Source organism: Petaurus breviceps, unplaced genomic scaffold, assembly GCF_028583685.1.
Source record: "Petaurus breviceps papuanus isolate PSGF00001 unplaced genomic scaffold, PetGlider_PUasm1.0 90750, whole genome shotgun sequence".
In the NCBI taxonomy this organism is placed as follows: domain Eukaryota; kingdom Metazoa; phylum Chordata; class Mammalia; order Diprotodontia; family Petauridae; genus Petaurus; species Petaurus breviceps.
In genome coordinates this window covers 4,028,364-4,100,452 of record NW_027187335.1, presented here as the reverse complement: position 1 = coordinate 4,100,452, position 72,089 = coordinate 4,028,364, and the positions used below count along the sequence as shown (strand labels likewise).

General features: G+C 38.3%; 1 protein-coding gene across 2 annotated transcripts; it reads right to left on the bottom strand.

Annotated features, from left to right (window-relative positions):
- Window positions 1–28,627: 28,627 nt before the first annotated feature.
- Window positions 28,628–57,495, bottom strand: MMD (monocyte to macrophage differentiation associated). Of its 2 annotated transcripts, none has more exons than XM_069067464.1 (7): window positions 57,217–57,495; window positions 49,696–49,777; window positions 46,146–46,306; window positions 40,090–40,164; window positions 38,691–38,792; window positions 36,463–36,532; window positions 28,628–30,592 (listed from the first exon to the last, which is right to left on the bottom strand). In XM_069067464.1, the coding sequence occupies exons 1-7, from the start codon at window positions 57,240–57,242 to the stop codon at window positions 30,392–30,394; spliced, it is 717 nt and encodes a 238-aa protein (XP_068923565.1). In that variant the 5' UTR covers window positions 57,243–57,495; the 3' UTR covers window positions 28,628–30,391. The 2 variants fall into 2 exon arrangements, with proteins under 2 accessions (XP_068923565.1, XP_068923566.1); XM_069067465.1 differs by lacking the exon at window positions 57,217–57,495 and adding an exon at window positions 56,367–56,511.
- Window positions 57,496–72,089: the final 14,594 nt, after the last annotated feature.

The following is a 72,089-nucleotide window of genomic DNA, read 5'->3' as shown; positions in this document are numbered from 1 at the left end:
TACCATTTCTGGAGTCTCTTATTAAGTTAGCTTTTCCAGTGACCTCAGGATCACTGGAACTTTTCCTTCTTCAGATTTCAGTAATTCTTCATTTTAATCTCTTATTTAGTTTAAGCCCTGGGATGAAGTCATTTTTTTCTGATTAACCTACACTGGTCAGCAAGACATCATTGTATGACTTGGAGCTAAAGGTACCAGTGACAAAAAGCAGTAGGAAACCTTGCCCTGTACTTGGTTACACATTTCCATTTTTGTTGTGATTCAGCACTGGAAGATGATACAAGGGTTTATATCTTCATCCATGTCATGCTCATTTTGTGGGTTGTTCACTTTAGTGGTCAGTGCCATATGCATTGAATCATTTCCAGCAGGAAAGCTATTGGAATTTCTGATCTATATCTTGCTGGTTCATGGGTCTGAAACAGAAAGAAACACAACTCACTTTGTTGTCTTCTTGTCAAGTTGATACTCACAATGGTTTTGAGCAGAGCCAGTCATCAGCTGTATGCCATGCAATGTATTTCTTAGAGTCAAAAGAGCAAATTCATCACACTGACTGGGGAGCAATTTCCACCAATATCATTATCGGAGTCCAAATAGTCAATATTTTAGGGTTGCCATATCTCCATAGCTAATATTGTAGTTTCAGAATACCCATACTTCCCACTATATAGCCTCATGATTGGATTCTTTACTGATGGCTGCCCCTTCAAGCCATGTTAATTGTCATCATCATCATCAGTAATAATATGCACACTTATATAGTACTTTAAGGTTTGCAAAGCATTTTACATACATAATTTCATTTTATCCTCACAACCCTGGGAAATAGGTGCTCTTCTCATCCCCAGTTTTAAGTAGGGAAACTGAGGCAAACAGAGGTGAAGTGACTTGTCCGGGATCATGCAGTTAGTAAGTATCACAGGTGAGCTTTGAACTCACATCTTCCTCCAAGTTAAGCTCTTTATCCATCATATGACCTAGATGTTTATTATCATTCCATTTTACTCATCTGTTTGATGGAGGATAGAGTTTAGATAAAAATGGTTCTCAAACAGGTCATCATCCTACTGTTGTTCACTTATGTTTAAAGTTTGCTAGACTATTGTGCATAAGGATAAAACAATTGCTGTTTATGATGGAATAAAAGTGTTAGATTCTAAGTTCATCTTTTGTAGGGTCATGGAATGAATCCTTAGGCTGACTTTAGGATCAGAAAAGAAACTAGGATGATGTATATAGGGCAGTTAGGTGGTGCAGTGGGCCTGGACTCAGGAAGATCTGAGGTCAAATGTGACCTGAGACACTCACTAGCTGTGAGACCCCAGGCAAGTCACTTAACCCTGTTTGCCTCAGTTTCCTCATCTGTAAAATGAGCTGGAGAAATAAATGACAAGCTACTCCAATATCTTTGCTAGGAAAATCCCAAATGGGGGTCACAAAGAGTTGGACATTCAAAGTCGGACATGACTGAAAAATAACTGAACAATAACAGAAAACAAAACAAAATTACCTATTTATCAAGTCTCATCTTGTTCCTATAAGACTTTGATTTCTTTTGCTTAGTCTCTGTATTTTGGGAATGTTTTTATTCTGTATAGATTGGAGATTATGAATGTTGGTATTGTACCCAACAAAAAACATTGTTCTTGAGTTTATAGGGGGCATTGCCACGTCCAGGAATGGTCAGCAGCAGTTTTGTTGGTCATAATGCCCCAGTTCCAGGACAGTTCTCAAGACGTCAGGACTCCTTTACACTTTTAAAAATTATTGAGCCCATGTCTTCCAATGAGCTTTAGTTTGTGTGGGTTGTATCTATCCACATTTACCATATTAGAAATCAAAACATCTTAGAATTATCACGAAAATAGTTTTAACCTGGTGGACCTCCTTTCAGTCCCTCCTGAGCACCCCAACGGCTCCCCAGACCATACTTAGGAACTACTGCTCAAGGATATTTTGGGTCTGTATTTGTTTTGTGGGGATATGTTATCTCTTGGTTTATGAAGGATTGTGAGTTTCTGTTGTATAATTCTGGCCAACTGATTAGGTTTTCCTAGGTATTTGGTAGGTGCTAAATTTTTGCAATTTACAGTGATATGTCGTACAGTTTTCTTACATAATCTCCATCAGTCAGTAAATCCAAATTCCTTAAGGACAGAAAACCTTTCTCTAACTCCTTACATCAATCCTTTTGTCTTTTTTTTTTTATAAGCAATTGGGGTTAAGTAACTTGATCAAGGTTACACGGCCAGGTGTTTCTGGGTGGGTACTAAGTATCTGAGTCTGGATTCGATCCCAGGTCATCCTGACTCCGGGGCTGGTGCTCTTACTTGCTGTGCTACCTGGCCACCCCAATCCTTTTGTCTTTAATTGCTATCATAAATCCTTCTGTTCCTGTAAACATATCCTCATGATTCAGCTATTTGTTTAACGCTTGTTTGTTGACATATTGTTGGTTGAGTTTGTGTAGATGTTGCCCTTGGAAGAGGTCAAGAGATATGTTAAGTTATGTGTCTAGAATGATTAAGAATAATAATAAATAATAACTAGCACTTATATAGTGCTTTAAGATTTGAAAATGTTTTATAAATATTATCTCATTTTATTCCTATATTTATCCTGGGAGGTAAATAGTATTATTAGTCCCATTATACAGATCTGTTAATTGGAGCTTGACCAGAATCACACAGCTAGTAAGTGTCCTGAGGCAGAATTTAAACTCAGTTCTTCCTGATTCCAGGTCCAGCAATTACTACTTGTGTGCCTTGGGCAAGTCACTTCATCTTTCTGAACCTCACTGCCCTTACTTGTAAGATAAGAAGATTGGGTTAGAATCATAGGTTCCCAAAGTGGGTGATACCACCCCTTGGGGGGGGTGCTGGACCGATCCAGGGTGGTAGTAGCCTTGAGTGCAATTGGGAGGCGTTGGATAAAAATAAGGGGGTTGTAGAAACATAAGAAAAGAAGAGAAGAGAATTTTGAAAAACCATTTGTACATGTTTTATCTGTTGTATAACAGAATTAAAGTCACAATGATTATATTCTTTTCCACATAAACACATAAAATGCAAGTTATAACCCATCAGTGGTGAAATCAGTTGACAGGTCTTAACAAACAGATGTTGGCAGGTGAGCTTGTGTGTACTGTTGGGGAAGTATCAGCAGGAATATGAAAGTGTAATGACTTGTTTATAATATGATACTGTCTGTTACATGACACAATATTCTGTCATCAAAATTTCAATCCTTGAAAAAACCACAAATTTGTAATAAATTATTAAATTTAAGATGTGTCATTTAAAAAAAATTGTATTTTTTGAAATGATGCAAATTAAAAAAAAAACTGTTAAAGGGTTAAAGAAAGTAGATTTCCAGGGGGGTGCTGAATAATTTTTTTAAAAGGGGGCAGTAGCATTAAAAAAAAAAAAAGAAAAGGGGGCAGTAGGCCAAATAAGTTTGGGAACCTTTGGGCTAGATAATCTCTAAGGCCCCTTTAGGTTCTAGGACTATGGTTCCTGAGAACCTAAAAGATTAGGTTAGATGGATATTAAACAGTGAATATGTCAAATGCAAAAATAGGACCAGCATCCAGGCCTTTTTTTCTGGCTCCTTGCATTTTATGAGACAAAAGGTATTTGAACACAGATTAGGGTTAAAAATAGGATCAACTTATTGCTAGAAGGTGGTCTGGGAGAAGGGCCAATTGTAGCCGTTGCTATGGCCACACACACACACATTCAACCTGCATCCACAGGGGGGTTGATTGATGCCAGGTATGACTGGGACCATTAGGCCATGATTAAGCAGCATTCCTATTACTGGCATTTGTGGGGGGGCAGGGAAGAAGATCTCTCTCTGGTGCTCTGGCAATGTGTGCCCCTACATTGATGCCCAACACATGGCCCTCCTTATCCTGAGTTTCCTGCTCAGACTCAACTTCTGCAGAATTCTTGTTCTTCCATTCATCTCATTATTGACACCTGTGTCTCCAGGTTCTTTTGATTTTCTTTTCTTTTTTTTAGGAGAGTTGTTTTTTTTCTTTTTTTCTTTTTCTCTCTTTTTTTCTTTTTTAGTTTACATCATTCATTTCCACAAGATTTTGAGTTACAAATTTTCTTCCCAATTTTCCCTGCCCCCCACTCCAAAACAGTGTTCTCACTGAATATCCCCTCCCCCAATCTGTTCTCTCACATATATTTCCCCATTCCCCCTTCGACTTTCCAGTAGGGCACGGTGGATCTCTATGCCCCAGGGCCTGTATATCTCATTTCCCAGTTACATGTCTCTTGATTTTCTTGAACAAATAAACCTTATTCTTTGGCCTTTGCCCTCCTCCCCCAAGACTGCCATCCTCAACCCAAGAATATTTTATGAACCTGGATAATACTGGTTGAAGGGGGTGGGGAGCATGAATTAATACCTCCCCCCTTCCCTTACCACCATGCTCACACCAATTGGAGTGTTCAGAGCAAGGAAGTTGTAGTGCAAATCTGGTGTAGTAGAGGTTAACTTTGCCCCCAGGTGGACTGATGGAAACCCAGGTGTGAACCCTTTGGGCAAATGGAGTATAAAATCAGTTTTTAGGTCTTTGCAGGGGAGCTTCTGAGAACTCTGTGGACTTCCTTGTTGACTATTTTTTTTTTAATCTCTCTGGAAATCTTTATCTGTTTTGATCTTTGTGGACTGCTTTGAATCCTCTTGGGTACTGGAATGTGTTCTGAGTAAGAAAAAAAAAAGGACCGTTTGAGCCCTCAGGCTCTGAGTGAACTTGTCAGACCCCTGACCTAGACCCTGGGAATATAAAGCTTAACTGAGGCTATGAATCAGGTAGGTAATATAGTGGATAAAAGAGGGGCTCTGAGTCAGAGGATGAGAGTTCCAATCCTTCCTTAGACACTTACTAGCTATATGATCCTGGGCAGGTCAACTAACTTCTCAGTCTCAGTAATTCCTCTGTAAAATGAGGGTGATATTGGTACCTACCTCCCAGGATCATTGACTGCATCAACTGACATGAGAGAGTGCTGTGCAAGCCTTAAAGGGCTATTTAAAGGTTAGTTATTGCTATTATTAGTATGATTGTTGTTTGAGGGTGCCAGGCAATAGATAAAAATAATCTTTATTTTGTCTTTTCCTGGCCCTCTTTACTCAGCCCCTTAATGTTTGTAATGCCATTTTGTTGTTACGTCATTTCAGTCATGTCCAACTCTTTGTAACCTAGTCTGGGGTTTTCTTGGCAGAGATACTGGAGTGGTTTGCCATTTCCTTCCCCAGCTCATTTTACAGATGAGGAAACTGAGGCAAACAAGGTTAAGTGGCTTCCCCAGGGTCACACAGCTATTAAGAGTCTGAGGCTGGATTTGAACTCGGGAAGAGGAGTCTTCCTGACTCCCCTGGTACTCTGTGTACTATGGCACCACCCAGCTGCCCTTTCATAAACCATAAGATGGTTTCAGCATACCCATTCATAAACCAGTTCTCTTTTGCCCACCTTAAGTCATGGTCAGAAATACTTATCTCACTGCTCCATGTAGCTTTTCCCTCTACTCTTCTTCACTCCTACCCCAACCCACACCGGCCTCTGCATGGTACTATTCTGTGCTAAGGGACTGACCACTCCCTAGCCAATGGATGTGGAGCACGTTGAAGAGTCACGGGATCACAAGATTTAGAGCAGAAAGGGATTTAGTTTTAAAGAGATTTAGTCTGACTTCCTCAATTTACAGATGAAGAAACTAAGGCCCAGTGAATGAAAAAAGTATTTATGACGTGTTTACTGTGTACCAAGCACTGTACTGAGCTCTGGGAAATACAAGAAGAAAAAATGGAGCCCAAACTCTGTTTGGGGAAACAACACAAAAGAGAAAACTTGGCTGTAGGGCAGATAGAAAGGCTGGAAAGATGCAGCAAAGCCCAGCAATGTTCAAGTTTGCCCAAAGTTATACAGGTAATAAGCAGGGCTGGGACTTGGTCTCCAGTGTTCTGAGTTCAAATCCAGGGCCTACTCTCATAACTACACAGCAAGCCCACTAGTGTCCTAGAAGAGATAGAGACTTGGGAACCATTAGACTAAAGAAAAATCTAAGAATGTGTTAAGTGTATAGTGGAACCTTGGGCAAATAACTTTATCTCCCTGTTTCTTAGTTTCTTTATCTGTAAAAGGAGTGAACTAGATTCATGTTCTTAACCTTGGACTTGTGAATTAAAAAAAAAATAACATTTTTTTGTAATCCCATGTATTTTATGTAGTTAAAAACCCCCACTCTTCTAAGAAGTGGTCTGTCCATTCATAGGCTTTCCCAGACTGCCAAAGGGTTCCACAACACCAAAAAAGGCAAAGGACCCCTAGGCTAGGTGATCTTTGAGGTTCCTTTTAGTTCCAGACCCCTTGATCCTAGAATGTTTATCTGCATTTATCTGCAGAACAACTTTAGTTTCATTTTCTTGAAGTTTTGATTTTAAAACAACAAAGTTTTAGGCAAAAGGAAGAAAAAAATCATACAACTGCTTTAGAAGTATAAGAAAAGAATGAGGCACAAGCTGTTCTCTCAGGGAGTTGGGTTCCCTTGCCAGGTCCCTTAATTATGGTTCTATTCATTTCTTCAAGTTTAATTTTTCCTAGACTTTGACTAAAAAGCAGATGATGCCTCATAGAGAACTTGGCAGGGTTGATTTTTTTTTTTTTAAGGAGCCAATCTTCATGGTCCCAGTCTTGGTTCTGTCAACAACTTGCTATTTGATTTGGGGAGAGTCATTTATGGTTTCTGTGTGACTTTCTCAAACTGGAAAATAAGGATGATGACAATGTCTGCCCTGGACTGACCTCCCAGGAATGCTGGGAAGGCAGGTGATTCCTTGAATGTGCTTGTGGCTTTTCAGGAGAGATGTCCATGGCTACAGAATGACCTAAGGGTCTTGTGGCTGGCTGTGGTCCAGCACTCTCTGTAACCCAAGAATTAGTTTCTCTGGTCTACTTTTAACTTGGTCATTGTTTTCTTTTGGGAGCCTCTGCAATGATTTTCTCTGACACAGATATCAACAACTTTTGATTATCTGTGCTATGAAGAAGAAAAATGATGTAGATAGTTCCAAGGAGAGGCAATAATTTCCCTGTTGGAAAGCTACTTTTTTAAATGCAGGCTTATTGTTTTTAATTGTTTTATTCATACTGAGATGGAAAAGAACTCAGTATAACAAGTAGGTAGAAAAGTGTCCTCAAAGTGAGATGGGTCATTAGGAAGTCAGTTGTTAATTAAAATATCTCATATTTTCTACTACCACTTTGGTTTGCATTACAGAAACATAGAATGTCAGGGTTGAAAGGGGCGTCAGAGAGGCTCACAGATCTGGAGCTAGGAGGGACCTCACAGGTCATTTTGTCCAGTCACTTCATTTTATGCATGAAGAAATTGAGGCCTCGGGCATTTTGTAGGTGTTAATGTTCAGTCATGTCTGCCTCTGTGACCCCCATGGACTGTAGCATGCCAATGTTATCCATGGGGTTTTCTTGGCAAAGATACTGAGTGGGTTTGCCATTTCCTTCTCTAGTGGATTAAGACAGACAGAGGTTAGGGGACTTGCCCACCGTCACACAGCCAGTAAGTATCTGATGCTGTATCTGAACTCAGGTCTTCCTGATTCTAGGCCCAGTGCTCTATCCACTGGGCCACCTAGCTGCCTCTAAGGCTTTTGGGTACCTAGACTCATAGATCTGCAGCTGGATAGGATCTCAGAAGCTATCTTATTCAAACACATCATTTTACAGATTTGGAAACTGAGGCCCAGGGAGGTTAAAGGTCTTACCCAAAGTCAAACCTTTAAGAAGATACTTTAATAGTCAGCCTGAAAGCCATAACAATTTGTTCTCATCAGTATCACTGGCCCACATCTCCACTTCTTATCAGCCACTCACCAATACTGCCACACCCTGGACTTTATCATCACTTGGCACCTCACTTTGAAATCTCAAACTTGTTGCTTTCTCTCTCTGACCACAGCATAAATCCCCCACCCCACCCCCTCCTCACCAACATCCAGGAATCCTATCCCTTAACCTTTTCATTTACATCAAGATGTTCCATTCTCCAGAGCAGGAAGACTCCTTCCTGTCTTCCTTCTCCTGGCCCCTATTATTGCTGGAGAATTTCACAAAGCTGTGTTTGCCTGCCTCTCTACAAGTGAATGCTACTTAATATCAGCTGAGCCTTTATTGTTGTGCAACAATTTTTTTTAACCTTCTTGGTCATCCCCTAGAGGACTCCTCATATTCTCTCCTCTCCTCAAGCTTGTTTTTTCTTCCACCCGAGTTCTCTTTAGAAGACTGTACATCATGCTCAGGGAGACTGAGTCCCCTGAGTAAAAGGGGTCTTTTCTCAGGGAGGTTCTTCATCGCAGTCCTTTTTGCCCCTTGAGCAAGAGCTCCATTTCAGCTTTTACCTTTGCCATGGAAACCTCCCTCTTAAATGTCACTAATGATATTTTTTAGCCACTATTTTTTTCTCATCTTCATTCACCTTTATGTCCTGTAACATTAGATATGATTTACACATCATGGTATACATATGCTCAGGTACCTCCTAGAAACTCCCTCTCTTAGGATTCATTATCAATCAGTCGACATTTAGATAGAGATATGTGATATGCCAGAATCTAGGTGTACAAAGACTAAAGAAATTGTCCCTGCCTTTAAGGAGCCTACACTCCATCAGGAGAAATGCCATGTAAGTGCAGTTAGTTCTGCTATAATGATTGTTTTGAAAACACAAATCGGTTCCAATACAATATGTTGGAAAACAGTTTGAACGTAGCATGAATTTTGTGTTTTCTTATGCTTGATTTTATCTCTGAGAAACAGTGAGAGAACATGGAAAATAATGCCAATTTATAAATAACAAGCTGCAACCCTTCCAATGACCATTTCCATCCGCAAACTTTAGCTCTTTTTCAAGGTAAAGTATTATAATTACCGTGTATATTTTAGTACAGTAGGAGTACCTGTTGTGTGTCTCCTCTCCTCCCTCCACCTTCTGCCATGGGAAAATTTTGTCATAAGAAGCTGCCCTCTCGCCCTCTGCAACTCAATTTTCTAGCCCTGGGCAGACTTTGGACACTGCCAATCTATTATAGTATTTATATATTTCTTAACCATTTAATATATAAAACTGTAATACTTTTATTAGGTTTCCCTCTTTTTTGCGTGTCTCTAAAGTTTTTGAATGTTGAACCCATCAACTTCGTTTTATCCATAAGCCTTGTGGTTTTTACTGCTTGATTTTGCACGTCAAGATGATTTTTTGGGAACTCGTGTCCTGTTATAACAGTACTAACTACACAAAAAATTGCAAGATAATTGGGGAAGAGTGGTTAGCAGCCGAGGGGTGTCAGGAAAGGTTTTGTTGCTTCTCCTTTGCATCTAACTGGGGTTCTCTCAGGGGATCCTCATCCTTGTCTCACTTTCTAACTTTCAATATCCCCTACTATGAATTTCTTGGTCCAATGCTTTTCTTAATACCATTTCCCTAAGTAGGTCCTACCCCCTTCCCTACTAATTCTGCTATATATGAAAGAATCATATGGTCATAGATTTGGAGTTGAAAGGGACCTGAGAGGTAATCTAGTCTAACCACCTCATTTTACAGATGAAGAAACTGAGGTTTAGGAAATTGTAAAGAGATCAACTCAAGTTACATAGGAAGTGTGTGGAGAAGAAAGAAGAGATTCAAATCCAGGTATTGTGACTCCAGAACCAGTGCTCTTTCTACTATACCATACTGCCTCCTTAGAATCTAGGATTTCATTTGCGTGGGGGCCTGTTTATTATGGAATAATTTTAAAGTTAGTTCAGATTTGGCCACAGACACCTACTATGTGATTCTGAGCAAATCACTTAGCCTTTCTATGACTCTGCTCCTTCTTCTGTAAAATGGTGATTATCATACCCGTATTCTTTCCAAGTTTTTTGTGAGGACCAAATGAGATAAAGTTCTTGGTAAGCCTCAAGGCGATATGTAAATAAAATTTATTATGCAGATGACTCCTATTCTCATCTTCAGTTCCTACAGTCTGGACCTAATTATCTTTTGTTAAAAGTTTTACTGAAATCTTCTGTTTTTTACGTTACTTTCATTTCCAAATATATCCTGTTCCCTTCTCTTACCCAGAATATGATCCCCTATAATTAAAAATTTTTAAAGCAGAAAGAGGGAAAAATGCAGTGCAGTGAAACATCTACATTCTCCATCCCTACACAAATCTTATGTTCCAATCAGGCTCTGATCAAATTGAACTATGCCTCTTAAATGGCTTTATGTTCTCACCTCTCTATATCTTTGACTATATCATTTCTTCTACCTAGATTGTTGTTTTTCAGTGATTTTTTAGTCACGTCTGACTCTTTTTTTTTTTTGTTGCTTTTTGGAGGGGGGAGGGCAGGGCAATTGGGATTAAGTGACTTGCCCAAGGTCACACGGCTAGTAAGTGTGTCAAGTGTCTGAGGCCGAATTTGAACTCAGGTCCTCCTGATTCCAGGGCCAATGCTCTATTTACTGCACCACCTAGCCACCCTTGTCATGTCTGACTCCTCATGCCCTCATTTGAAGTTTTCTTGGAAAAGATATTGGAGTGGTTTTGCCATTTCCTTCTCCAGTTTATTTTACAGATGAGGCAAAATGGGTTAAGTGATTTGTCCAGGGTCATACAGCTAGTAAGTGTCTGAGGGCACATTTGAACTCTGTTCCTCCTGACTCAAGGTCTTGCACTCTATCCATTGTACCACCACCATACCCTGGTCTACTTAAATTGTACTTCTTCAAACTTCTTCATTAAAATTCCCCCTCAAATGATATCACCTCAAGCACAGACCTTTTCCATGCAGAATTGGGCTACTGTAACTGCTTTTCTTGTCTTTACTTTCTTTATTGTCATTTCTACTTCGTTATATATTATATCAAGGTTATTACTATAGAAGTAGCTATAGAAAATCTTGACAAGTCTTTTTCATTTTTCATATGTTTGTTATCCTACTTTCAGTTTCATCCTTAAAGGTTATGGAGATTGTCTGGGTCCACTGGGTCTCACACAAAGCTTTCTATAAGTATATTTTAGCTTCCCACCTCATTCTTTTACTGTTTTCACAATTTCCTTTGCAAATCCAGTGATGCAGGGATGCATTGTAGATATAATTAAGTTATATCTTGTATAGTACTTACATTTTGCTTTGTAGCTATTTATATATTTATCATATCTTTGCCATTAACCTGTAGGTAACTTTAGGTGAAGGATCATTTTTTTCCCACTTTTGTATCCTCTATAGCACCTAGTACAATTAATATCTCCCATTATATCTGTGTTATCTTTTGTCCCTCATTTTTGAAGAAGACCAATGTCATCAAATAATGTATGCTATCTTTACCTGTTCACGAACTTGATTTAAGTGAGGCAGAATTGCACAAAATTGTCAGTCTAGCTCTCTCTTCTAGGACTCTCAAAGTCTGGTGGTAAGACAAAAGACAAGACCCTTGGCCATGACCTGGGATACAGTGGATGACCTTGGAATCTATGCTGTCTGACCAAGCTCTAAGAACTCCACAATACCTGCTTCAGTTGCCTTCATGGCTGCTGGAACAAATTGTTTGCACCCATTCATTCTGCTGCAGGGAAGTCTTCACATGCTTGGGGTGGACATCCTCCTAATTCACTGACGGATTTCAGTCTTTTCAGTTAGTAAGGAAAAGGTTTTGGAGAGGTTAAGTGATTTTCCAAAGCTAGTAAGTATCAGAATTAGCACTCAAAGCCAGGTTTTCTGATTCTAAGTCCCTCATTTTCCTACTCTACCATGCTGCTTCTTAGCAGGTACTTGGTAAATAGTGAATGAATGAATGGATGGATGGATGTCTTCCTAATTACAATGAAACTTCTTGAGGGAAGGTAGACCATTTCTTCAATTCTTTCGATTCCTCATATGTACTAGGTGCCAATACTTTGTACGTTCTTAGTAAATATTATTTGATGAACCAGCTGCTTACTACAGATAATCTACAGAGTGGATCTCCCCATACCTTTCAAGCCAGGGTCACTATTGCTGTTCCTTGAATAAGAGTTCCATCTTGGGAACTTTTTTGCATGTTGTCTTTCCCATAGACTGAGAGTTCCTTGAGAGTTAAGACATTCTTTTACCTTTCTTTTTATTGCCAAAGCTTAGCAGAGTTCCTAGAACATAGAAGGTACTTAATAAATGTCTATTGATTAACTATCCTTATGGACAACTGAAAATTTATGTGCAGGATGGATTAAAGTTTAGGTTCAGACACAAGTCAAACTAACCTTTGGAGCAAGTCCCTAGAGGACCTCAGTTTCCTCATCTGTAAAATAAGGTCCCCTCCAACTCTAAATCTATGAACCTAGGATCCATAGAGATGTTTTAGGTATCACAGCAAAGCTGTCTCAGAATGTTGACTCTTCCCAAGACATCCAGAAGAGGTCACTAGGTCACTAAATTTGAAACTTGCTCAGATGCCTGAATAAATCCTTATTAAGAAAAACCAATGGCTGACTTAATTTTTTAAATTTTTTTCCTCAATCACATGTAAAAATAATTTTCAATCTCCATTGTTTAAAATTTTGAGTTCCAATTTTTCTCTCGCCCTCCTTCCCTGAGAAGGCAAACGATCTGATATAGGTTATCTTTTTTTTAAAGCATATTCTGGAATTAAAGGTCTCATGAACTTGCTAACCCATAAATCATTTAAGTGCTGACTATGTTCCAGGCATATATATATATATATATATGATATAAAAACAAGAGTGAAACAATCGTTTCCCTCAAGGAACTTATATTCTATCGGAGGTAGACAACAGGAGGAGTGTGTGTGTGTGTGTGTGTGTGTGTGTGTGTGTGTCCACAAAACAAATGTGAAATAAATACATGTGAGCTATGGGAGAGGGTGGGGGGGGTATCAGGAAAGGATTCTATAAAAATTCATATTTGAACTAAGTTAAGATATTCTATGAGGAAGAGAAGAGTGCGCTTTTGAGGCACTGAAAAAGCACAGAGATGGGTGATGGATGACAATATTTATGGAACTGAGAGAAGGCTAGTTGGGCTGTGCCATAGAGGGTGGAAAGGAAAATAATGTATAATGAGGCTGGAAGAAATAGTTTGGGGGTTACATTAAGTTGTGAAGGACTTTAAAATCCCAAGGGAGGATTTTATATTTTATTCTAAAGGGAACAGGATTCCAGTAGAGTTTATTGAGTAACAGAGTGACATGGCTGAATTGGTACATAAGAAAAATCATTTTAGCTGCTGTGTGGAAGACGGAGAAATTTGAGCCAGGGAGGCCAATTCAGATGCTATTGCAATAGTTTAGGAAGGAGAGGAGGAGGGCCTGAGTGACTGAATATGTAGAGACAAAGGATCAGATGTGAGAAATATTGTGGAGGTGGAAATAAGATTTGGCATCTGATTGAATAGATGGGGGTGAGAGAGAGTGAGGAGCTGAGGAAAATGCTAAGGTTACAAACCTGGAAGATTGGAAGAGTGTTACTGTTCTGAGTGGCTGTAAGGAAGTTGGGTAGAGGGATGTAGGGGGAAAGATAATGAGTTCTATTTTGGACATGCTAAGGTTGAGCCGTCTTCTAGACATCCAGTTTGACATGTCCATTAGGCACTTAGTGATGTGGGACTGGAGCTCAGGGGAGAGACTCCGGTTATTTATAGTCAGAATCATTTCCCGAGGAATAATCAATAGGTGTTTCCTTGTATTTTTGTCTCAGGTAGGACTCCTTTCCATTAAAAAAAATTATTTATATACTTTTAGTTTACAACATTTCAGTTCCACAGTCCCTTGAGTTTCAGATTTTCTCTCCCTCCCTCTCCTTCCACCTTTCCCCCCCTGCCCCCCCCATGGTGGCATGCAATCAAATATAAGATCTACACATATCTTCACATTAAACATTAGTTAAGTTGTAAAGAAGGATTATAACCAATGGAGTGAACAATGAGAAAGAGGAAACAAAACAAGAAAAAGAAAGAGAGCAAGTAGTTTGCTTCAATCCGCATTCAGACTCTGTAGTTCTTTCTCTGGATGTGGATATCTATTTCCATCATGAGTCTTTTGGAGTTGTCTTATAACCTTGGATTGCTGAGAAGAGCCCAATCTATCAAAGTTAGTCATCACACATACGTTGTGTCTGTAGTTGTGTACACATTTCTCCTGGTTCTGCTCTTCTCACTCAGCATCAGTTTATATACATCTCTCCAGGTTATTGTGAAGTCCGTCTCCTCATTTCTTATAGCACAATAGTATTCCATTACATTCATACACCACAACTTGTTTAGCCATTCCCCAATTGATGAGCATCCCCTTGATTTTCAGTTCTTTGCCACCACAAAAAGAACTGCTATAAATATTTTTGTACATATGGGTCCTTTTCCCACTTCTATGATCTTTTTGGGATACAATGCTAGAAGTGCTATTGCTGGGAAAAGGGCATGCACTTATTTATAGCCCTTTGGGCATAGTTCCAGATTGTTCTCCAAATGGTTGAATTAGTTCACAACTCCACCAACAATACATTAGTGTTCCAATTTTTCCATGTCCTCTTCAGCATTTATCATTTTCCTGTTCTGTCATCTTAGCCAATCTCACCAGTGAGATGTGGTAACTGAGTTGTTTTGATTTGCATTTCTCTAATCAATAGTGATTTAGAGCATTTTTTCATATGCTTATAGATATCTTTAATTTCTTCCTCTGAAAACTACCTGTTCATATCTTTTGACCATTTATCAATTGGGGAATGCTTCCCATTTAAAAAAATCAAAACTCCCATTCACTATCTTTTCCTGCACATGCATTTATGTTCATATGCTATTTTATAGTCTCATATTGCTTTGATATTTCCTGTGTCAATTGTGATTTTCATAATTATCTTAGGACATAGGTAGGATGGGAATGATCGCTATTTTATAACTACGGGTTAGGAACCTCCAGACTAAATGACCTCTAGGTTTCCTTCCAGCTCCAAATCTGCTCATTTTCCAGAAGAGGAAAATAAGACCCAAAAAGGAGAAAGATACTTGTCCAAGTTTGTATATGCAAACTAGTGATGAATTTGGGACTAGAACTGCTAGTCCTTGACCTCTAAACCAGTATCATATGTTTAGAAAGAATATCTCGATCATGATCCCTAAACAGGCAAACCAGTAGCTTTGTACTCTCTGAGCTGTCAATCTAGTGTCTCCCAGATGTCCTGAAAACCTTAAAATGAGAAAGCTAAACAAAAATGTGGTCAAGGTGAAGACAGGTTGCTCTGCTAATAAGTCTTCCATGAAGCAAGGAACACAAGGAAAAACCCCAAAGGAGAAAGAGGTAGGGTGGGAAGGATTGTGGAAAGGGGGTAAGAAGAAAGAGACAAAAAAATGGTCTGGAAATCTTTGAAAGTTGCTCTAACCTGGGGGTGGAAGTGGGGCAGAAGTTAATGAATGGATAATTATGAACTCAGCTTTCCAATTGTTTTATCTTCTGAGTGGATGTTTCCATCACAAATGCCACATAGAAATGAGTTCAGAGTTGGCACTAGAGTGCACTGGCCCACTTCAGCCTCCTGAAACAGATGGCAATTAAAAAGAGAGCTTACAGCATTCACCCCTTTGGCAGTGACACCAGTATAATCATCCCCAAAATTCCTACTATGGATTAACTGAAGGAAATCATAGGATCACAGCTCAAGAGCTGGAAGGGACCTCAGAGATCATTTGATCCTACCCCTTCATTTTTTAAAATAATATTTTTTGCAAACTGTATATAAAAGACATTGTTACCATTCATTTAAAACAAAAATTTGAGTTACAAATTCTCTCCTTTCCCCCTCCCTGACACAGTAAACAATTTGATATCACTTACACATGTGCAATAATGCAAAATATATTTCTATATTAGTCAACGTTGTGAAAGAAAACAGATGAAAAAGCAAACACACAAAAAATAGAAAAGCAGCATGATTCAATCTTAATTCAGACTTCATCGGTTCTTTCTCTGGAGGGGAGTAGCATTTTTCATCATGAGTTCTTTGGAATTGTCTTAGATCATTGTATTCCTGAGAATAGTTAAGTTTTTTACAGTTGATTGTTGTACAATATTATTATTACTGTGTACAGTGTTCTCCTAGTTCTGCTCATTTCACTTCTCATCAGTTCACGTAAGTCTTTCCAGGTTGTTCTGAAAGAATTGGGCTCATCATTTCTTATAGCAAAATACTATTTCATTACAACATATGTGTGTATAATATATATGTATATATGTGTATATATAGATATATATCGACAACTTGTTTAGCCATTCCCCAATTGATGGGAATCCCCCCCAATTTCCAATTCTTAGCCACCTCAAAAAGAGCTGCTATAAATATTTTTGTTCAAAGAGGTCTTTTCCCCATTTCTTTGGAATATAGACCTAGCAGGGATATTGCTGGGTCAAAGAGTATGTGCAGTTTTTATAGACCTTTGGGCATAGTTCCAAATTGCTCTCCAGAATGCAACCTCTTCATTTTGCAGATGAGGGACCCGAGGCAGAGGAAGGTTGTGTTTTTTTTTTCCTTTTTTTTTGGTCTTTTTTAATTTGTTTACTTTTAGTTTACAAGATTCAGTTCCACAATCCCTTGAGTTTCAAATTTTCTCCCCTTCTCTCTTCTCCACCCCCACCCCCCCAACCAGGGCAGCATGCAATCAAGTATAACATCTGCAAATACTTCCACATTAGACATTAGTCAGGTTATAAAGAAGGATTGTAACGGATGGAATGAACAATGGGAAAGAAGAAACAAAAGCAAAAAAGAAAAAGAAAGAAAGCAGGTAATTTGCTTCAATCTACATTCAAACTCTGTTCTTTCTCTGAATGTAGACCTCTTTCTCCATCATGAATCTTTCAGAGTTGTCTTATAACCCTTCATTGCTGAGAAGAGTCCAGTCTATCAAAGTCAGTCGCTACACATTATTTTTTTGGACAGAAAAACACCAGAGGGCTTATTTTCAGGGGAGGGCTTATTTTAATGAACATTGACAGCAATTTGGTGATTAAAAGCAAATTGTAATTACAGTGATTACAAGCAAATCACTGGGGAAGAACAGGATGATGCGCTCACTGCTGCAGCTCTGATTGGTTGCAGCTCGGAGCAGAGCGCAGTGTGCGTTTCAGGGGGGTGGGGGGGACGGTGCATACAGAGGGTACCGTAATGTAGTGTGTAGCACAGGGGATCACCTTCACTACAGTGGCAATCTCAATAGGGCTTATTTTTGGGGGAGGGCTTATTTTAGAGGAATCTTACACAGTAAAGGGAGGGCTTATTTTCGGGATAGGTCTTTTTATCGGGGAAACACAGTACGTTGTGTCTGTAATTGTGTACAGATTTCTCCTGGTTCTACTCTTCTCACTCAGCATCAGTTCGTATAAGCCTCTCCAGGTAAATATGAAGTCCATCTGCTCCTCATTTCTTATAGCATAATAGTATTCCATTGCATTCATATACCACAACTTGTTTAGCCATTCCCCAACTGATGGGCATCCCCTTAATTTCCAATTCTTTGCCACCACAAAAAGAGCTGCTATAAATATTTTTGTATATATGGGTCTTCCTCCCATTTCTACGATCTCTTTGGGATTCAACCCTAGAAGTGGTATTGCTGGGTCAAAGGGTATGAAATTAGTTATAGCCCTTTGGGCAGAGTTGCAGATTGCTCTCCAGAATGGTTGAATCAGTTCACAACTTCACCAACAATGCATTGGTGTTCTAATTTGCCCACATCCTCTCCAGAATTTGTCATTTTCCTGTTTTGTCATCTTAGCCAATCTGACTGGTGAGATGTGGTACCTCAGAGTTGTTTTGATTTGCATTTCTCTAATCAATAGTAATTTAGAGCATTTTTTCATATGCTTATAGATATCTTTAATTTCCTCCTCTGAAAACTGCCTATTCATATCGTTTGACCATTTATCAATTGGGGAATGACTTGTATTCTTACAGATTTGACTCAGTTCTCTGTATATTTTAGAAATGAGGCCTTTATTAGAGACATTGGTTGTAAAAATTCTTTCCCAATTTTCCACTTCCCTCTTAATCTTGGAAACATTGGCTTTATTTGTACAGAAGCTTTTCAATTTAATGTAATTAAAATTATCCATTTTGTATTTTATAATGCTCTCTAATTCTTGTTTGGACATAAAGTCTTCCCTTCTCCATAAATCTGACAGGTAAACTATTCCTTGCTTTCCCAGATTGCTTACAGTATCAGCCTTTATACCTAGATCATATACCCATTTAGATTTGATTTTGGTATATGGTGTTAGATAATGGTCTGTGCCCAGTTTCTGTCATACTATATTCCAGTTTCCCCAGCAGTTTTTGTCAAATAGTGAGTTCTTATCCCCAAAACTGGGGTCTTTGGGTTTATCAAACAGTAGATTACTATAGTCATTGACTGCTGAGTCTTGTGTACCCAATATATTCCATTGATCCACTTCTCTATTCCTCAGCCAGTACCAAGTAGTTTTGATGACTGCTGCTTTATATAATTATAATTAAAATATGGTATACCTAGTCCACCTTCCCTAGCATTTCTTTTCATTAATTCCCTTGATATTCTTGACCTTTTGTTCTTCCAAATGAATTTTGTTACTATTTTTTTCTAGCTCTATAAAGCAAATTTTTTGGTAGATTGATTGGTATAGCACCAAATATGTAATTTAATTTAGGTAAAATTGTCATTTTTATTATATTATCTCAACTCAGCCATGAGCAATTGATATTTTTCCAATTAGATCTGACTTTATTTGTGTGAAACGTGTTTTGTAGTTGTGTTCATAGAGGTACTGGATTTGTTTTGGCAGGTAGATTCCCAAATATTTTATATTGTCTACAGTAACTTTAAATGAGATTTCTCTTTCTATCTCTTGCTGTTGGATTTCATTAGAAATATATGGGAATGCTGAGGATTTATATGGGTTTATTTTATATCCTGCAACTTTGCCAATTTTATTATCTCAAGTAGTTTTTTACTTGATTCTCTAAATATAGCATCATATCATCTGCAAAGAGTGATAGCTTAGTCTCTTTTTTGCCTAATTTGGTTCCTTTGATTTCTTTTTCTTTTCTAATTGCTACTGCTAACATTTCTAGTACCAGATTGAATAAGAGGGGTGATAATGGACATCCTTGTTTCACCCCTGATCTTATTGGAAATGCTTCTAGCTTATCCCCATTACATATAATACTTGCTGATGGCTTTAAATAGATGCTACCTATTATTTTAAGGAAGACTCCATTTATTCCTATACTTCTTAGTGTTTTTAATAGGAATGGATGTTGTATTTTGCCAAAAGCCTTTTCTGCATCTATTGAGATAACCATGTGGTTTCTGCTAGTTTTATTGTTGATATGATCAATTATACTGATGGTTTTTCTAATATTAAACCATCCTTGCATTCCTGGAATAAATCCTACCTGATCAGAGTGTATTATTCTTGTGATAAGTTGCTGTAGTCTTTTTGCTAATATTTTATTTAAAATTTTTGCATCTATATTCATGAGGGAAATTGGTCTATAATTTTCTTTGTTATAACTCTTCCTGATTTAGATATCGATACCATATTTGTGTCATTAAAAAAAAATTGGTAGGACTCCTTCACTAATTTTCCAAATAGTTTGTAGAGTATTCGAATCAATAATTATTTAAATGTTTTATAGAAGTCGCTAGTAAATCCATCTGGCCCTGGAGATTTTTTTCCCAGGGAGTTTGCTGATTGCTTGTTTGATTTCTTTTTCTGAGATAGGGTTATTTAAGTAATTTACTTCCTCTTCAGTTAATCTGGACAATTTATATTTTTGTAAATATTCATCCATTTCACCAATTGTCAAATTTATGTGGATACAGTTTGGCAAATAATTCCTAATTATTGTTTTAATTTCCTCTTCATTGGAGGTAGATTTACCCTTTTCCTTTTTGATACTCATAATTTGGTTTTCTTCTTCTTTTTTATCATATTGACTAAGGGTCTATCAACTTTATTGTTTTTTTTTTTCATAAAACCAGCTCTTAGATTTATTTATTAATTCAATAGTTTTCTTAGTTTCAATTTTATTAATCTTTCCTTTGGTTTTCATTATTTCTAATTTAGTGTTTAATTGGGGATTTTCAATTTGTTCTTTTTCTAGCTTTTTCAATTTCATGCCCAATTCATTGACCTCCATTTTCTCTAATTTATTCACATATGCACTCAGGAATATAAAACTTCCCCTAAGAACTGCCTTTGCTGCATCCCACAAGTTTTGGTATGTTGTCTCATTATTGTTATTCTCTTGAATGAAGTTACTGATTGATTCTATAATTTCTTGTTTGACCTACTCATTCTTTAGGATTAAATTATTTAGTTTCCAGTTAGTTTTTGGTCTTGTGGCCCTTTATTGCAAATGATTTTTATTGCATCATGATCTGAGAAGGATGCATTTAATATTTCTGCCTTTTTTGCACTGAATTGTGAGGTTTTTTATTCCCTAGTCGATTTTTGTGTATGTGCCATGTACTGCTGAGAAGGTATATTCCTTTTTATCCCCATTCAGTTTTCTCCAGAGATCTATCATATCTAACCTCTCTAAAATTCTATTCACCTCCTTAAGTGTTTTTTCTTTATTTACATTAGAGGCAGTATTTGAAACCTGGTCTTCTGACTCTAGTGTCCAGGTTCTTTTCACTGTTCCACACACTGCCTCTTAATGGGGATGTTTAGCCTGGCAAAGAAGTCAGGGAAATATAATAGCTGTAATCAAGTATTTGAAGGGTCATTTCATGAAACATGGATTAACCTTGTCCTGGTTGGCCCAGGGCTTTGGAAGTAAAGGGTGAACATTGCAGAGAAAGATTTAGGTTTAAACTTTTTAAAAATTAGGACTCAGAAGTAGTGTGAATTCCTCTTGGTGGCAGTGAGTTCTACATCACTGAAGAACATCAAATGGACATTGGATGCCAGGAATGTTGTAGAGGGGATTTCATAGTTTAAAAAAAAACCCAACAACAGAAAATAGCTTGTCTTTCTACAGTGCTTTTAAGGTTCACAAAGCACTTTACAAATTTCTCATTTGGTCTCCTAACAACACTGAGAGGTAGGTGATATTATCATTCCCATTTTACAGATGAGGAAACTGAGGCAGACTTATGTTAAGTGATTTGCTCAGGCTCTGAGGTTAAATTTAAACTTGGGTCTTTCTGACTGGAGGTATAGGTGCCACCTGTAACTAAATGTATTGAGCCTCATAGACTCCAAGGTCCCTTGCAACCCTGTGGTTCTGGGATTCTACACCCACGTATCTATCTATCTGCACTCCAGTTTCCATCATTCACACTAAAAAGTAGGTAGTACTAAAAAACAAATCATCCCCCAATTTTTCCTGTTTCATGACAAAAAATCAGTGTATTGTCTTTCTCATAACGTTTTGCTCAAGCTAATGATATCATGTTCACTGTTTTATTTCTAAAGGATAGTGGCTGGGTGAGTGGTAGAGAAAGGCATTACCAGAAGTGTGCTAGATGATCAGGAGACACCAGCCTAGGATTCAAATCAATGCAGATAACCCATAGGGTAGCTTTGCCATTCAAGGTTATTGAAGAGTTAACTGTAGAAAGGTATTTATATCAACAATTAATCACTGCATGAGGCACTGTTCTAAGTTGTAGAGACTCAAATACAGTGCATGAAATAATTCCTGTTTACAATGTCATGGTGCAAATTAGTGGGAGAACTGAGTTAGAATGCAGTTTAGTGAATAGATACCAAGAAGATAAATCCTGAATGTATTCTCTGTGGACTTGTCATAGAATCTCAGGAGTGGGAACAACTTCCAAGGTCATCCAATTCAACTCATTCCTGAATAAGAACTCCATCTTTACAACAGTCCTCAAAGATGATCATCCAGTTTTCATTTGATACTGGGGAACTCATTATCTTTCAAAGTAGCCCATTCTACTTTCAGATAGCTCTAATAGTTAGGAAATTTGTCTTTATATCAAGGCTTTAACTGGCTTGGTGAAGCTACCGCCAACAGATCCTAGATGTGCCCTGAGGCACAGCTAGGTAAAGGAAAAAAGCACAACAAAATGAATCTAACTCCTTTTCCTGGTGCCAAGCCTTCAAATACTTGAAGATGGGAGTGTGCTGGTAAATGTTTAACAATCAGCTTGGGGTGGAGGAGGGAAGATACAAAGAATATTCTTTGAAGTTTAACTTGTATTATTAACATTTTCTCTACCCCCTTCTTAAGACTAGACAACCAACAAAATAATAAATCAAACCTTTGGGGATTTCTATGGTAAATTTAGAATGCTCACACTGAAAATTTAACAATTGCCTCCTCACCAAGATAACAATCCTGTATCTCACAAGTTTTCTTTTCTCTAGAGCAAACACAGTAGGTCATTGTGGGGTTGATGGTTGACAGGCACAGGGTAGAACATGGTGGGAAAATTGGTAACATGTTGGCCAAAGTATTGGGGGCTGTGCAGACATTTGGACTGGATCTCTAAAATTCCCTTTGATTTTATAGTATGCATAATTTAGTAAATGAGAGCAAAAGGTCCTTCCCTTCCAATTACTGGTCACACATAGTTTCTCTTCCAATTTTTCCCATACATTGAAGGTACAGCTCTGCGGTCCCTAGTCTGCTTGAAAGGGAGACCTGGTACATTAGAAATACATTTACTTGTGAGTGCACTGAATTTGCAAGTTAGTGAATCTGGATTCAGATATGGACTCTGCTATTTTACTGTTGATGTGACCTTTGGCAAGTCACTTGACTTCTCTTGGCATTAGTTTGCTCACCTATAAAATGGGGGCTGTTATATTCAATAATAGTTAAGGTTGCTCCCTACCATCTCTAAACCAGAAAGATTCAAAAAAAATTTTTAAAAATGAGTAGGTTATTTATTTACATAGCAAAAAGATGGCTTCCTCTCACAAGATGATTTGTTGAGTTTGTTTTTTTTTAATTTTTTATTTAAAAGCAATCAGAGTTAAGTAACTTGCTCAAGGTTACACAGCCAGTTATTTTTATGTGGGTGCTGAGTATCTGAGGCCAGAACTGATCCCAGGTCTCCTGAAGCTGAGGCCGGCACTCTTACTCACTGCGCCACCTGGCCGCCTCTGTTGAGTTTATTTTAAATAGTGAGGTCTTACTGCATTTGGAATAGAGTTCTGTTGACAGACTTTAAATGCAGACCAAATTTTCAAGGACAAGACAGGTGTGTACAAACAGACCCATCTATCTAAAGCAAATGAAATCAGAGGTTTTTGGTGTGGGTCTTTTTTTCTTCTTCTTACTAGCTTGGGAATTGTATATTCCAGGCCAGGGAAATTCAAACTGCTCAACAATAAAAGATAAGCAAAGAAATCACCAGAAGACTCGAGACCATGATTGCATCTCTGACCTCTCATAATAATAAGGAAACAAAGCTTCATTTGAGATAGCAGAGCAGCTTCCTGCTTTGTGGCAATTTCTGAATGAGGGATTTCAGAACAGTGAGGATAACTCTGAATCTTTTTCTTTAAAATTTCTTTGGATAGCTTTTGTTTTTCATTGCCTCAATTTCTCCCATTATCCTTACCCTTACCCTTTGAAGAGAACCATTACCTAGAACAAAGGATTTTTTTTAATGAATTAAAGAGGAAGAAAAAACATTTTTTTTAATAGCAAAATCAAACATCATCAAAAATGTACAAAAAAATGTAATGTTCCATACCCATGGAACTTTTGCCATTGCAAAGAAACTAGGGAGGTAAATCCCCAAATCTCTTTGGGGCCCTGTTTGTTCTTTGTAATTTTGCAATGTTCACTTTCAGTTCATTGGTCGTTGTTACTCTTTCCACTTATATTATTGTAGTCACTGTGTAAATTGTTTTCTTGGCTCTGTTTCATTCTTGCGGAAGTTTTTCCATGCTTCTTTGTATTCATCTCATTCATTGTTCCTTCTTGAACAGTAATATTCCATTATATTCATGTACCACAATTTGTTTAGCCTTTCCCCAAATGGTAAGCAACTACTTTGTTTTCAGTTCTTTGCTACCTACAAAAAGTTCCATTATTAAGATTTTGGTGTACATTTCTTTTCAATGGTCACCTTTTTTGCCTAGTAGTAAAATCTCTGGATTGAAGGGTATGGACATTCTGGTCACTTTATTTGTAAAATTCCAATTTGCTTTCCAAAATGGTTATACTGATTCTGAGCCAACGATGGGTGAGTATGCCTGTCTTCCTGCAACCCCTCCAACATTGACTATTCCCATTTTTTTATTCTTTGCCAATTTGCTGGATGTGAGGTAAAAACTCAAAGAGTTATTTTGGTTTCCATTTTTCTTATGAGTGATTTGGTGCATTCTTTCATATGGTTATTAAAATGTGCAGTTCTTTTGAGATTTCTTGGTCCCTCTCTGACCATTTATCTAACAGCTTTTGATCATATATGTATATATGACATATGTGTGTATCTATGTATATATAAATATATATAGGCATAGTTATATGTCCCTGTGGGATAATTGTCTATATATTGGACACCAAAACATTATCTTAGAAATTTGATACGAAGAATTTTTTCCCCATTTGATCACTTCCCTTCTTTTCCAAGGTACATTAAATTTTGTTGGTGCAGAAGATTTTTCCATTTCATGTAATCAGTTATCTATCATATGTCTTATAATTGCCTCTAACTTTTGATGAGTGCAGTAGATAAGAGCACTGAGCTTGAAATCAAGAAGACCTGAGTTCAAATGTGATCTTAGATGCTTACTAGCTGTGTTAACCCCCAGCAAGCTGCTTAACCCTGTTTGCCTGTTTTTTGATCTTTAAAATGGGGAGAATGATAGCATCTACCTCACAGGGTCATTGTGAGGATCAAATGGGATATTTACAAATCACTTGGCATGTGGAAGGCACTTTACCAATGCAAGTTGTTATTACTAACATAGCTGTGAAAGGGATGCAATTTGCCTCTCTAATTTTTTTTTAATGGTATCATCTCCAATGCTAAGGTCATGTATTTTTTTCTAATTTATTGTAAAATACACTGTGAGATATTTTTGTTGTAGTTGTTAGACATGTCCGACTCTCCATGACCCCATTTGAGATTTTCTTGGCAAAGATACTGGAGTGGTTTGCCATCTGTTTCTTCAGCTCATTTTACAGATGGGGAAACTGAGGCAAACAGGGTTATGTGACCTGCCCAGGGTAACACAGTTATTATCAGATGCCAGATTTGAACTTAAGTCTGACTCCAGGTCCAGTGTTTCATCTACTGTGGTTTAAGCCTAATTTCTGCCAGATTGCTTTCCAGATTTCCAAGCAGTTTTGCTCCAATAAGGAGTTTTATCTTAAGTAACTTATGTTTTCTGGTTTGTCAAACAGAGTCTTGAGTTCCATTGTTTCTGCTTCTCCTTTATCTTATGCTCCTGTCCTTTAAACCATTGATTTGCCCCTCCTTTTTGACCAATACCAAATTGTTCTGTTGACTACTACTTTATAATATAGTTTGATATCTAGAAATGTATATTGTGTATGTTTCTGTAAAAGTTACGTGAGGTGCTGAGAAAAACATATATTCTTTAGCAGGCCTATTTAGAAGATGACTTCTCTTTTAAATCCTATTTCCTTAGCAATTTGTTAATTTTATGTTTTTGTTTCAGATATCTTTGTTAGATTTTTCCAAAACCAGAGAGAGGTATTAAAATCTCCTAATATTATTATATCACTATGTGTTTTTATAATTCAAGTAATTTTTTTTCTTTACTAATTTAGATGCTAAGGTATTTAAAGCATGTGAGTTTAATATTGATAATGGTTTATTGTCTAGGGTTCCTTTTCAGCATAATTTATTTCCCTTGTTTTATTTTTTTACATTATGAATTTTTGCTTTTGTTTTGTCTGACAACATGTATTGCAGCTCCAGACTTTTTTTTAATCTATCTGATTATATTTTATTCTGACCCCCTCCATTTTATTCAGTGCATTTCTTTATTTTTTAGGGGTGTTTCTTATAAGTAGCAACATATTTTAGGGTTTTGTTTTCTTATCCAATCTTTGATAAACCCAACTCTATTCCCATAGGCTCTCCTCCTCCCCCTCAAATGTTCACCTCTTTCTCTAATTTTGGAGTTATTTGTATTTTAATACTCCTGTTTTCTTTCTTTTACCTATTTATCTAATTCTTTTCCTCTTTTCCCTTTAGTTAAGTCAATAAAATTCTCTTTCTATCCCCTCCTCCATTTTCTTGTGTCTTTTTCATTTTCTGGTTGTCCCTAGAAGATCGGAGTCCCCTTATCTATTGGTAGGATGCTGTCCATGGAGACAAAATGCTCTGAGGTAGTGGTCTCTTTGAGCAGACCCCTGAAGACTATGACCATTGTAAAGTCTCTATCTACTATCATAGACTATATCTCTCCTGCCGTGGGAATGTCCTTCAGTAGAACCCTCTTCTCACCTCTGAATTAAGATTTCTTCATCTTTTCTCCCAATTCCAGTTCTTCAATTCATTGTCTCATCAGTTGTCTTCTTGTCCCTCTTCTCCCTGAGAGACAATCATGGTTATTTTTCTATTCATTGATTACCATTGACCATTGATTAGGGTACAGTATACATTGTATACACTATCTCCTCTTTATGCAACATCCCATATTTCACTTTAGTTCCTTTCCTACCCCGCCAAAAAAAAACCCCAAACATGAATTCACTTGTAGGCCAGGCAGGTATTGTGAAGCTTAGCCCACAGTGTTTCAGGACTTCCTCCACCATCATTTCTATTTAAGTTCCACTTTCATCTTTGTCTCCTTGTGTGCCTTTAGAAAGAAATGTCTTAATGGTTTCTCTATTTTGTTGTGGCTATTGCTTTTTGGCTCTTTATATAGCTCTCTCTTTCTACTCCCCTCACCTTTTCCTGCGGGGCAATTTTGTTTCTTCTACAGTATTTAGCTTGTACTTTAGTTATCTGGGTGTTTGCAAAGGAAGTGATCTCTCATGTCTATTTTTTTATGGTAGAGTATGAATTTTTTAAACAATGCCTCTTTTCTAGAATAACCATATTTTTAAATTGATGACTAGGCTCAGGTTTGCAGAATTTGTTGCCTTGGGCTGAATCCTGAGCTCCTTTGCTCTTTGGAACACATTATTTCATTATTTTCTGTGGTTTCTGGTGAATGCTGAATAGTCTTGTTATTTGAATTTCTTTTATGTTTATAGGTCTTTCCCATGGTGGAGTGTTAATGGCATTATTTAATTTAATTTAACCACTATGTGTTTTGGAGCTTGCAGCTTAGGGTTTCTCCCTCACTGCCCTCCCTGACATGGGTGATACATATATTCTTTTGTTTGGCACTTTTCTGTATTCAGAAGCTCTGGATAGTTTTCTTCTATTATCCTTGCATCACGGTTTCCAGGCTAGTTCTTTAACCAATGTGCCACACAACCTTAATAGAGGAACACCAATAATACCAGAGTAACTCCATGTATGTTGAAATTCCAATCTCACTAAATTACACAAATTCCTAGCACACTTTCTGGAAACATTCTTTGCTCCATGTGAAAGTAGATAAGAGGATCATTTAAGTGGCAACTGAATACTTGGCAGATTGATATAACAAATATTGTTAGAGCCAAAGAGGCTCTGCAAATAACAAGACATGAAAAATTTCAAGATTTCATAATGAGTAAGAGGCTTTGCTATATGAATTCAGTCCTAAGGCCAAGGTTTGGTAAGCAAAAAGTGAATGTTTCCATTCATTCTGCAACCTAAGTGCCACTGTGGCAGGTAGGAAGGAAGGACTTAGGAAGTTAGGAAGGCCAAGTTGATTCTTAAAATAAATTTTGGCAGTTATTTTTAAGGATATTTTATGAAACAAACTTAATTTATATTGCAGAATCAGATCTAGTAAACTTCTCTTTCCCCAGATGTTATTATGAACTTCCCAGGTGATCAGAACCCAGGCAAAGTATTAGTCTCATGGAAAAATAATTTTAGAAAAACGTTTCTTTTTTAAAAATGGAGGGGCAGCTAGGTGGTGCAATGAATAGAGCACCAGCCCTGGAGTCAGGAGAACCTGAGTTCAAATCCAGCCTCAGACACATACTAGCTGTGTGACCTTGGGCAAGTCACTTAACCCCAATTGCCTTGCCTTCTCCCTTCAAAAAAATGGAATAAAAATTGGACAGTTAGCCTGAGTTGCAGGGCTGTCATTGAACATGTACACATCTGATAGCATTTCAGTAGGAATTCCTTTCTCTGCTTAGTAAGCAAGCCTATTATAACATGGATCTCCTGGTATATCAAATATCCTACATAAAAAGCTTCCTTTGACTAAGGGGCAGCCAATCATTATCTATAATTTCCCTGTTGATGAGTATGCATTAGAGATGTCATTTCAATTATTCAAAAGGATACTGGAAAGTTCCAAACTGTAGAATGTTTGTTTTTCCTCAGATGCTGACTACTGAAACAGAACAGGCTAAAATGTGAATTATAAATTCTGGATGAGTTCAAACTTAAAAAAAAAAAGGCAAAGCCTTCATTTTGGTGGTGAGCTAATTTAGAGACAATGGAACAAGTACAAATTACAGTTTTATTCAAGACTACAGCAGGATTTTACATAAGTTTTAGTGGTTTTGACAGCGCTACTTTTGAAGAGAGTAAAGGAACCCACAAAAAACAGAAATATAGTAAAACAAATGTACACAGGAAGATCAGGCATCCAGATGTGTGAGAATCATGCATAAAAAAGAGTGGTCTGTGGTTCCTGTAACTGGGGCCTGCTTTAGAACATGTAGTTTTTGTGTTTACCACTTAATACTAGAGAGGTCTTCTGCTCATTCATCCCCACATAATTTACATAAATGTGCAGAGTTCTTAACATAGTAAAGCAACAATAACAAAATCTATCTCCTTTGAAGACCACACCAAGAAAAAAGAATTAAAATTTACCATATTAGTGAGTCTAAAATAGGTTATCAATGTTAGATAATTCTCACTGATCAGGCCCATTAGTGGAAAACAGGCAATACCTGGAATCAAAGCTGAAGGCAAGAGGTTGTTTCATTATTAAAAATATCAACATGAAAGACAAGTGAATGAAGTGACAGTGTCAATCTTAATATAAGACATTGATAAAAGGTTAAGACAAGAAACAATAACATGCTAAACATACTACCACCATGACATTGGGCTGAGACTGGAACTGTGCATTCTAGACTTATGACTTTCAATCCCATAATGTTCAAAAATTTTATAGGAAGAAAAGGAAAAGTGTGTTGAAAGATAGGAGTATAAATGAATCAATGCATCTAACTACACAATTTAAAGCAAATTTCACATGTGAAGATAGTTAATACTGAAGCTAAACTACATCATCTTGACCACTGGACATCAAATAGGCAATGAGCATTCAATTTAATTCTTCATAATCTTCAAGGATTTTCAACAGATGGTTAACCCAACCCCATGAATACTGACCTGATACAGAGGTATCCCCATATGCAATATTATTCAAAGGATCCCTGAAGTAATGGTGGCAAAGGCAGAGGGAGAGTTAGGTCTCCATAAACGCTAATGAGGTCAAAAGAATTTTTACATTACTAGTTCACTACATTACATCAAGTGTCTGAAGCAGCATTGAATTTATAGATACAGGTTGGCAGGCAAGTTTTGAATCTGTAGTCTTAAAAAATTGGCAATTACTCGACATAATAAAACCACTGGAAGAGGTATAATGTTTATCAGTATGTGGAATGTTGACTGCTGGTTGCAGAGATTTGCAACCCAGATGAATGAATAACTGCATAGATGTCTTCTCAATTAAATTCTTTAAAAAATTTACAAAAACCTAAGGTTTCCATTTAAAAATAAGTACATTATGCCACAATGAAACATGGCAAAAAAAAGTAGTCTGACTTCTGTCCATGATTCTTCACAAAGCTAATGAAGTGGTAGAAATTATTTTTAAAAAGAAAAAAAGAATTTGTTATTGCACTTAAGCACTGACTTCTTACATTTTGAGTTACTTAGAAAATCCATGCAGTAAAATTGGTAAGATTAAAATACAAAATTCTCACTTGTAAATATTCATTGGCCATTCTACATAGAGTATTTCATGAGGTGGAATGGAATAGACAGTTAATACAGTATCTTATTTGCTGAGGAGAGGAACCCACCCAACACAGATCATAATTTCAGTTCACAGTAATTGTATTTTTAAAAAAATCTAGCAAAGTCAGTGCAGTTTTTTTTTTTTTTCTGTGCAATTGTCTACTTCTCCTATCCCCAATTCCACAACTGCAGTAATACTGGCTTGGAGACTTAGCACAGGTTGGATCATAAGTGTCGGATAAAGTCTGTAGGACTTCGGTAAAGGTATTTCCAAATGGCATAATAATGTACTGCTGCTGCTGTGGCCACGAAAAGGTGCCAGATGGCGTGGGCGAATGGAATGATGCCATCACTTTTGAAGAACACGACTCCCAAGCAATAAATTAAGCCTCCACAGGCGAGTTCTTGTAGCCCATCAGTGTTATTCTGTCAGAGGAAGGAGAAAAAGTTCTGACATTAATTACTGTGATAGTAGAAACTACCTGGAATTATTTAAAAGCTATTGAACGTCTATATATCCAAAAGCTTTGAATTAAGAATTCTGGCTTCATTACTCACTAACCCAGGTCTACTCTGATTTCACTCTGCAATCTTGGTTCCCATCTGATGAAGCCTGGATCTGTTTTTGTACAGCAAATACAAAGTAATGCTCTTGTGGTCCACTTCACATGTTCCTTGCTCCAGCCAAACTAAATTTATTATCACTTTTATATGCCTTGTGCCTTCCATACCCCAATGCCATTGCTTCAGCTGCTACCTCTGCCTACTGAATTCCTACCAATCCTTTTAAGTCTAGCTCAAATGCAACCCCTTCCCAGAAACCGTCCCTCTTCCACTGGTTGCTGATGATCTTTGCTTTGTTGTACCTCTCAACAATGACAACAACAAAAACCAATATCTCAAACCACTTCCAAAACATACAAAAAAGTGTGTAGCTATTATTAACTCACAACTAGACTGTGATTCTAACAACAGCATAGGACATTTGTACAAAAATATTTATAGCAGCTCTTTTAGAGGTGGCAAAGAGTTTGAAATTGACAGGATGCCCATAATTGGGAAATGGATGAACAAATTGTGCTATATGATTGTGGTGAAATTCTGTTGTGCTATGGGAGATGAACAGGCTGCTCTTGGAGAGACCTGGAGAGACTCACATGGAATGGGCAGGAAGCAGAATCAGGAGAATGTTGTGCTCAGTGACAGTGGCATTTAGTGATGATAAACTGTGAATGACTTGGCTATTCTCACTGGTGCAGTGATTCAGCACTGTTCTGAGGGACTTGTGATGAGGGATGCTATCTGTCTCCAGGGTGGGGAACTGATAGAATCTGAGTGCAGTGCAGATTTTGGCATGCTTCTTTTTTTTTTTTTTTTTGCTTCATTTTTCTTGCTTCTTTCTTTCAGTCTGTTTTCTATCACAGCAGGACTGGTATGGAAATGTTTTGCATGGCTGCATATGTGTAGCCTTTTCAATGAGGGGGCAGAGGAGGGATAGAATTTTTAACTCAAAATTTTAAAAAATGAATATTAAAAATTGTTTCTACAATATAAATGGGGAAAAATAAAATATTAAATATTTTAAAAGAAAAAAATAAGAGTAGAGGACAGTATTTTATCTAAACTTAGTCTCTTTCCAACATGCTACATAGTGCTTTCCCCAAGTAGACATTTAATAGATATTGCTGAATTATATTTTGTTTTCTGAGAAATTTATACCACCTGGAAAAACTTGTCTCAACAGACACTAGTATCCATTTTAAATAAAGCACCATCCTCCATGTTTACCAATACTTCCAAAACCAGCTTTTCTTCTATCCCCTACAGCAGGCAACATTAACAGACCTCCTGTAAATAACACCGTGGACTTTGTTCTGATCAAACATCCTACCTACACTGCTTACTGGACTTCACATGGCTTTCCTTCTGGCTAATCTCAAAACTGGTATACAATAGGATGCCTCTTCCCCTTTTTGTCTGTTAATAAAGTCCGTGTTCTATTAATCCATGGCAACTAGATCAGGGAGTAGGGTGGTCTACTTAGTCCTAATTTTGATTTAGCACACATAACTGAATATATCATCTACAGATCCCCTGCTTCTCAAAGGATTTAAATACAACTTTAAAACCATACCAAATATTTCTATTAGGGTTCTTTTTTTTGGATGAATTCAAAGACACTGTAGGAAACTGTATTATACCATAGGATCAGCAATATGAACACCAACCATTATATGGAAATGCAGTGGAGATTTCTGGTTGACAGTTCTAGATACAGTTACTGCACGTGGAGTAGATTATATGAATTGTGATTGTAAAAGAAAATTTCTACCATAATGATTGCCACCTTTGTACGTGTAGTTTGCCCCAGCTTGCTGCTTTAGGTGTCCTACTGGCTCTTTCAAGGCAGATTCATAACAGATTTGTTTGTTTCCCCTCTAACCTTCAACCTCAAATGACATGTACTCAGGATGGATTAAATGCTTCTACAAACTCAGGAGTTCAAAGGGATATCTTTTTAAAACTCTATAACATATAGACCATACATTCTTCTAAAACCACCCCAGCAAAACATTCTGAGGAAGAGGCATCGTGTGCCAGGAGAATCAACCACCACCTTAATCACCATCACCACTCAGACCCTGGTGGAAATAGCTTAGGACCCTGAACCAATGAGCATTGGTAATAGCATTCAGTGCCCTCAGACATCATCCTGGGCAGTAACCCCTATGGAGATATGGCCTAGTAACTTCCTACAGATGCTACAAGCCACAGCTACTGAAGACCTGGAAGAGAAAGTTCTTGCCACCAAAGCTCTTAGCACTGTCAAGTGGTTCAACATCACATTGGATTGATTAGAGTGGACATGTCTTTCACAGTTGATCATCATTGTAACATTGCTGTTATTGTACACAATTGTCTCCTGGTTCTTCTCACTTCACTTTGCATCAGTTCATACAGTTCTTACCATGGTTTTCTGAACTCCCTCCCTTATCATTTCTTGTAGCACATTGGTATACCATCATAATCATATGCCACAACTTCAGTTATTTCCCAATTAAGCATCCCCTAGACTTCCAATTCTTTGTCACCACAAAAAGAGCTACTACAAATATTTTTGTACACTTAGGTCCCTCTTTTTCTTTGATCTCTTTGGGATACAGACCTAGTAGTAGCATTGCTGGATCAAAGAATATGCACAGTTTTATAGTTCATTGGGCATAGTTCTAAGTTGTTCTCCAGAACAGTTGAACCAGTTCACTATTCTACCAGCAGTTCATTAGTATATCTATTTTTCCTTTATCCTCTCTAGCATTTGTCATTTCTGATAGGTGTGAGGTGGTACCTTTAAGAGTTGTTTTAATTTGCAATTCTCTAATCAATAGTGACAAACTCAGAAGTCAATAATATGAAAACAGCTTCCAAGAAAGCCTCAAATAAAAATATTAATCAGACCCAAAACCAACAAGAATTCCTAGAAGAGTTAAAGAAAGAAATAAGAATGGTTCAGGAAAAACTGGGAAAAGAAGTGAGTGATAAAAAGAAAATAACGAAAAGGAAATTAACAGCTTGGTAAAAGAAAAAAAATATGAATATAACACCTTCAATAGAATTGGCCAAATGGTAAAAGAGGAACAAAAATCTACTTATGAGAAGAGCTCCTTAAAAAAGCAGAATTGGCCAAATAGAAAAAGAAGTAAAAAAACTTACTAAAATCTCTTAAAAATTAGAATTGGGCAGGTGGAAGCTAATGATTCCATGAGACATCAAGAAACAATAAAACAAAGTCAAAAGAAAGAAAAAATAGAAGAAAATATGAAATATCTTATCAGTAAAACAACTGATCTGGAAAATAGAATGAGGAGAGATAATTTAAGAATTATTAAACTACCTAGACCTTATATTCCAAGAAATCATCCAGGAAAACTGCTCTGATATCTTAGATCCAGAGGATAAAACAAACTGAAAGATTCCACCAATCACCTCCTCAAAGACCACCATCCCACAATGAAAACTCCCAGGAATATTACAGCCAGAAAGAAACTACTCAGATGTTGTGAAGCCAAAGTCAGGATCACACAAGATTTAGAGGCTTCCACATTAAAGTTGTGGAGGGCTTGAAATAAAATATTCTAGAAAGCATTTACAATGAGGGGAAAATGGGTGGGTGGGTGGCGGGCAATGCTTGAACTTACTCATCAAAATTTGTTCAAAGAGAAGAATACACATGCACACACACAGTTGTGTATGGAAATATAACTTCCCAATAGGGAAATAGAAGGGGAAGTGGATAAAAGAAAAGATGTATGCACGGAGGGGTGCAGGAGGTGAATAATAAAAAAGAGGGCATAGAAGAAAATGGGATGTATGGAAATACATAGTAATGACAACTGAATGTGAATGGGATGAATTCTCATAAAATGATAGCAGACAGCAAAATGAATTAGAAACTAGAATCCAACATCTTGTTTATAAGAGACACACTTAAAACAGAAACATACAGAATTAAAATAAAGTTTGGTTGAGAGGAGAATCTGATATACTTTGGTTGAAGTAAAAAGGGCAGGCGTAGCAATCATGATTTCAGACAAAGCAAAAGCAAAAATACACCCAATTAAAAAAGATTATTAAGGAAACTACATTATGCTAAAAGGTACCATAGACAATGAAGTAATTATCAAAATGTTTACCTCAAGTTTGTCTGATAAAGGCCCATTTCTTGGATATATACTGAGTTAAATTTATAAAAATAAGAGCCATTTCCCAACTGATAAGTGGACAATGGATATAAACAGTTTTTTTTCAGGAGAATAGAAAGCTATCTATTATTGTTATATTTGTTCAGTTATTTGTCATGCCCAACTCTTCATGATCCCATTTGGGGTTTTCTTGGCAAAGATAGTAGAATTGTTTGCCATTTCCTTTTCCAGCTCATTTTACAGATGAGGCAGACAGGGTTAAGTGACTTGCCCAGAGTCACAGAGTTAGTAAGTGTCTGAGGCCACATTTGAATTCAGGGAGATGAATCTTCCTGACTCAAGGCCAGGCCCTCTTATCCACTGCTTCTTAGTGCTACCTTAAAGCTATCTAGTGTCATATTTACAAAAAAGCTCGAACTCATTATTTACTGGAGAAATTCAAAATAAAACAATCCTACACCTATCAAAAATAAGACACGCTGAGGGGGGGGGGGAGGAAAAATAGGTATACTAATGAACTGTGGTAGAGTAGTGAACTGGTTCAGCTGTTCTAGAGAGCAATCTGGAACTGTGCCTAAAAGCCTATAAAACTGTGCATATCCTCTAACCCAGCAATACTACTACTAGATCTGTATCCCAAAAAGATCAAAGAAAAGGTAAGAGGACCTAAATGTACAAAAATATTTGTTGTAGCTTTTTTTGTGGTGGCAAAGAATTGGAAATCTAGGGGATGCTCATCAATTGGGAAATGGCTGAGTAAGTTGTGGCATATGATTGTGATGGTATACTAATGTGCTATAAGAAATGATAAGGGGGGTGGTTTCAGAAAACCATGGCAAGAACTGTACCAACTGATACAAAGTGAAGTGAGAAGAACCAGGAGACCACTGTGTACAATAACAGCAATGTTGTAATGATGATTAATACAATAATCCAAGACAATTCCAAAGGACTCTTGATGAAAAAATCCTATCTCCAGAGAGAGAACTAATGAACTGGGTACAAACTGAAGTAAATTTTCTCACTTTTTCAAAAATATGGCTAGAATTGAAATATGTTTTGTAACAATTCATATGTATAGCTGATATCACTGCTTTCCTTCTCAGTGGGTGAGGAGGTGGTGGGAGGGAGGGAGAGAATTTGGAACTCAAAATTTAAAAAGAATGCTAAAAATAAATAATTGAAATGTTAAAAAAAAATTTAAGTACACACACTCATACAGTCTACACACTTTTGAGGGTCCATAAAATCTTCAAAAGAAGGTAAACAGAGAATACCACCATGAAGAAACTATGTTTCATTCTAAGAAGCAACTTTTTTCACTAGTCCTGAAAATCAGTGTTACATCAACTTGACATCGCTCGGCAGAGACAGTGTTTCCTCTATGCTTTTGGACAGCACCTGGGTATACTACAGGCATGTCATGGTATCTTTTTTTCTTTTAAAGTTTCTAATTAAGTGGATATGCTATTGCTATACATCAAACCTTGTGGTCAAAATAGGGATCTTGGCAAAAGGCCATAGAGAATCCCATGATGTGTTTTTTTTTTAAAGTTAAGATCATGAGGTCACCAAAATAATGATTACATTTCTTACCATTGATGTTACTACCAAGGCTGGAGAAAATCCCATTGTTAGATAGAAAAAGAGCTCGACCACTTTATACCTAGAGGAATAAAACAGAGTTATACCAAGTGTGTGTATTTCTATCACACCAAACAAGATACTTCCATGCTTTTCTCTTCTCCTTTGAAAAGGTATGTCAATTTTTGGCTATTTGAACGAAATGCATTATCCTGGAAGGAGTCCACGAGACCCCACACTAAAGTAATTTCAGCTGAATAACAATGGCAAAGAATTTAAAAAGGTACCAGACTCAAATCCTTACCTGGCAAACATCTTTTAGCAAATGTCAATTACTGTTAACTTAAATCCATTCCCCTACTTCCTCCATTCTGATCCTGTTTCATGTTTATTTTTCTGTTCCAACATGGAGCCTTTCGTTAAAGGACAAAGAATATATGCTTGGAAGGACTGAGTTTGGAATTCTAGTTTTAGGCTATAGGCTACAAGAGGCATAAGAGCAGTGCTATGGAGGTGGGGAGCAAAGAACAGGAACTTCTTGGTCTGCAAAACATTCCAATAAAACAGAGACTCATCACGAAGCTACAGAAGGTCTAATGTCTCTAAGAAAGTCTATTCATGTCCACCAGATTTCCTGATACTTCTATGTGTAAGTGGGGCAAGTTTCACTATCCTCGTTTCACCTGTGGAGAAACTTAGAAGTTAAGTGACTTGCCCAGAATCACAAAGACAGTAGTAATTGGTGGAGCTAGGAATCAAACTTAGGCCTGTTGCACAAGTCCAATGCTAGAATGGCCAAGAGTTGCCCAGTCACAGTATTCTTGCTATTGTATAATGGTACATCATTCCTGTAGTAATTGGATTATAGTAGGGGCTCTTAACCTAGGTTCTCTGAACTTGGTTAAAATATATATGCATATATACCATATATATACATATATGTAAATGTATATGTATCTATATGTGTTCTGAGAAGTCCATAGGCTTCCTCAGACTTCCGGAGTGGGGGGGGGAGGTCTTCATGACACACAAAAGGTTAATAACCCCAGGGTTATATACTATGAGAAGCAGTATGTAAATGGAAATTAATGTTACAAATTTCTGGTGTCAGAAATGACAACTTTCATTTTAACTTTTGAAAAGGGAAGTGCACTTAAAGATATATGTGAATTATGTTTGGTTCTGAGAGATGCGACATTGACTCTAACAAAGATAGTATTTTAATAGGTTCTAACTAATGTGGAAGGTCCTAAGTATGCTAATAATATTTCAAAATATTAATGGAAGCAACATGATTTAACATAAAAGGCAACAGAGTAGGAGACCAGAGTCTCAGGCCATCCATGTTATATGGATTAAGTCTTTTTAACTTTGGGAGGTTGTTTGTCAGTAGATGTAAAATGATCAAGTTGGACTAGATAGTCTCTAAGGGTTGGGGTTTTTTTTGTGGGGCCAATTTAAGTTTCATTAGGAGATGAACATCCTCAAAATCTTACCATGTCCTGTAGACTCATGTACTATAGTCAAAGCTGTCTTACAAATCAACCTTCTCTCTCTCCCTAGCATGAGACAACTTTCACTCTGGTCAGGTTCATCTCTTTACTGTATCAGCTCCCCCTACCCATCCCCTATTATCATGTTCATACATGGCTATGCTGTTTTCCCATCTGAAATGTTCTTTCTTCTCTATGCCATCCATTGTCATTCTTTGTTTAATAAGTAATCCTTTTTTTAAAGATAGCTTGTATTGCTGCCTTTTGTTTTTGTAGAAGTCATTTCTTGAGATTCTTTACTTCCTCCACTAAGCCCTCCCCTCCCTTAAAACAAAGAAAAATAATTATAACTGACATAAAACCATGTCTGACAGCATATTCAACATTTCTAAAGTCCTTTCAAGCTCCAAGCACCTAACTTTCAATTATATTTTCTTCTATTTCTTCATAAACTCAATATATTGATATATCCTACTCTGCATACAAACAAATATTTCCATCCTAGGGCTTCAGGTATCTTAATTTATTTGTATGTGTATCACAGCTCAACATACCTATTGTTCTTGAGACAATTTTTCTACGAAATTTTTACACCAAATGGATCTAAGCAACTGTTGAAAAAAAAGTTTACACCCTATTTATGTATTTCTACTATTTTGAAATTGTAAAAGAGGAATAGTAAAGTTGTAAACTTAAGCAATATTAAAGTTGAATCTTAAAGTTAAATGCAAATGATCAATTTCTTACTTTTCATGGTAGAGAAATACATAAATGGTTCCTCCAGCTGCCATGAGCCAGATAAACCAACGCATATGAGATGCCAGGGGTCCAAGTTCACGGAGATTTAACCTAAAAATGTAGAAATGACAACAAGAGCAGAAGTGATAAATGAATGGGATTAGTATGTTTTCCTCCCCCTAACCATGAGAGCAGAAAATTAGCTATAGAAAAGGTAATTAAAGAAGAAAAAAAGCTGAATGAAAAAAATGCATTCAACATGAATAGGCGATTTGGAGTTTCGCTGGTTCTAAATATGAATTAAAATTGGACTAGCCTGAAGATAATCATTCGGAGGTACATCCCTCTACTTCTATATAAGTGGGATGTTGCTACGGCTTCTTTCTTTCTTGGCAATTATAATTGTGAGCAGATGAACATATTGCATTTGAAACTCTGAGAGCCTTTGATAAAAACCTATATGTAGATCACAGAGCTATAGCTGCTATTCTTTCAGTACAAGTACCAATTGCTTCATATGCTGGAATGAGAGGGACTGCTTGAACAAGGCATTCGATAGAGTTTTTTCAATGAGTCTTCGTTAAAAGAGTGCTGAACTCAGGCTAATCCTCTAAGCCTCTGGCTTTTGTTCCCCCATGTGAACTGGGCCCACACAACTTTGGATCATGTTATGAAATCAGCAGGGTTTGTTTTTATAGCACCATGTTAGTAGGCCTCTAAGAACCAAGTGTGTTGCTATAGTCAGACCCAGAAGCCAACTACCTCTAGCGGTCTACAGCAGTTGCTGGCATAGAGAGATTTTTGAAAGAGATTAAAAATTTCCTTTGTGGGAAGAACATATTTTTAATCTGGAAAGACTTTTTTCAAAGCAACAAAGGCATTATTAGATCTGCACAAAAGGATATGAGGATCAAATAAGTAGAATACAATTTTTAAAGGTATTTAGTATAGGGAAAATGTACTGCAAATGAGGAAAAAGGAAGTAAGAACCAAAAGAAAGGCCTCTATTCTTAATAGGGAATAGAAAATGACTATACTCAATTTGAGTAGATTTAAATAAGTGTACTCTAAGTGGCATATAAGGGACATATAAGAACTACTTTTTTTTTTTTTTAAAGCAATTGGGGTTAAGTAACTTGCCCAAGGTTTCATGGCCAGTTATTTTGTGTCAGTGTTAAGTATCTGAGGCTGGAACCGATCCCAGGTACTCCCAACTTCGGGCCGGAGCTCTTACTCACGGCGCCACCTAGCCACCCCAGAACTACTTTTTTTTTTTTAAGAGCAGCATTTACTAAAGCTATAATAAACATCCTGGCAAGAACAACCAAGTCAACAAAACCCAGTAAAAAAATAGACACAAAAAGAAACCAGAAAGTACTATCTTAAAAATAGAAAGTTAGTTTCTTACCATGGTGCATAGGAGGCTGCAATGAAGAAATAGATCACCATTCTGTCGCACATATGAAAACAATGCTCCATTGTCCTAGTGGATAAGATAAAAATATTGAGGTATATCTTTTTTCTCAGAAACAATGCACAGTAAGGACTACTCCTATCACGTTGCAATTTCCACAGCATTTTTTTTCTAGAATTTTCCCATGATAGCCGCAAGTCTTTAAAAACAAAATAATAGACAATGGAAATGAAACTTCTCTTAGGAATATTTTGTTCTTAAAAACAGAAGGCATTTAGAGACTCTCAATGAGATGAACAAATGAAAAAGTATCTGAGCACTTTCCCTCATCCAGTGGTCTAGCAAAATGAGTTGCCCCTTCTGAAGGGCGATTTTTCAAGACCCATTTTATTTTCTGTAGTTAAAAACAGCTTACTTTGGAAGCAGAGATATCACCCTCGGTGTCTAACTTACAATAATGTTCAGTAGATACTTATTTAATTTCTTGAACCTATTTTATTCAGGATCTCTTTGGTATATAAATTTCTCTGTATGTCCTATAAAAAAATTTTTTTCCAAAGAGCCGTGATTTTCTTAGAGCCTTCACTGATGCAGTTTTCAACCCTTTCATCAGTTGATGTGGTCAAGCACTCATCTAGTATCTAGGTCCAAGGTAAGGCAGTTCTTTGAATGGAGCTTGGCTAGGCTGGCCCTTGGATGACAGGCCCGTCTAGCTTAGTAATGCTTACCTACCACTGTGTGTGTTCTGCTGGTATAGCTTTAAAGAACCCAGGATCTCTCCACTCTGGGATAGCATTTGGGCAGGACTACAGTAGAGTACAAACATCACATTTTAAATGATATTTAAAAACCAATTTAACCACAAGAGTGAAAAGTAGGCTTGTGATAAGAAATGGTTGTATACCTGATAATTTCTCCTCAAGTAGAAAAATGACTGCTAGGGTTCTTGCTTCAGTTGAATTTATTAGAAATGCAGATACCACTGCCCATTTCAGAGCAAAGTGCCTGGGCCCTTGTTCAAGACTTTTTCAGTACTTCAAAGGCAATAGTGAAGGGTTGGTGGAAAACTGGCATTTGGTCTTGCCCTTCTACCATACTATGCTCTATTCATCAAAACAGACTCAATGGGGGAGGCGGGGTCCCCAGATCTAAAGCTAGATGGGACCACTAAGAGCAATGAATCAACTCATCTCAATCTTTGAGCTCACTGAAGGAATTTAAGGATTCAAGGAAAGGATGGATGCGATTTTAAGTCTGTACCATATACTACACAGTAGCTGTACTGTACAGGATACTTTACAGTCAAGGTTCCCTATGACATTGGCTGTATATTGGTATTTGAATAAACTTTCAGGAAACAGCAAAATTCAGGAATTTTATTACATGGCTTATGGTGCTCTTTACTTTGCATTCTCTCCATTTCTCTAGCTCATGGCAAAGTGGCTCTGAGTGTTGTGAAGCAAGTATCTATAAATCTTTATTGATTCAGGAATCAGAATGTCAAAGTAAGCCTACTGAAGTAACCACAAGCATTTGCTTGTGCCAAGATAATAAATTATTATGCTCATTGACTAGCCTCTAGGGCTTTGGAGCAGTATGACCCAAAAAGCTAAGGGAGATTTTTTCTTTACATCTTGTTGTTGGTTTTTGTCTTTCTACCATAGTCATTTTGGTGTCTCCCTAATTCTGTTTCTAACAACCTCTCCCCTTGCCCTTTAAAAACTATTAAGCAAAAGCATACAATACAGTGACTATACCTGACAGTGTATATAATATTCTATCTCAGTAGTGCCCTGTCTCTGCTGGGAAGAAGGAGGTATCCTATATTTCACTCTTTATTGTCCAGGACTTCTATTTCTTTTTAGGGTTCTTTTTAATTTGTTATTGTAGCCTGTTGTGTGCGTTGTTCCATTGGTTTTTGGCTCATTTTGTTCTGTATCAATTCATACAAATTTTCCCATGTTTCTCTAAATTCCTCATACTTGTAATTTCTTGCTCTACAATAATATTACATTCATAGTCTGTCATTTTTTCTAGACATTTTTCTAGTTCTTTGCTTCCAGAAAAATTGCTACGAATATTTGAGTATATATGGCACTTTTTATCTTTGACTTTCTTGGGATATGAAATCAGTAGTAGAACTGCTGTGTCAAAGGGTATGAACAGATAAATAACTTTTCTTGCATAATTCCAATTTGATATACAGAACAGTTAGACTATTTCAGAGATCCATTAATGACGATGTATTAGGGTGCCTGTTCTACTGCCCCTCCAATATTAGCGGTCCCTATTCTTAGTTATTTTTGCCTATTTTCATGGCATGTGGTATAACCTCAATAGTAGTTTACTTTTCATTTTTCTTATTATTAATTATTTAGAACATGTTTTTTACATAATTATTTATAGTTTGCAATTCTTTGGAAAACTCTTTGTTCATAACCTTTGACCACATATCTACTGACAAATGGCTTACCAATGGAGTTTTACTTGTAGTTATTGTGAGTGCTTTGTTTTAATATAGGAAAAATGCCATAAAAATCAATCAACAAACATTTATTAGGTGTTTATTAAGTGCCAGGCACTCTGCCATGCAATAGGAAAAATAGTGAACTGAGATAGATCACAAAGAGCTCTACCGACAGGGTAGTCTTTGAGAAGGGGAGGCAGGCCTGTAGAAACGAAGAAAGCCTTGGGCTTAGAGTCTATGGCCTGGGGTTTAAATCCCTACTACATGTAGCTTGTGATTGGGAGGCAAGTCACTTAACCTCCTCTGGCCATAGCTTTCTCAAACGAGGGGATGATCTCCATGGTGCCTGCTATGAGATGAATAGATGACAAACTGAAGGCTCTTCATTTTGGAATCTATGAATTACCAAAGCTACTTTGCCTATTGTTAAAACACTTCAAGCCCATTTCTAAAAGTCAATTCAAGCATTGGTTGTAGGCCCTTCCCTTGAAGATTTCAAATTTGTAATTTTTCCTCTTTAAAGCATATGGGTTCATGATGGGTGGTAGAATTCATAACTAAAAACATCTTACCTGGAGGCAATTAAACTTTGCTTTTAACTGATGTATTTTGCAAAGGTTGATTGTTTTGGGCTATTCAGACAAGTTCTACAAATCAACAGGTAAGAAAAATAACTATTGAGAGCATCTGAAGATTAGCAAAGCACCTGGAATGTGCTCAATAAATGACTGCTGATTGATTAGCTTATTACAGCCCAACAACCCTACAAAATCATCCCCATTATACAGATGAGGAAACTGAGGCTAAGAAAAGTTAAGTGGCTTGCCTGGGGTCACATAGCTGATGGAATATCTAAGGCTGGATTTGACCCAGGTCTTCCTGATTAATGAAGTCCAGCATTCTTTCTGCCAGGCCATACTGTTTCTCATCTTGGCTAGTCATCTTGCTTAGGAGACTTCCTTTTTAACAGGGGTTTGGTTCTTTCAGGCTAAGAGAACATTTAATAATTATTTTTGTTCTTGTCTATAAATTGGCATCGTCTTATTTTTGTCAGTAGATTTAGGGCCATGATATTGTATAAAATGTAGACTTGTATAACTAGGACTACATTCAAATTAAGATTCAAGAAATTCAAATAATCCTTAATTTCCTTGGAGAGGGGCTAAATTTATAAGCAAATACCTTGGTGTAAGGGTTATAGGATTTAAAGATCTTCCATGTCCCATTGGACTTGCTGATGTAGCAGGAAGGGGTGGAGCTAGAGGAAGCAGAAGCCAAGCTAGGGTTCCTGTGGTGACTGGCGGCGGCAGCAGCAGAGGCAGCAGCAGGAGTAGTGGCTGAGGTGAAGGCGGAGGCTCAAACCTTTTTTTTTTTTTTTTGAGCCAGCCAGAATTTCTGCTAAGGACCCCTGCTGAGGACTGCCAGGGACCAGAACTGCAGGGGGGCTGGAACTGCTGGGAGCATGCTTTCTGGATATTGAGCAGTTGCTGTGAGTGGGGAGAGGAGGACCTTTGCGTAGTCTGTACTGTTTTAAAGGCTTGAGAATGTGGGTGTTTACTACATTAACTACGTGTGCCAACTTCATAACTATTGTGATGGCTTTGACTTTCAGGTTTTGGGACTCAGTTATTTGGTATTTTAATAAATGTTCTAGCTTTATCCCCCATATAGAGAGCCTGGTATATTATGTGATTAATAACCACATCAGCATATTTATAATTGCCATAGGCATTGTGAATATTGCATTGTTGGTACACTTGGCCTTAAATGAGAATATTGAGAGACTGACTTTGAAACAAGTTCCCAAGATTTCTATCACTATGTCCTATATAGTCCATATAATTTTACTTGTGGTTACCATGTGCACCAACTCCTGGCAGCTATTTCCTAAGGTCACATTCATCAAACTATATTCTTTGTGTCATTGTTAAGGGTTCTGTGAGAAAACTTTAGTGATAATAAGATCCATCCCACCCCCAAAACACTTCAATTACATAAACATTAAGCATCTACTGTGCACCGAATAAAGAGCTAGGTGAGATAGAGAAGACATAGTCCCTGATGTTATGTAGCTTATAACTAAGTGCAGGTGGAGGGAGTGGGGGGTCAGGGATGTGAAATATATACAAATAACTACAGAGTATACAATGAATATGGAAAACTTTAAGCAAAGGATTGTTTGAGATCTCGGAAGAGAATGATTTCTAACTACCGGAAGCATGAAGGAAGAAAGAATTCATGGTGAAGGTGGCCTTGGAGTTGGGTTCTAGGAATCAACAGGTGTCTTGGCTCTTGAGTGTAGGAACCAACAAGAGCGAAGCCACGGAATCTGGCTGGTGCCCAGAGTACGTCAAAGGGAGTGATGTAAATGACAGTAGGTGGGGAGAGACTTTAAAGGCTAAGCAAAAGAATCTGAAATTTACTTGATGGGCAAAGGAAGACATCAATAAGCTTTCAGCAGAAAAGTTAAGAGATCAGAACTACCAATAAGGAAGTCAAGATAATGGTGTTGGTCAAAATGTTGGACGTAAAATCTGAGTAAGGACTGACCCTATGATTATATTCAACTTCCAGTAAGGAAACTCCTTCTACCAATGCAGATCAGTGCCTTCTCTACAACTTATATTCTTAGAAAGCTGCCTAGAGCAGTCTGGAAAATTTGGCAATGGTAAGAATTTTCTGAACATGCAAAAACCAAAAATTAATTAAAAAGCAAATGAATAATGAATCCAAGGTGTTTCTGGCAGTCCTTGCCCATGTTGCATCAAGCAAAACTGAAGCCTTGGTTCTAAACACAAAGCATGTGCACTGCCAACCCCCCTGTCCCCCCAAAACATACCCAAAATGCCAAAAGGGGGTTGAAAGTGTGAAAAGCTTAAGAAGCCCTGGCCTAGAGTAGATGTCAGACTTGAGGCCCACTTGCAAAAGGACAGCCTAAACAAGATTAAAATATAATTGGGAAATATTAAAAAAAAATTCAATACTGCTTAGATAATGTTAATTGGTAGTTTCCTGTATCAATACATTGCTGGCAGTGATCTGTTTCTATAGCACCAGTGGCACTGAGCCCTGAGAACTGAAGTGACTTGCTGACCCTTGAAGGGTCACTCAGCCAATAATGGTCAAGGGTAGGACTTAAAGCCACATCTTCCTGGCTTTTAGGTAAGCTCTTTATCCATGACATCACACTGCTTCTCAGAAATGAGACACAAAATTATGTGTCAGAAATATTTGTGCTACTTTAAAAAATTTGACAATACCTAAAATTTATTTGACCTTCTTCCTCTCTCCCTTTATCATATCCTGTAGCCTTCAGAACTAGTGTTTATGAATTTTACAAGACATTTCAAGCCCAGGAATGGTGAGTGGTAGCCCGATTAGTGTGAAAAACTCTAAACCAAAGAAAATCATATCAAGAAATGAAGAATGGAATGGTATAAGAATCTGCAAAGCAGGAGCTTATTTCATTTTCAACTAAATTATAATCTGCCTTGCCACAACACACACACACGTGTGTGTGCAGGTGCACATATTTTCAGTTCAAATGGGTTCATCTACTAAAAGAACAAACTGTTTGCTGTACCTTAAGTGACTCTTTTTCCATGAAACAATGTGAAACACTGTGGAAACGATGAAGAGGGCACACAGGCCCATTCCATAAATCCATGCTGTGATCTTTTCCCAACAGTCATCTGAAAGTCGATGGAGGAGGGCACTGCCCACAATAGCAGGAACAATGAGGAGCTATGGAAACAACACAGATAAATACTTAGGCACTGAATTTAGAAGTTTATTCCTTTATATCACCTATGCATTCTTATCCATCTCAGAAAAATAAAATTTCAAAACAAAACATTTCCTGCTTTTGGGTAATCATAACAAATAAAGACTGTATAGAGTTGAAGATTCTTAGACCAGCTATTGTCACTAATGTTCAATGGCTAGCAATCATATCATCTACCCTAATTTATGAAATCAAATCATATCACCTACCCTAATTTATAAAATCAAGTGCTTCATTCTACTTGCTAGACTCAATTTAAAATTCGTGCTTAAAATATGCCAAATGGGATTTTTGTAGTACTATGTAAGCCTTTTTGTCAAGCTCTGGGCATTTGCAGATTTTAAGTCTTTTTACAAGGTCTTCTCTTAACATGAAAACGCCCTCCCCTGAAGCTCATTTATACCATATCACTGTAAAACAGACCAGAATCTCAGAGGCAAAAGGAATTCTCCTTCTGGTTCATTGTCAATACTCTCTTCCTGACCCAGATTTTTAAAAATAGCTGTAACATAAGGGTCTTTTATTCCCCACTCCCCAAGAGAAATAAGCAACCTAATATCTGAACTAGAAAAATCTAATCCTGGATATAAATTGTGGAGATTTCCACTGCTTCTCTAACACAGCTTTCCTTACTGCAACATCTAAACTTGATGTATCTCAAAGAACATGAAGTCATACGCCTTCTACATGTCCTAGAGGATTTCCCATTTAATTGAACAACTTCCCTTTCAACTCTTCGGTGTGGGGCTAAATTTGCTATTTATATATCATGAGTCTGTTCCTTCCCTTATGAAACTCACAGAAGTGACAAGACAAGAAGGAATGGAGAGCTGAAAAACAAACTTTTAACAATTGTTTTAGCCTCATCTTAAATACAACCTGTACTGTATTCATTTTATCTAATGGTCTGTATACTGGCTTTTTGTACAAGACTAAAGTACAGGCAATTCTACTGGTACTATTAAGGCTATCTTTTTAAAAACTCAGTACCATACTTATTTCAATATATAAAGGTATCTAAGGATCAACTTTTTATTGATTGGTATTATATAAACAGGCTAAGTGTGTGTGTGTGTGTGTGTGTGTGTGTGTGTGTGTGTGTGTGTTTCATCAATATGTTCTATTTGGAAAGGCTACTGTATATCTATGAGTTCTGAAGGAAAAACAACAAACAAGCACCTTAACCTAAACAAGGTTATAAGCTAAGCTTTCATTTTTATTCTTGGTAGCTCAATTATACCCCAAACTAGACTTTCTTAGAGGTTTATCAGCAAACAACTGTCCTCAAAACCAATTATATTTTCAAAATTATTAGATTCATTTTATATTTGTGGGGGAGGGAGGGAGGGCACAGTGGTTAACGGGCCTGCCTAGGAGTCCCTATTAGCTTTTGACTCATACTTGCTATCTGTTCCTGGGCAAGTCCCTTAAACACTCAATGCCTCAGGCAACTTTCCAAAACTAGAAGGCTCCTGACCTGGATAGAATACTAGGTCCAGACACCACCTCCTCACTCCCAACAAAATAATAATTTGCACTCCTATAAAACAGGGGTTGGACTATGATCTCTAAAATCTTCTCTGGCTCTAAACTGTACAATCCTTAGTGCAACAGGGAACAAATTAAGCCATGTGGCATTTGAAAGGAAGTTTGAAACCAAAGGCAGGGCAGCACCTTTCCCATTACTGAAGATGTGCCACTGTCTTGAAACTGGGACTCAGTCCAAAACCAAAGTACACTGGAGCATCATGATCCATGGCATCCATACTATGGGACCATCAGGAAGAATCATCTTGTAAAGGGGTCTTTTGGAATTTCAGCATTTTATGTCCTTGATGGGAGAAAACATAGATTACCTGGAACTATGTATTCTATTGTACAAAGTGTTAAAATCCAGTTCCTAATAATAACATATGTACTTAACTGATATTTTATATCCTACTGTAAAACGCATCCAAGTATACCCCCCAGTAGAACTTGTTTTAGAACAATACCTTAATCTTGGTATTAACGCACATAGAAAAGAAGCTTTATGAAGTTTGGTTTATCCTAAGCAATGAATAAATGACTTAAAAACTAAACTAAACCATTAGTGAATAAGAATACTTAATGATCAAGTAATCCAATCATAAAAGCTGGTTTGCTCAGGGATTATTAAACTTCATGGTTCCTAAGAGGAAGACAGGTGATTATATACTGGGGAAGGAATGAGGGTTAAGGGAATGAGAAGATACAACTATTCAAATGAATTTCATACAATCAATGAATGTGTTGTTGGAATGGTGCTCAGTAGTCATCTAGCTCAACCCACACCCAAATAGGAATCCCAACAAGAACACACAAGACAAATAGGCATCCAGACTGTGCTCAAAGACCTTCCATGAGAAGGAACCTACTACTGCCCAAGGTAGCCTGTCCCTCTTTTGGACAACTCTAATTTTGGAGGAGATTTTCCTAACATTGAACTTTGAACATCTCTCTTTGAAATTTCAGCCCACAACTAAACCAGTGGTCTGCTCTTTCTGGCCAAAGAACAAGACTAATTCCCCCTTCACTTGACAACCCCTCCCTACCCCTTTTCAATCTTTTCTTCTCCAGCTCAAACATTTCCTAGTTCCTTCAATTGCTTCTTATATGATGTGGAAACCATTCTTTGTAAAGATCCCTGTGTTTTGGTATCCATTCAACTCAACGATATGGCAGAGTAATAGCTTCTACACTGGCTAAAATGATTTAATACTTTTTTCCATCCTCTAAGAGGATGTACATTATTGCTTTTATAAACTAGCCCCTATTGCCTCCCCTCAAGTGTCTAGTATTTGCTTATATTGTTTCATTTATGCTTTTTTCACCCAAAAACATTTTTATAAACCCCCATACCAATTCAGCAAAGTAAATAAATTATTTACTAAATGATCTTGGACCTAAAAAGTTTGAATTATACTACAGTCTGAAGGCAGGCACTAAATTTGAAGAGATCCCTGGGGAAAAGATAGTCTCCAAAGAGTTAAGACACATTTGAAAAAGGTGACGTATTTTCTCTTAGAGTTAGTAGTCTTCTTAAAATAATTCTCTTTATTTATCCCTAGTATGCATGATTATTCATTTTATAAAAACCTCATCAGAGGATACAAGATAGGCCAGGATATAGTCCACTTAATTGAAAGAGGACTGCAGTTTCCATGGTGACTCAACACAGAAACCCTGGCAGCGTGTGTAAGCATCATTTTGCCAGTCTTCCTTGGCTCACAGATTGCAAATTGTACTGATTATGTATTACAGATAATACTAAGAACTTCACTACTGATCACTGGGAAGAATTTAGAGGCTGGCTGACCAGCATACTCACTGCATGTGTGTAACAGTTAGCTGCATGTTCATAGCAAGTAGGTTTATAGCGGCTGTTGGCTGGGGCCCGATGGTTCATGAACCTGGTAAAAAACAGATATCAGGTTAAGAAAGCAATGATGAAGAGTGTGTAGGCATGCCTTGTATGTGGCAGATAAGAAAGTGATGATAGAAATGCCTACTTACAAAATCAAAATGTCGGAAGTTATGGTGGACAACTTATGGTGGTACTGGACTTAAAGTGAGGACGATCTTAGTTCAAATCCTGCCTCAAATGCTTTACTTACTGGTTTGATGCCGATAAGCAACCTTAACCTCTCTCAGCCTTAGTTTCCTCACCTGTAAAAGGAGGAAAATACTAGCACTTCTCTCACAGGGTTGTTCTCAGTATCAAACTGAGCTAACGTGTAAAGTGCTTTGCAAACCTTGGCTAAATAAATGTTATCTATTTTATTTAATAAATGCTGGAGGAAAAAAAACCCAAAACAAGTTACAGTAAATATGTATACCAAACTGATAACAAAACATTGGTAACATATTGTTTGTTTAGCTAATTGTTCCTTTAGTTCATTTAAAAGAAAAAAACAAGACTTCCCCAACCAATAATGTGTTTAAACTTATGCAAATGCAAACACAGGGTACTTTTCTGGTCATTAAAACATTAAAAAAATAATGCATTTGAATGGTTTCTATTATATTGCTCAGAATATTCAGGTTAGACACCCTTCCATATAAACAGGTGTTTTCTGCACACTGCCTAGGTTCCAGAGCCTTAAGCCCACATGATCATCAGGGCTGTTCAACTTGTTCTTCTATATTATGTTACAAAGAACATGTTCCCACACTGGGCAGCATAAATAAATGATACTTTGCTAGCTCAAGCCTGAGATAAGTAGGTAGACTGAACCCTGCTCTCTACACGAATTAAGTGAGGTAGGCTCCAAACCTCACCAGAAATACCCATTATTTTTCTTTTATTTCATTATGAGAAAGTTGTTTTCTTTTGGAGAAGTTTAGCTGACAATTTGAGATGACTTAGGACATTCAACATAGAACTCTTTTCTCTTTGGAAGGCTGCTTTCTTGACAGATGAACAAGACCCTTCCATATCTAAAGGGAATCCTAGAGGAAATCTGAAGGAGCTAACTTACTGTCTCATATGGCAGACAGTACCAGGCCAAACTAAGCAGACATATTTAGGCTGCCCTAAGCTAGACTTAGCATTTGGATCCCAAGTATTAAAAAAAATAACATCTATTTTTATGCACAGATGAAACCAAACACTTTGGAATCAAGTAAGACATGGTCTTAAGAAAGATGCATGAAAGTAAGGCCTTCTGTAAAGAATTTCTATATAGATTGCTCACCTGCACAATGATCACAGTTTGATGACTAGAGCGACTGAGGTGCTAGTCATTTCACAGTCAGTCAACAAATATTTGTTGAACTGCATTTTTACTGTTTTGGAAACTGTTAGAGAACTACATAGTGAAGCACTGCAAAATTCTTTTAAACTGTTCTCTCATGTACTTTTGTAGACTTCAAGTAATATTTTTGGTCTCCTGATAATCTCTCAAATAATTTTGCTAATTTCCTTCAGGACCAGGGTGTTGCCATATAGGTCTTATTAGGAGAAAGGAAAATAATTACACTCTAGGGAAAAGTGCTTTAAAAGTGTCCAAAGATCTAACACATCATTAAGTTCAGACATAGGAACATATCTGTAAGTCAGCACACCCTATGAGGAACAATTTTATAGGGTAAATGGCAATACCTTAGGATGGTTGAGGTTAAATTAAATTGGCAACTCTCAACCTCGGGTGGAGTAAGCAGGGTTAAAACCACCCATCATCAAGACTAATGCTAAAATAGCAGTCTATATTATTGTTGGCCCACAATTAGAAATTGAAACTCTTATACAGGAACAGATAAATTGCCTTAAAATTCTTAACACAATGCAACATTATGAATTTACACAGAATGACTTATTTTATCCCTAAGCTGAACAATGTATGTTAAAATAACATTAAGTTTAAGAGGAAAACATAGTATACCTGTTCTCCCCTACCCCCAATGCCTTAACTTTATCTAATGAACAGCAAAGATGTGATATGTGATTATCAGCTACTCTCCTTTAGAGCAGGAGTTTTTAATCTGAAGTCCATGACCTTTTTTCTTTTTAAGGGATTGATAACTGTATTTCGATATAATTGGTTTTGTTTGTAACTCTACATATTTTGTCTTATGCATTTCTACACATTATTTGGAGAAGGGGTCCATGTCCATTGGTTTCACCAGAATGCCAAAGGAGTCCATGATACAAAAATGGCAAAGAATCCCTAGACTAGAGTGTTTCTTTTTCTCTCCTTCACAAAGTATTTTCTAGGGGTACAATGGAACTTTCAGCATCTCTGCTCCAGAGAAAAGGTTTTGAAAACAATTGTGTTGTAATTTCCCAACTTCTTGCCAGAAGCCAAACCCTCTACACACTCCATTTTGGTACCAAAAAAAATTTCATCTAACTAGAATAAAAATAGAATTGAATTTGAATACAGAAAAACCAGTTCTCACACAAAAATAAAGATCAAGAAAGGATCTCAAGTATTATGGTAAAAAACACAACCCACTTCTAACATGGTTATTGATACACTCTACAGGTTACCTAATATTCTAGCATCAGCAGGAAAAGTATCACCTGCCTGAAGGAGAAAAACCAAACCAAACTTGGGTAAATGATGACCATTTACAGAGTTTAGCCAAGACTAAAATGATTAAGTAGGGAAAACAGTAATCCACTTGACTCCTTCCACACTTAAAGAACTTCTCCCTCATCCTTTGGTGCCACTTTCTCTTCTGTCCCATCTGCCCAAACCAAATCCCTCCTGCTGCTTCCCCAAAACCTTTTGCTCCATTCAGGCTGCTCCATCTTCATCCCTCCTCTCTATTAAAATGTACCTGCTCTGGAATTCATTTTGTTTGATTATGGAGCTCTGTTATGAGGGCTTTGCTTTTTTTTTTAACAGGGAGGTAAGAAAATAGGTTTTTGTCTATTGAAAAAAAAATAAAGTTAAAAAAATAACCTTGCTGTGTCCTTTTCTTACTCTGCTCTCACCTAGCTTTGGAAAGTTGCTACAAAAACTGATTCACAATGAAATGTGAATAGCTGATATATCATCTATTAGCTCTACCAGGACCAACAACGACAATTTAAACAAGGGATTCCTGAAGATTACAATGCCTGAATCCAAGGAACACATCTCCAATAATGGAAAAGCAGCACTATAGCCAATTGAGGGAAGGGAGTTGAAAGGGGGGAGGAGGAACTGACCCATTGCTCTCTAAATTATATTACATAGATAACTGCCTAGATAGATGTAATATCATCCCTACTCCACAGTTAGATATCTGATACCCCATGTTTTGAAATAAATACAAAATTAGAGAGGAATCCTATCCATAGCTTTCAGTGCTTCTCTACTTACTGGTACTAAAACAAAAAGGATGTTGGGGGAGAAAATGATCAAGATTGAAGACCAGCAGGTTAATTCTGGTTCTTGGGCTCCTTCTTCTTAAAGTGGTGTATTTTCTGAAAGCAGCTTTGCAAATCACAAAGGATCTCAGAGGATTAGTAAGAAGAATGCCCTTCCTTTTGTAATATTAATACTATTCCTATCTTAACAGGAAAGTGATACTCTATAACAGTTATGTTTCTTTAAGTTTATAGCAAACTGCACCTCAATTTAACAAAAGGAAACATACTACCTCAATTAGAATTAAAATATCTTTGATCCACAACAACAAATGTCCTTTAACAGGGACCAAGGCCCTGAGCATGATAAATTAGCCTTCAATCTAATCATCTGTTAAGAACATCAGCCTACCATGAATACTTCCATACTTCTACATATTAGTTGTCCTTTACATTATGGGACATAATTGAGGGAACGTTTCTTCAAAAACAGCTTCTATCATCACTAGAGATTCAGACTAATAAATGGTTCATGAGGATGATGGCCTAATGGCTTGTACAATTTGACCCTCCCCTTCCCCAAATGATTCCAGCAAGTGCTACAGTGTGAAAAATGGAATTAGTGGGGAAGGTGGAGAGCTTGAGGAGTACTACAAAAAACCTTCTTCTTATGTATTGTTTTTAAACTGTTACCAGTAGCATAATGTATCTATTGTTGAGAAATGGGTCATGTATCTTTTGGGTAGATGTAGCAGGGTACAAATCAATCTCAAAATCTCAAGGGAGAGGCGGGGGGGGGGAATCCATAGAAACAGGTAAAAATGAACATTGGAGAGGTTTAGGGCTATATGATCCTGGAAAAAATGCTGCAGGTGTTAGAAGAGGAGTTAAGAAAAGGAGAGGCTGGTAATTTTCAGTGTGGTGAGCAGATAGAAATGTGGCCATTCTGGAGCCTATCAAATAGAATGTTTACACCTTTATGATTTTAGCACACCAAGTATACTGCCTCCTGGAAATTCTGCAGTAGACTGAATTTTCCTCATAGCCCCACTCTGTAGAAGCTGAATAATTCTGGAAGCTGACCCAAAGTCACAATAACAACAAAATTTCCATCATCAACAACCTGGTAGAATGCTTAGTAGCATTCTAAGTGCATAAAAGGAAGAAGTCTGCGTGATCCAGTCAAAAGGCACATGGATGAATGCTACACTTGTTCTCTGCACAGCTAAACTACTATGGTTTAATGTAATGTTTCCTAAACTAATTTGGCCATGGAATGCTTTAGGACTTGAGATATATTGAGAGAACTCATAAATACTGGCCTAAAAAATGTAGAATAAAGTAATTTTTGAGTAAAGGAGAAAATTAAATCCACTTTCTATACTCCCCCCCCCCCCAATTCTCAGGTATTTGTGACACATATAAGGAAAATCTCAGACATTTTGTCAGAAACCTTTTTTTTTTCTTTTTTTTAACATTGCTAGCTGTTGGTAGGAGTGTGGTGGGGACACATTTTGAAAAAAAAACAACAACCCTAGTCTAATGAAATGTTTTCACTGAAAATGCCCCTATTTACTGCATGCAGCTCTATATTTGACTCATACTTACTTATAAATATCCTGACTACTTCTAAAGCTATGAGAAATACCTACCTTTTCTTCTCCCCTCCCCCAATCTGTCCCTTTAAAAATATGCAGCATAGACTCCTTGGCATGTTAGTATGTGAACTGGGGAGACAGGAAGGTACTCTCTTTTGTTAAATGAGACTTTTCAGTCTCATATTCTCACACACACATACAAATGTCCAATGAGAAATGGAAGCACATTTTCTATGGAATAACAGTGAATTATGGGATGTGAAGAAAGCTAGGTTACTACTTAGGATTGAATGTAAAGGCCACTGGGAGAAGATAGAAGACCACTAATAAACCTTTAGGCAGTGATTTCAACTGCAGCTCCTTTCTCAAACAGAAAAACCAAAGGAGGTATATAGTAGAAAAAAAGCAAAACCGAATTGAATATACCACAAGGATAGAGCAGGCCCAATCATGGACTTCATTTTCTTCTTTTTTGTGTCCACATAGGTTTGTTTTCTCAAGTCTTTGACTCTAACACACCGTTATGACTAGAACAGGGCAGAAAGCTTGGTTTTAATTTAGGGGTACTGATAGAAAGTTCCCTGAAGGAGCAAAATTCTCAGGCAGTCAGTTGACTGAATATTCCTTATCACTAAGAAATTAATGAGTCTTAACCTGTCATTCTCCTAGCAAATGTGACCTGTTCATTCCTGTTCATTTTAGATTCCTATAGCTTGTGGGAGTGGGGTGGGGGTGGGGGTGGTTGTGAGTCAGGAAGGAAACTAAAATCCCTGATCGAGTAAGGAATTTGTGAGGGAACTAGAATAGGAAATATAAAAGAGAATCTTGTATTCAGAGACAAATTAAGATTCCCCCTTTTCTCTGCTACAAATAAAGCCCAGTAAAGTCTGTAAACTCAAGACATCAAGCAAAACCGTTCCCCACTCCAGTGAAATCCTTAAAAGGGCTTGAAATAGCAACGCTCTCAAAATTCTCTTTCTCCAGTCTCACACGACAAAGCCTTTTGCTGCTCACTCCAGCTAAGTGCATAAAAGGGGGAAGTCTGCGTGATCCAGTCAAAAGGCACATGGATGAAGCGTGGCAAGAGCCACCGGATAGGTGACCCTTCACCCACTTAAACTAAAAAGGAAAATCTCTTCACCCTGCACCCCCAGCTTCCTTTCGGAAACTATGCGCAAATTCCCCATCTAACTAAAGTACAGAAGAAAAGAAGCCTTGAGGCAAAGTCAGGCTCTCTCACGCTCAGTGGGATCCTAACCAGTTCTTCCACGAAGGACCAGCCTGATCTTTCCTAGGAAGGGCTGGGTTCATCCTTCCCATTTCCTAAATGAGAGGGCCAGAGAGCTGAAGCCTCACGCTGAAATTAACATTTGGCTTCTCAGTGCCTAAGAATAGCACAGCCTGAGGATGCTAAGCCAAGGCATGCAGTGGCAACTAGGGCTAAGCGAAGCAGACGCTGCAGCATCCTGCCTCAGTTTACCTCCCCTCCCCCACTTCAACCCTCGAAGCTATGAAAGCCGCCCCACCAAGCTGCTGGGGACGCGACAGAGCTTGGGAGATGCTCAAGGCTGAGCGGCATCGGCTTTGCCTTTCGGAAGCTTTTACCTCGACTCCATGAGCTGCAGCCACAGGGGAAAACGACTGCCTGGGCCCTGGACCCCCAGCGAGTGCGGTGGTTATGGATCCAGGGGCCAGTCTGGGACTGGGGGCGAAGGGGGTTGGGATGGGGAGAGAGTCAGAGAGAGCTGCGCTCAGACCCTGCCCCTGCAGCCTGGGGCTCCCAGGCCATATAGGGCGAAAGAACCGGCTCCCTAGCGCCCCGCCGCGCGGCTGCACCGAGATCAGGCGGGGACTGGGGCGGGGGTGGGGGGAGGAGATCCTGGGAGATCCAGCGAGAGCAAAGGGAGCCGCTGGGAACAGCTGGAGGGGGGGTGGGTGGGAGGAGGAGGATTCTCTTCTGCGAAGGAGAGTTCCACTGGGTACATCCTACACAGAGATCCCCTTAGAGACCCTCTGAAGGAAGGACGAGGGTGCGGGCTAGGGATCAGCCCTCGAGGGAGATAGGGGAGAGAGAGAATGGGTAGGGGGCTGGCATCCATTCTAACAGACGGGGGCGGGGGGAGAGATCGTCCCCGGGGGAGAAATCCTGGAACCGGAGCTGAGATCCAGTCCTAGAGATCTATTAGCGAGGAGTGGGACGGAATCGCCCCTGGGGAAGAGATCCTGGAGCTGGAGCTAAGATCCACCAGTAGGGGGTGACTTGGGATCGCTCCTGGGGGAGAGATCCTGAAATTGGAGGTGAGATCCATTCTTAGAGATCCACCAGCGGAGGTGGAGTGGGATCGCCCCCTGGGGAGAGATCCCAGGGAGGAGAGAGCCCGGAGGAAACCCCTCCAGACTGGATGCGAGAGGCGGGACAGGGTCGAGATAAGACCTCGAGAGAACCGGTGCTCACCGCTGGAATCGGCTCTTGAACCGCATGGATGCTCCGGGCGCCTCGGGGGCTCCGTCTCGGCTCTTAGCGTGTCTGGCCCCGCGGGCTCAGGGCCCTCATCTCCCGGGCTCGGGCTCAGGCTGCTCCGGACACGGCCCTCACGGCCGCCCGCCCCCCCGTCCCCGCCCGAGACAGCTCTGCCGGGCTGGGGCTCGACAGACAGGGCCGGAGGGAGGGCGACTGGGGTCCGGGCCGGGCAGGCCGGGAGGCGGCTGGGGGAGGCCGCTTAAACCGCCCAGAGCCTCCCGCCTCCCGGGCTCCCCCGCCCCCGGAGCCCCCGGCCCCGCCCTGGGGCCCGGCCCCCCAGAGCCCCGGGCCCGCCCACCGTGCGTGCCTCTCGCGTCACCGTCCCGACCGACCAATCAAAGTGCGGAGCGGCCGCGGCGGCAAACCTGTCATTCATTCCGGTCGGGCCTGGGGGGAAGATGGTGGGGCTCAGGGTGAGAAAGAAGAAAGAGTTGGGGAAGTGGAGGGGCGGGGCCAAGAGGAAAGGGGCGGAGCTAGAAGCCAGGATGGAATAAGGGCTGTGGAAGAGGGGCAGGGCGGAGAAAGGGGGCGGAAGAAGGAGCGAGGGTGGAGAAAGACGTGGAGCACGGGGAGGCGGGACTAAGTGAAAATAGGGCAGAGCGAAGAATAAGGCTGGAGGACGGGCTGGGAAAGAGGGGCGGGGCTAAGGAAAAGGGGCGTGCCCAGGATGTAAGAAGGAATTGGAGAAAGAAAATGGGAGAAGAAGGGGGTGGTGGTTTTGGTACGGGGGGGGAGGAGGCAAGTGAAGAAATAAGGAGAGCAAAGAGTGAAAAGTGAGGGAATGTTAAAGCAAGAAGAGATGCGCGGCGGAGCTGCGTCACGACACAAGTGCAAAGGACCGTGAGAGTCAGAGAATCTGAGTTCAAATTTCTCTTCAGTCACTTACATTCAATACACAAGTTAGTTGATAGGGCAAGACAGCCACTAGGATCTACCCTGCTGCTAAGCTTTAAATCTCCTATCCTATGCTTTTAATGAAAAAAACGCAGAATGTGGATCTCCGGGACTGGGGTTAAGATCTCAGCTTTGCTGCTTACTAGTGTAGGACCTTGGACAAAGCACCCAACTATCTGGACCTCAGTTTCTTCATCTATAAATTTAGGAAGTTGGACTAGATCAGGAGCTCTTAATCTGGAGTTGTAAACTTTAAAAAAATATGATAACTATGTCTATATAATTGATTTCCTTTGCGATCTATGTATTTATCTTATATATTTAAAAACATTATTCTAAGAATGTATCCATAGGTTTTACTAGACTTACAGAGATCTGTGATACAAATAAATTAAGAATTTCTGGATTAGATAATCTCTAAGGTACTTTCCAAATTAAGGAAAAGAGAATTTGAAAGAACCCAGATAAAAAGGATCATGGAGAAGATTGGAAAATGAAGAGATCATCAAGGAGAACAAAAAAAAAACAACCCTATAATATATCAAGATATGACTGTGTCCTTTCTATCCCCCCACCCCATCTTCCAGTCTTCTTGGAATTTCCACTAAATTTTAAATTAGACACTGAAAGCCCTATGTGTTCAATAAAATATGCTTGATTCAGGGCCCTGTCTCCATAAAAATATTATTTTATTTTACACCTATCCAATCTATTCTACCTTATCTGCCCTCCTATTTTACCCTATCCAAATCCTAAGGAATCTTCTAGGGTCATTAGTGTTCAATCACTGCTTTCTAATGAGTAAAAAGAAGGCTCAGGAGAAATACTTTCACTCAGTTTTTAATGATTCCCTCCTACCCAGGGTGTGCTGGTAAATATTAAACAAACAATTCCCTTCTCCCACCCCCCAATTTTGTATACCCAGCATCTAACATATAGTAGGTGCTTAAAATATGGCTATTCAATAAATCAATGAATGAATTGCTACCACTAAAAGAGCATTTCTCCCACCTAAGAGCAAAAGTTGGGGTCTTTCACTCTATCGTCTGTTAATAACTCCTTTTCTCATCCTATCTCCCCCCTCCCTGCATTTGCATGCTATGTTCATTAGCACAATTAAATTGTACTGTAGAATGAATGAGTTTCAGGGTAAAAATTATATACAGGATGCAGCATGATTTGATGTGAGACGATCTGGGTTGAAATACCCAGCTCTGCCACTTAACTGTAACCTATGTGAACTTGGCCAGGTTTCTTCTTCTCTTTGGGTCTTAATTTCCATATCTATAAAATGAAGGTTTGACTAGAACTTTAAGGTCCTGTTCAGCTCAAAATCTATGATTCTAGTGGCACCGTGGATAAAGTGCTAGATTTGGATTCAGGAAGATCTGATTTCAAATATGAGCTCAGTTACTAACTTTATGACCCTAGGCAAGTCACTTAGCCTCTGTCTGCCTCAGTTTACTCATCTGTAAAGTGAAGACAAAGTACCTACCTCTCAGAATTATTATAAGGATCAGAGGAGATAATATCTCTAAGTACTTTGCAAACCTTAAAACACTATTAAAATTATTAAGGTGCTTTGTGAACTTTAAAATGCTATATAAATGCTAACTACTTTTATTATTCTTAACTTGAAGTGCTTCATATGTACAGTTCTTGGTATTCACTGAGCTTGGGTCCAAGCAGTGAACAATCTTTCCCAGAGGCTCTGTGCTGTAATATGTATTTTGTCTACTGTCCCATTCCTTCATAGCCCCCAGCCTTGGTGTTAACAATACTTCTGATTACTCCATACAATGTACTCCAAATTAATGTATTATGTTTCTCTCCTTTTGATCTTTGAAGGAGTAAGGTCTTCCCCTGTAAAGTGCATTTACTTTGTGGTGACCCTCCTACCACCACAGTTTGAGTCTAAGCAGCTGCTCCTAGGAAATGCTATTTTCTTTCCATATTTACTGTCTGGCCTTTGACATAGTCTTTCTAGAAATTTGTAACTCTAGTTCTTTTTTACTTTCAATTAACAGACATTCCTGGTTTTGTTGACTAATCTTCTCCTCTATTGTCCCCCCTTCTCTAAATGAGAACATTCCCATGTGGCCTGATCAAAGGTCCTCTTCTCCTTTCCCTTTCTTCCCCATTTCTGCTGGTCCATCATATTTCCCTTTCCAATATTCCCATTGAGATATTCACAATACATATCTGCTTGTTAAGATTAGCTCCCTGCCTTGTCCAAGGAAGTTCCAGGAATTTTTGTTTTACTTGGAGCCTGAAGGAACCTCAGAAGTCATTTATTCCTTACAAATAAGTTAACTGAGACCTAGGTGTTTTAAATGGCTTGACCAAGGTCACACAGTTGGTATGTGGGCTCAAGTCCTGGTTCTTTCACTTAGCAGTGACATGGCTTCCTGAGCCTCTGTTTCCTCATCTGTAATATGGCAGAGGTAATACTTGTATGTTACCCATGCCTGAAATGTGCTCCCTTCTTACCTTCACTCTTCATCATCTGGAACCCCAAACCACTCTAGGCTCAGCTCAAATACTATCTTACTACAAGAAGTCTTTCCTAATATTCTCCATCCTTCCCAGCTTTGCACCCCGCCCCAATTGTTAGCACTGCCTCCTCTCCCATACCTAAATTACTTTGTTTTCTTTGTATATATACATATACACATATATGTATGTATTCACTTATCTACGTACATGTAATTTTTTCCTTCCTTGAGGTCACAGAATAGGTATTATTTTCCTTCTTGTCTTTTTAGCCCCATTGCATTTTACCATCTAGCTCAAAAGGTAGTTGTGAAGAAAATGCTTTATAAACTCACACGCTCTATTTAAATAGCATTACTCTTACTATTGCAATTGTTATTTTAAGTTCCAAAGACTGAACATTTACATGCTGTGACAGGTACATTTGTGCCTTCATCCTGTCCTAGAAATAACACTACAATTCATAATCATAGGGAAAGGGAATGATTCAGAGTCATCACTGACAGAATTAGTATGGATTAGTGTTGGGAGGGTATTCCCCCTCTATAGATCACACCTACTTCTGAAGAATATGCCAAGAAATATATTCAGGTTCATAGATTTAAAACTGGAAGAGATGGCAGAGGTTTTCTAGTCCAACCCCTTTTATTTTACAGATAAGGAAACTGAGGGTCATGGTGATTAAGCGGTTTGCCCAAGTTTTATGGGTGGTAAGTGTCCAAACTAACACTTGAACCCAAATCCCTGACTCTTTTCATTCTAACACATTGCCTCTTAATTCTCTCTCTCTGTCTCTGTCTCTCTCCCTTCCTTCCTTCCTTCCTTCCTTCCTTCCTTCCTTCCTTCCTTCCTTCCTTCCTTCCTTCCTTCCTTCCTTCCTTCCTTCCTTCCTTCCTTCCTTCCCTCCCTCCCTTTCTCTGTTTCTTTCCTTTTTTGAGGGGGGAAGAAGAATGGGAATGGAAATAGTGAAATTGGTAATGTTTTTAATAGAAATTCATTAGTGAACAACCCTGTAGACTAAAGGCAACTAAGAGCAGGGATGCTCTGGAAGAGAATGCAATAAATCTAAGAGATTCATGCTGAATAAAAAGAAACCTTACTTGTAAGGCATCTCATCTGTAATGAGTCACTGTGTTTTGTTATTTCTACCCCCTCCCAGTATTTCTTGCATCTGCTCCTTCCTTTCTATTTGCACACCTGCCTCCAGTTCAGACTTGATTACTATTCCTTTGAACTATTGAAATAAACTTTTAAATGGTCTTCCTATCTCAGGTCTCTCAATACTCCAATTTATTTGGCACAGGGCTAATTTTCTGTAAAGCACAGCTCTGGCTATGACATTTCCAGCCTCAAACCTTTCAGTTGCTTTCCATGATCTATAACATGAAGTTTGACATTCAAAGCCATCCATAATAGGATTTCAATCTCAATGTGTGTCACATTTCAGCAAGACTAAACAATTTCCCATTTTCCAACCATCTCACACTTTTTTGTTCTGGTTTTGGTCAAGGTGAGAGGTGGTATAGTGTAGTGGAAAGACCACACATTTGTAATTAGATGACCCAGACTGATATTGGCTTGACCACTTGTCCATTTCATGACTCTGGGCATCAGTTTCCTTTATAAAATAAGGGTAAAAGTCTGAGGTTTCACTTCATGCTCAGCAAATTGGCAAAGATGAAAAAAGATGCAAATAGACAATATTGGAGGGGCCAAAGGAAGACAAGTACACAAATACACTTCTGGTAGAACTACAAATAACGATAGCTTGCATTTACATAGTGCTTTAAGTTTTACAAAGTGCTTTACAAATATCTCACTAGATCCTCAAAACAACTCTGGGAGGTTGGTGCTATTATTCCCATTTTACAATGGTGAAACTGAGGCTATGGAGGCTAAGTGGCTTGCCCAGGGTCACAAAACTAATATTGTCTGAGACAGGATTTGAACTCAAGTCTTCCTGATTTCATGTCCAGGTCTCTAGCCACTGTGCCACCTAGTTAAATTGGGCCAACAATTCTGGAAGGCCATTTGGAATTATGATAGAACCCTTTCAATCACACGGGTTCCACAAAGACATCAAAGGAAAAAAGAAAGGCTTTGTATACACTAAAATATACACAGCAACACTTTTTGTAGAAGCAAAGAACTAGAAACAAAGCAGGTGCCCATTAATTAGGGAATGACCAGACAAATTTGTGCTTCATGAATGTAATGAAATAGTACTATAGCCTAAGAAAATGAAAAAATATGAAAATTCAGAAAATTATCAGAAGATTTACATGAACTAATGTAGAATGACATAAGCAAAACCAGAAAGACAACGTATAAAATATAACAAGGTAAAGGGAAAGAACAATAAAAATGGAAACTGAAAGCTCTATAATTATATTGACCAGGTTTATCTGGAAAAGAGCTGAGAAAATGTACCTCCCTCTCTTCTTTGCAAAGGCTGGGAGTCATGGTTGTGGAATATCCCATATACTGTCAGACATAGTTGATGGTCAGAATGGTTTTGGTTGACTGCTTATTTTTTGCTTTTTTCCTTTATTCTTTTCTATAAGGGCTGACTTGCTGAGTGGATGAGGGAGGGGGTATAGTCAGAAATGAAAGTGATATGGAAGCAGAAAACACTCAATAAATAAGAAAAAAAATTTAAAGTGGGTGAGGGTAATGGGTAGGGTGAACCTGATTACCTCTAAGGGATCCTTCTAGCTCTAAATCTATAATACTCTGACTTTCCACTGGGAAAGTACTCTCTCCACATTTCTTTCAAAATTGTACCCACTGATCAAGTTCAAATGCTATCTCCTCTCTGAAGTTTTTCCACAACTGAATATGACCTCTTTTCCCCATAACCCTGTTTGTCTATCTTCCCTCATAACATAGTTATTTGTGTATCTATCTTATCTTGCCTACTGGACTTTAAGTTCCTTGGGTGAAGGGACTGTTCCTTTTTTATCTTTTTATCTACTGTATGACCTAGAAAGAGACCTTGTACATAGGTGGACACACAAAAGTTCTTTGTCAAATTAAACTTGATAAATTCCTACCATGAGAAAAATTCACACTAAAGTGTTGTGGGAGGTTACAGAAGAAAAAGATGATTCCTTCTTTCAGGAACCTTATGATGTAAATAAGGGAGACAATATGTCCCAAAGAAAGAGAGAAAGAGAGAGGGAGAGAGACAGACAGACAGACAGAAGAATTAAGAGGCAATGTGTTAGAATGAAGAGTAAGGGATTTGAGTTCAAGTCTTAGCTTGGACACTTACTACCCATATAACTTGGGCAAACCACTTAATCACCATGACCCTCAGCTTCCTTATTTGTAAAATAAAAGGGGTTGGACTAGAAAACCTCTGCCATCTCTTCCAGTTCTAAATCTATGAACCTGAATATATTTCTTGGCATATTCTTCAGAAGTAGGTGTGCTCTATAGAGGGGGAATACCCTCCCAACACTAATCCATACTAATTCTGTCAATGATGACTCTGAATCATTCCCTTTCCCTATGATTATGAATTGTAGTGTTATTTCTAGGACAGGATGAAGGCACAAATGTACTCTCTCTTCTATGTATTTTTGTGACACTGTTCTCTCCCAGCTGTTAGTACCTTCCCCACAAAAATCACCTTATATCTATTTTGTATTTATTGTGTCTGTGTGTTTATGTATAATGTATGTGTGTATATTATATACCTATATGTACTTGTTTCAACATTTTTCTTCATGTATACATGTGTAATATAATATATTGTCGTTATATTGTATAAATATGATATATTACAATATATCAATATATTATAATATAATATATTGTCTCTATATTCCCTTGAGTTGAAATATAGTAGGCACTTAATAAATGCTTACATGCTTGCTTGATTCTTGTCCTACCTGTGTGATCACTCCTCTATCTTCTTTGCTGGGTCATTATCTATATCATGCTCCCTAACTGTGGGTGTTCCCCAAGGTTGAGACCCAGGCCATTTTCTCCTCTCCCTTAATACTCTCTCATTTGATGACCTCATAAACTCATGGGTTCAATTATCCCTCTGCAGATAATTTCCAGCCTTATTCTTTCCAGAGCTCCATTGCCACATCAGTAAAAGCCTACTGGAGATTTCAAACTAGATGTCCTTGGGCACTTCAAACTCAACATGCCCCAAATAGGACTCATGATCTTTTTTTTCCAGATCGACCACCCTTATTAACATCTTTGTATCTGTTGAGGGCACCACCATCCTTCCAGTCTCCCAAATGTGTAATCTTAACACTATTCTTAATTACTCTCTGTTAGTTCACATATCTCATTTAATTGAAAAAAAATCTTTTTTTCCTCCAAATTGTCTGCAAATCTGTCAAATTAAATTGGATAAATCCCTGCTTTGAGAAGAATCCTGTGCTAAATGTTGTTGGAGGTCACAAAAGAAAAAGGAAATGATTCCTTTTTTCAGAGAACTTATGATGTAACTGAGGGAGACAATATGGTCAAATATAATACTCTCTCTTCTTTTTTTTTCTTTTTGGAGGGGGGAGAGCAGGGCAATTGGGGTTAAGTGACTTGCCCAAGGTCACATGGCTAGTAAGTGTTAAGTGTCTGAGGCTGGATTTGAACTCAGGTCCTCCTGACTCCAGGGCTGAAGTCTATTCAGAGCTATTCACTGCTCCATCTAGCTGCCCTAATACTCTCTCTTCTGTGTATTTTTGTGACACTGATCTCTCCCAGCTGCTAGGACCATGCCACAGGTACCAACTTAATTGATGTTCTTATCACCTGTTACCTGAAATATTGCAATAGCTTCCTAATTGCTCTTCAACCTCAAGTCTCTCCCCTTTCCAGTCTATTCTCCACATAGATTTCCAAGTGACTTTCTGAAAGTTCCAGTCGGACCATGTCACTCATCTGCTCAGTAAACTCTAGTGATTCTCTGATGCCTCTAGGTCAAATATAAACTCCTTTGTTTGGCATTTCAAGTCCTTCACAACCTGACCCAAACATCTCTTTCCAGCATTATTATTCATTACTCACCTCCCAGTACTCTATGGTCAATCTACCTGGCCTAGTTGTTAGTCCTCACACATGGCACTCCTTCTCCTGTCTCCATGACTTTTCACTAATTGTCTTCCATGTCTACAATGCACTTTTCTAGCACCTCTGCTTCTAAGAATCCTTGTTCTTCTTCAGACTTGGCTCAAGCACCACCTTCTACATAAAGTTTTTGCTCATCCCATCAGCTCCCCGGTTCTCTTCCTCTTAAAATTATCTTCTACATTTTCTTTATATATTTATTTATGTATTTGTCTTCTCCAACAAAATATAAACTCCTCAAGGGTAGGGGCTGTTTCGTTTTTGTCTTTATATCTATGATACCTAGTACAATGGCTAGCACATAAAAGAAATTAATAAAAACTTGTCTATTAATCGATACAAAATAACATGAATTGATTACAAAGCAACCTGCCAACCAGGGTTAAATGATATTTTGCAAATGGTAGGCACATATTGGGGTAAAGAATAATGGAGAAGGCAGAAGGCAGAAAGCATAATCATAGAAAGAGTTTTAATGAACCTTTCTGGCAGGAAAGGCAATCACCACAAAAATGGGAAGTAGATAGAGACCCCGGAAAAAAAAATTCCCTTGAGGGTGGATCACTAGCAATATATGAGATCAGTGTTGGGAAGACTTCAGGAGTATGTAGGATGGGGGTCAGATTGGGAAGGAACATACCTACACTATGGCCCTACACTGGGTGGGGAAGGGAGGAAGCACACCATCTAGTAGCTTCCTACCTCCTGAGAGGGCATAAGAGAGAGTCAGAAGTCTCTAGACTGCAGCACCCAGGGACAAAACCTTGTTTGTCCTCTCCATGGTTGTGGCTATGATCAGAGATGGGTATCAGCAAGAAGTGAACTTTAAAAACAGTTTTGGGAGAGATGATAGAAATAGACTGGGTGAATATTCCAAGGAGTCAGGAATGAAAGAATACAGTCTTCAGAGCAGAGAAAACCGTTAGACTTGGAGAATCTAATGTAAGCTGTTTTACACAGGGGGAAAAATGTCCCTTATATCACTGTTACAAAGATCAGAGAAGCCTAAAAAAATCAAACAGCAGTCATGAAAGACATATGGGAAACCCTTCTAGATTTCTATGCCAGGTATCCACTAAAATAGGAACCTAGACTATTTACAGCATGATGTTGTATATTGGCTTGAACACTTATAGCAAATGAATACTATATATCTCACCTACCAGGTTTTTTTTTTTATAACAAGACTCAGTGACCTTTTAGAGAGTCTTTAAATGAAGAGAGGGAATATGTTTCTGTCGATGATTGCTGCTGTGAGGGCTACCTTTAATGCCCAACTCAGTATCATTTTTATAAATAGAAGTCAAATTATGAAAGGGAAATTGAAATAGGGCAGATGTTCTTCCTCAAAATCATCTCAGCTCTGTTTCAATGTAGGCATAATTAAAATGACCTAGGAACTTGACCCAATTGGAAACCACCCAGTCTTATGATGATACTAGAGTTTACAGATGACCACAGGGTCCATAATCTAGAACCAGAGGGATAAGTTATTAATTTGGGTTAATTGAGGGGAAGAATAATAGGATAGCTAAAAGTCTGAATTTCCAAATATTTGGAAAGAAGTAGAGTTTTGTTAATCAAGAGGCCTGGGTTCAAATTCTGGTTTTGACTTTTACTAGCTGTGTGACTTGGGTAAATCACTTCATTTCTCTGGACCTAAGTTTCCTCCTCTTTACCATGAGAGGATTGGGCCAGTTGCTTTCTAAGTCTTTTTTTTTTTTAATTTTATGACAGTCTGAGTCATAATTGCCAGATTTAGATGTAATATTACCAAATAAATTCTAATAAAATCTTTTTAGGTAGGAATTTTATGGGCTTGTATTAAGGAATAAATAAACTTTATTTACAATTATAGCATGCATTCACATACCAACAATGTACTAAAATCCTTAAGAAAGTCAAATTTTGCCCTGGTGGTGGCCTATAATCCCTGCTACTGGGGAAGGCAGAGGCTGGTGGATTACTTGAATTCAGGAATTCTGAGCTGTAGTAGACTAAGTAAATTAGGTCTCTATTAGGTCTGGTCCTAATATGGCAAGCCCCTGGAGTGGAATGACCATCAGGTTGCCTATGGAGAGGGGAATAAGTCCAGAATGGAAAAAAAAGGAGGAAGTCAAAGCTTCTGTGCTGATCAGCATTGGGATCAGACCATAAATGGCTAATACGCTTCCCACCTTGGTGAGATTGGGAGACCCTGTCAAGAAAAGAAGGAAGGATTGGAGGGAAGAACAAAGGAATGAAAGAAGGAAGGAAGAACGGAAAGGAATAAGGAAGGAAGGGAGGAAGGAAGGAAGCAAAGACAGGTAGAAAGGAAGGAAGGAACAGAAAGAGGGAAAGTAAAGAAAGAAGGAAAGAGAAAGAAAAGAAAGAAGAAAAAGAAGGAAAAGAAAGAAGGAAAGAAAAAAGGAGAGGAGAAAGGAAAGAAAGGAAGGAAAAGAGAGAGAAAGAAAATAAAGAGAAAGAAGGGAAGGAGAGAGGAAAGGATGAGGAAAGAAAAACAAGAAAGCAAGAAAGAAAGTGAGAGAGGAAGAAAGACAATTAAATACTTTTTGTCAGTTAAACTGGCTGAGGCCTACAAAGGTTAAGAGCACATAAAAACCTAAATGGCAGAGCAGAGGTTTTAACCCTTATCTTCTGCTCTAACTTGTACTCTTTCCACATTAAACCACATTGCCTCAATTTCTATCCAAATGTTAAAGCTCTTGGGGATATGAAGATTTCTCAACCTCTTTGACTCAAGGGAGGAAAGGGGTCAGGTCACGACTGCAGGATGTGAAATGAGGAATGAAACAAAAGGAGATTGGAACAGCTGGGACTGAAGCTGCCTGCCTGTGGAGAAGCAGCTCTGGGATATGGTTTGGCTGATGAGTTAGCAGAGCCACGGAAAAGCAGATCCATCCTGCTGAAACAGGGGCTCGTGCTGGAAAAAATGATTCATTAGCAAGAACAAAGGAATGTGAGTGTTTGGGGGCAAAAGCTTGACTCTGAAACCTACAGTCTAGGGGTATACCAGGTTGCCCACCTCCCTTTTAGATTTATTTTCCACCAATAAGCTCGTCTAAAAGTTTATGCCATGGATTATATACAACCTGAATATAATAGGTATGTGCATCATGTTTTATTCAGCTGTAAACCCCGGGAATTTATTTATTTGCAAATGGAGATTTATTGAATATTCATTCATAAAAAATTATTTTTATCCATCACATCAACTAAACAAACTAAAACTGAGCTAAACATTACAAAAAAAAAAATTAACAGCTACGGTAGTTAATTGAGTTAGAGTACAATATACAATTTGCTTATTAGGCAGTGATCTCCTTGAATACTCACTCCCCAGACCCTGCAAGCCAGTCAGTTATGCAACGGCCCCCAAAATCTGTGTGTGGAATGTGTACATGTGTGCATCATGGGAGAAGGGTGCTGCTGTTGCTGCCAAGACCCATGCTTGAGGAGAATGAAGACTATCTATGCATTTCTCCATCCAACTTATGCAATTTGTTACTTATTGCATCTATAAAATTTATACTTTAAAACTGAAAGAGACATGTCATTAAATTTCAAAGCCATATTTGAAGAAATTTCAGAGTATGCCCAGATTTAGGCCCTTAAAGCTTAATAATAATGTGTATATATGCATGTGTTTGTGTGTGTATGTATATATACAACATGTGTGTATATGTGTGTAACACATACACATATATATAAAAGATATATGTATATCTATATTTATATATCATCACCAGCATCTAGCATAGTGCCTTGCATATAAGTGCTTAATAAATGTGCGTATTCACACACATATGTATATTTACATACACATGTATGTATAGCTTTAAGGTTTATAAAGTGTTTTGCTTATATTATATTATCTCATTTGATTCCCATGTGATTATCATATGATTCCCATACTCAGTGCAGTAGATAGTATTATTATCCTGATTTTACAGAGGAGGAAAATGAGATTGAATAGTTAAATGACTTGCCCAGGGTCATAAAGATAATGTCTGAGGCAGGATTTGAACTCAGAACTTTTGGACTCCAAGTACAATGTTTTGCATCACCTATGATTTGTTAAGGATGACATAGAAGATTGGTGATTTATTTATGGCTTGAACTAGATGCCTTCTGAGATCTTTTTGAATTCTGAGATTATATGAAATTCTTCTTAGGTATAAAAATATAAGTTCCTTGAGGCTAAGACCTGAATTTATTCTTGCTGTTCCATCATCACCAGCATTTAGCACAATGCCTGGCACACAGTAAGTGCTTAATAAATGCTTTTTGGATGGATACATGCATTTTTTTCCCTGAAAATGAAACTTTTCCTTTAAGAAGAGGTTATTTAGGGATCCACATAAATAACTCCTGCTGGTTTCTTATGAAATTTTGCTTCTGATGTCCACCCTCAGCTACAGGCATTTGAAATACTTATTTGGTGGGAGGAGGGAGGATGGAGATGGTGGTAAAATAGGTATGACATAGTAGATACCAGATACTGCCCCTAGGAGTGGCATCAGGTTACCTATGGAGAGGGGAATGAGTCCAGAATGGAAAAATTGAGGAAGTCAAAGCTCCTGTGCTGATCAGCATTGGGATCAGACCATAAGTGGCTAATGCACTTCCTACCTTAGAGAGAGAGGGAGACCTTGTCAAAAAAAGAAAGAAAAGAAGGGAGGGATGGAGGGAAGAACAAAGGAATGAAAGAAGGAAGGAGAAGAATAAGGAAGGAAGGAAGAAAGGGAGGAAGTAAGGAAGCAAGGAGAGATCGAAAGGAAGGAAGGGAGAGAAAGAAAAGGAAGAAGGAAAGAGAAAGAAAAGAAGGAAGAAAAAGGAGGAAAAGGCAAAGAGAAGGAAAGGAAAAAGGATCTTACGAAAGATCATCTTCACGAGTTGTAGTAGAAGGAAGGAAAGAAAGAAAAGAAGGAAAGAAATAAAGGAGCTCCTCTACAGCCCTCAGGAGCTATGAAGACTTGGGTTCAAATCCAGCACCTGATATTTACTAGCTATGTGAATGTGGGCAAGTCACAAGTTCCCTAAATCTCAGCCAACTACTTAAAATTTATCTCCTAAGTTACAGTTGATGGAAGGAGGTCTCATCTTCTGTGATAAAGTCACAGACCTTTAATGGTTTGGCATGAGATGGCCTTAGCCACTTTCACTAATGGCTTCTCTTTCTTGGATGGTCCCTCTAGCTCAGAAACCTTTCATTTCCAATCATTAGGGTCACCCTGCCAAAGGTAGCCTGTAGTTTTTAAGACTCTAATTAAATTACTTTTGGGCAGAGTCCCTAGAGGAACAGATGGGTTGGCAGAATCTCCCTCAGAATCATGTTCAGACACAAGCACACACCTTATGTCATTTATATTATGTTGCAGAATTATCCATCTAATGAAATATTACACAGCCTCTACTGGAAAACAGGCCAGAATAAATGCAATAAGATTATGTTTTGGTTAGTGTTTACCAAAAAGACTTTCCTCCCCCAAGGTGGGAAAACCTCAGATAAGGCAAAGTTTCCATCTATGCTTCAGTCTGTTAGTAATGCAGGTCCTAGCAGATGTGCCGTGCTTAGATTAGCTAATGACTCACAATTAAGAGAAGAGGGACTTACTGTTGTTTTTCCAGTTGCTGTGATGGGTTGCACTGAATCATCCTACCTTCCACCTGGCCACCAAGGGCATACATTTGAAAGGTCACTGACTTTATTGCTGGGACTCCTTTCTGTGCTCTGTGACCTTAGAATCCCGAGGGAGCTAAGCAGAATCTCATTCACATTATACTAGGACAGTTTCTCCTACATTTGTTGCCTTTCTGTTTTTTTTAATAAAACCTGTGATTTCATCAAGTATCTCCTAGTGAGGAAATTTCCATCAATGCAGAGGGACATCTGATATGCAACTTGTGATTGCCTGTGGGCACCAAGAGCCTAAGTGACTACCTTTGGTGCTACTTATGTATCAGAGATGGGACTGGAATTCAGGTCTTCCTAATTCCAAGTCCAGGACTCTTTCCACTGTTGCCACATTGCCTCTATCTTGTCCTGTTTACCTTATAATTGAACAAACTAGTCCCCGGGAGTGAGTAGGGCATTCCTAGAGGTGGGCTTATTTTGTTTAGCTGATCGAGTAACTGTTTTGAAAATATTAAGCAGGTTTCCAAAGGACTAGATGCGACCAGCATTTGTTAATTCATGAATCTATTCATAGGTTTATTAATTCCTTCACTGAATGTTTATTGAGTACTAGTTATGTGTAAGTCTCTGCTGAAGTGGTGCCCATTTTCCACATCATGCTGCAGAGATGAGCCTGGGTTGAAGAGCAAAC

Excerpts from the sequence above, each read along its gene's own strand:
- MMD (XM_069067464.1), bottom strand. The coding sequence starts at position 57,242 with ATGCGGTTCAAGAGCCGATTCCAGCG. Across the intron at positions 38,793-40,089 it reads GCAGCCTCCTATGCACCATG|GTTAAATCTCCGTGAACTTG; the intron begins GTAAGAAACTAA and ends CTACATTTTTAG. Across the intron at positions 30,593-36,462 it reads CCTTGGTAGTAACATCAATG|AATAACACTGATGGGCTACA; the intron begins GTAAGAAATGTA and ends TTCCTCTGACAG.